This window comes from Sesamum indicum, linkage group LG11 (genome assembly GCF_026168435.1).
Source record: "Sesamum indicum cultivar Baizhima isolate 11 linkage group LG11, ASM2616843v1, whole genome shotgun sequence".
NCBI lineage: Eukaryota > Viridiplantae > Streptophyta > Magnoliopsida > Lamiales > Pedaliaceae > Sesamum > Sesamum indicum.
The window spans coordinates 2,421,724-2,493,812 of record NC_142667.1 but is presented as its reverse complement, the minus strand read 5'-3'; the positions used below and the strand labels follow the sequence as shown (position 1 = coordinate 2,493,812).

Here is a 72,089-nt window from a genome sequence, read left to right as displayed (position 1 = left end):
GAGTTGATCATGCTAACTGTAAACGCGCCTTGAATGCCCAATCTAGCAAGGAGGTGCTCCATGTGAAAATTTTCCAACAAGGGAAAATCGATAGGGCGCTGCGAGCTCCTCCGTCTCAGCATCTCCAAATGAGAGAGTTGGTCGGCCTTGGTTAACGGACTTAATACCGAATGCTTGGGGGTTATGATCGGCCAGAAAAAATTTTCTGAGATCAGAAGATGTTGATGGAGACTCTGATTTCCTGCCGAATTGGCAACAGCTTCAGCAAATGATTTAACAAGAGGAGTTGATGTCTGCTGCTCTTTCTGCATAATAGGGGGCAATTTCTAAATTGGCTCGTCGAAGTTGGAACCGGACTCGTCCGAATTGGCAACCAATGTCTCCATAGGCGTCGAGGTTTTGTTGGTGGAAGCTGATCGGAGGGGGTGGTCATCCATGGGAAGGCAAGTCCACCGGTGTTCTCCGTCAGCGCCCGCCGGATGGCGGAGAAAGGTTGCGCAACAGGCAGCGTTTGAGAATTTCGTGCTCAAAGCAAAACCTTGATGGAAATTTTTGGGAGATGGCTCGTTTGACTCGCACGGAGGAGAGGAGTCGATTGGTGGTGGACCGCGATCGGGAGGAGCTCCGGTGACGGCTAATCGGCGACGGGAAGGATCCACAGCCAAGGAGAAAGCCCAACCTCTCTCGTTGATGAAACCTAAAATTGATTAGTGGGAAATCTTCGCCTCGTGATGGGGAGTCGAATGGTATGCGCTTCGGCCGGTGACTCGTCGGGATGGCGCCGAAAATTGAGAAAGACGGTGGTGAGTCGAAAAAGGGGCGAAAATCGCGTCCTTCGGCTGGAGATAGGCGGTGCGTCAGGGCTCGCTTCCGGGCACGCGCGGCACGGCTGGATAGATCGTCGGTCGGTGATTCGGGATCTGTTGCGCGTGGCCGGAAACGCGCCGGAGAAATTCCAGCGGCCGGCCGGCGGCGGCACGACGGCGAAGCCGCGGCGGATACGGTGGCAGGTGTTTCGGCGGCAAGGTGGAAGAGCTCCCAGCTCAGTCTCTCAGCTCAGTCTCCCTCCTCCCTCAGCTTAGACCAATCTTTAGCTCCGAGAAAATCGGTCACCCCTTGCTTACCAAACTCTTTAAAAAAAAAAAAAAACAACTTGTAACAAGCTAACTACCCATATGTACATATCAGCGCTAGGTGGCGTCCAAACCACTAAACAACTAATAAAAACGTAAAGCACAGAAAAATGAAGAAAACGTAATATCAAAAGTGCGCGTCTTCTTCTCTGTGACTTGCTCTATACAAGAAAGAAACAACAACAACAAGCTGCATCATCCCACACCAATCTTCACCTTTGATTATCCATTCTTTCCAGTATTTCCAACACTAAGTTCGATCTTCTACCTGCAATAACTTTTGTGTTGGCTTGGTTGCTCAGGTGTATGTACCTTGGGGTCGGGTTGGGCAGGGTGGACATGTGCTTTTATATGTTTTTTTTTTTGGAAAGTTACATTCAAATCCATCATTTCCCACATTTTCGAGCCAGGCCAGGCCTGGCGGGCATGTGCATTTATATGTTTTTTTTTTAAAAAAAATTACATTCAAATCCATCATTTCTTACGTTTTGGGGCTTGGCCGGACCGAGCGGGAATGTGCGTTTATATGTTCTTTTTTTGGAAAATTACATCCAAATCCATCATTTCTCACGTTTTGCGGTCGGGCCAGGCTGGGCAGGCATGTGCGTTTATATGTTTTTTTTTATGGAAAATTACATTTTTCTCAAGTTTATTTTGATTGTGGAACCATCCTGACTTTGATTGTGGAAAGGGGCAACGCTGCGATTCGGGCTTTAGGATGGAACCCCAAACTTTTAGCTTATTTTTATGGAGTAAGATTTTTATTTAGTTTTTTACTCATCTGTCCTAATTTAATTAGGCAATGTTTAGCTTATAATGAGGTTTGATTTGGTTTAATTTCTTGCAGGGAATAGTGGCTTCTGGAGTCACTTACTACCTTTCAGGAGTGATAATGAAGCAAAAATGCCCAATGTTCTTGACAGCATTTAATCCCTGCATGATGGTCAGAGTCGCAATCTTGAGTTCTTTCATTTTCCACGAGCAAATGACGGTCGGAAAGTGAGTAATCTTGTCGGAAAACTCACATAGACTTTATCTATTACATGGGAATTATTTAACAACAATCCTGGTGCAGGGTGATTGGAGCTCTGGTCATTGTCACTGGTCTGTACTTCGTGATTTGGGGCAAGAGCAAAGATCAGACAACTGAGGGCTCCCAAACAATGGTGTCCGGCACCGACCATAATGTTGTTTAATTAAGGAGATGGGATAATTAATCTTTGATTAATATTAATTGATCGATATGGCTCTCTCTATTTATGTCTTGTCTTAGCTATAATTCATGCATAAAACGAAAAACCTATTATCTTGCACAATCTTTCATTAGAAAATGAAGGCATTTTAGATCAAAACTTTCTAATTCATGTGGGATCAATATTTTGTGATTACAATACCAATCGACAATTCTAATTACTATCAGACCTCATAATAAAAGATTTGTGCGTTTTCTTGATTTTTTATTTTACATTTGTTTTGAGCAGTCATGACGAAATCATGCTGTTGGAGAATATAAAGACCATTGTGAAATTTGCCTAGCAGATGTGAAGGACCATTCTTCATCAAATAAAAATAATTTTTATTGATCATAAACTCAAAACCAGCATTGTCCAACAATGAAATGGAAATGATATTCTTGATCATGTTAGGTACATATTCCGACAATGCATACATACATCATTTGCCCTTATTGACTTGGAACCCACCTTCTTTTTAACTTTGAAAATAAATGTAATGTTTGTTTACAAGAAGAGCTTCATGGCGGAAATGCTGAATCAGCGCGGGGGGAGTTGAGAGTTGATTCCTTGACTTTAGGCACTGTTCAGAAGCCTTTTATAGTGCTGGCTGGAAGAGAGGAGGTGCTGCCGGCGACGGAGATTCGATCTGTGATGGAGAAACAAGGAAGAGATGCCAAAGTGCAGCAGATTCGATCAGAATTGCTACAGATTTCAACGTTGGAGACTGAGGGGAGGGAGACGACGGAACAGATTTTTTCGGCCGGAAATTCACTGGAAAGGGGGGAAAATTTGTTGCGAACTAATAATGATGAATGCACGATAGAGACAACTGCAATTGTTGGTTGTTCCGCTACTCTTTTGCCCGCATTTGCCGCTAAAAAACAGCATAGTGCAGCCTATAACCCGCCTGTGTTGTCATCGGAGATCGGTAGGACTTCGGGACTTTTTTCCAGTCAAAACATTAGTGGTCGGACCATGGGAGGAAATCCACATGCTATGGGAATTTTCACTGGTACGGTTCCTCTTCGCTCTACAAATCCTTCTGATATATTTACGGATAAATATGCGGATGCGTTTAATAATTCAAGTCATCGGACGTTGAAATTCATTGTTCCTTGCATGCAAAACGGGGAAGTGGTTATTCGTCCTTCGTTATCCATGGTACGTGATGGCTCTAAACCATGGAAACACACGGCGGTTGGTTACTTTCTAGGTAAAAAACCATATTTTCATCATCTTAATGAGTTTGTTCGATCTATATGGCCTGCGGTGAAAGATGTTATTGCTACATTTAATGGGTTTTACTTCTTTCAATTTCACACTTTGGCGGTAATGGAAGATGTTATTGAGGGAGGTCCTTGGTTATTCCAAGGCCAACCAATTGTGTTGCAACGATGGGAACCGGGGATGGCTCTGGTAAACATAAACACACGCATATTCCAGTGTGAACCTGACTACGTCATTTACCTGTAGAATTCTGGACTAGCGAGGGACTTAGTGCGGTCGCTAGTGGTGTGGGTAAACCCTTATATCCGGATGCTATCACAAGAGCATGCACGAGATTGAATTTCGCTCGATGCTTGATATATCCTCCAAATTACAAAACATGCGGTTTTATTGATACCAACGGAGGACGGAGCTGAGGTGTTGTCAAAGGTGGATGTAGAGTATGAATGGCTCCCGATGAAATGTCGTACATGCGTGAGTTTAGGTTAAGATGCTAAAACATGCCCAACCATCAAGAAACCGACTCAGAATGTTCAAATATTTGTGCAACGTCTCCCGAAGAACAAAGACATGCAGAAAGAGATCGATGAGTCGGAGCCACCTCCTGCCCGAGGAGTTGAATCACATGGAGGAGGAGATATAAGGAATGATGCATCCCGTTTTGGTGGTTCAAATGGTGGAGGAGATATAAGGGGCGAGATATCCAATAAGACGCATCCAAATCCGAAGGGTAAGGAGATTGTTTTATATAATACCTTTCCACTATTAACTGATGAGGAGATGTGTGCAGCTACTCCACCTGAGGGCCCTAATAGATGCAGCCCTTCTATGGGGTGCTCATGATACATGCTGCGATATGGATGTACGGGGGCTTAACTGCAGGGACCATCAAATGGCGGTTAAGGAGCTTATTCGGGTAAACAGACTATTATTTCTTGGCATTATTGAAACTCGTGTAGCAACCCTTAATATTGCGACTATTCAGAATAATATATGCCCAGGATGGAGCTGGTTTACTGATTATAATACTGTTGGAAATCGTATCTGGCTTATGTGGAATGATACTGATGTGGGAATTGATATTCTCAATGTTAGTAACCAATTAATTCATTGTCGAGTTACTAACAATATGATGCATACTCAACACTTGATTACTATTGTGTATGGGATGAATGATGTGAGTAGTAGGAGAACGCTGTGGCGAGATTTATGATGGGAGACTTCAATGCGGTACTTGATATGAGCGAGGTATGTGGTGCTTCGGGAGATATCAGACAGGCAATGGAGGAGTTCCAAGCGTGTGTCATGGAGATGGGTCTCATTACACTTCCTATGCAGGGACAAACGTTTACTTGGCATAATTGTAGTAGAGATGGTAGAAGCTTGTGGAAACGACTTGACAGAGTTTTGGCCAATGATGTGGTATTAGACATGTGGCCGAATGCTTATTATAGGTGCCTTGCCCCAGCTACTTCAGATCATTCTCCGCTATTGTTGCAAGGTGGTTCCCGACTTAACTATGTAAGTCCTTTCCATTTTGATAATTACTTGGCATCATCTCCTCAATTTTTGAATGGTGTTAAGTCGATGTGGATGTATGATATTGAGGGCACTTGTATGTATGCAGTTACTAGAAAGTTACGTGTTCTTAAGCCTATTTTTAGGTTGATGCGGCAACAAAAAGGGGATCTTTCTCTCAATATACAGCAAGCCAAGGAATTCCTCGCTACAGCCCAGGAACTCCTTGCACAAGACAGACATGATGAGACATTGTCGTTACTGGAGCACAATTGTAGAATCGTGCTCATGAAAGTAGTGAAATTAGAACAAAGCATGCTTTGGCAACGGGCTAAAATGCAATGGTTGAAGGAGGATGACCAATGCTCGAGGATCTTCTTTCGTAAAGTGGCCACCAGACGAGCAACAAAACGGATTTTCCAAATTAAATGGCCTAATGATAATATGATTAACGACCAGGAGGGGATTGTTGCGGAATTTGTGCGCTATTTTGAGACCTTATTAGGTGGTGAACGCCGAGGAAGGGTGCTGACTCTAGAACATCTGAGATCGAGGGCTACACATGTGTTAACGAAGGAGGAAGGGGATATGCTTGTTAGCCAAGTCACTAGAGATGAAGTTAAAGAGGCCTTCTTTGACATTGAGGAGGACAAGGCACTGGGGCCTGATGGTTTTTCGGCTGGGTTTTATAAAGCCGCATGGTCTATCGTTGGTAGGGAGGTTACACAAGCAATACTGGAGTTCTTTCATAATGGCCGACTGCTGAAGCAAATTAACTCCAAGGTTATTTCTCTTATTCCCAAGGTACATAATCCCTTATCTGTTAGTGATTTCAGGCCTATATCGTGTTGTAATGTGCTTTACAAAGTTATCACTAAGATATTAGTCAAGCGAATTCGGTTGGTGCTTGACAAATTAATTAGCCCTGCACAAAATGCTTTTGTCCCAGGCCGTAGTATTGGGGACAATATTTTACTGGCACAGGAATTATTTTTGGACTACAACCAACAATGAAAGCCCCCTCAGTGTGCGTTGAAGGTTGATTTGCGTAAAGCTTATGATATGGTGGAGTGGGATTTTCTGTTTGCGGTTCTGCGGCTATATAAATTCCCAGAACTCTTCATTGGATGGATACGTGAATGCGTTACAACCACAACTTTTACTATTACATTGAACGGTGGCATTCATGGATTCTTTGCGTGGGCTCGAGGGCTTAGACAAGGGGATCCCATGTCTTTTTATCTGTTTGTGTTGGTTATGGAAATCCTTGGCCTCATGATCCAACAGAAGATTGAGGGTCAAGGCGGATTTCTTTATCATTGGCGATGTGAGGAAACGGGGCTCTTCCAATTATCGTTTGCTAATGATTTGCTACTCTTCTGTCGTGTTGATGAGTCCTCTATACGGGTATTTAAAGAAGGTTTGGACGATTTTTCCTCTTTATCTGGTCTTCATACTAATGCTGCTAAAAGCCAGGTTATATTCTCTAAAGGTGCTCAGCCGCTTAAAACTACAATTCTTAGCATCCTCGGCTTTCAGGAGGGAGAATTGCCAGTCACATATCTCAGATTACCACTTATTGCCTCTCGGCTTTCCATCTCTGATTGCAATCCTTTGCTTATTAAGATTGATAAGAGATTGCAGGGTTGGGCCTCCATTCAGCTGTCTTTTGCAGCTAGAATTCAACTTATTAAATCAGTCCTCATATCACTTAGAAATTTATTGGGCTATGGCATTTATTTTGCCAAAAGGAGTTATTAAGGAGATAGAGAAATGGTTCCGCCAGTTCCTGTGGAAAGGCATCAACCTCTGGATATCCGAAGGTTTCATGGAATCAAGTGTGTCGTCCGATGGAAGAAGGAGGATAGGGAATCATGGATGTAGCAGCCCTCAATCGAACTCTTATGAGTAGACATATCTGGAAAATAGTAAGCAGATCTAGCGGTTCTATATGGGTAACATGGATTTGCACCATGCGACTTCAAGGCAAATCTATATGGATAGTTGAGGCTAATTCTGGGGCATGGGGTTGGCGCAAAATGCTTGGACTTCGACATATACTACAACCTCATATCTATTATAAGGCAATGGGGAATTAATATATATATGGTAGGATCCTTGGCATCCTATGGGGATCTTAATAACTATATTTCCACACGGCCCCTATCACACCCACACACTGGCAGACATGCTACTTAGAGAGGTTATTCACAATGGAGTATGGCATTGGCCACTGCCTCTCACACCCGCTCACACACGGGCAGACAATATTACGCTGGGCATCATCCATAATTTGCCTCACTACAAGGCGCACAAGAATCGATCACTCTGAGGGGAGGCCCTTACACCAATAGGAGGGTGTATGATATATTTCGGTCTTCAGGCCCAAAGATAGGTTGGTATTCACTCCTTATGGGCCCATTCAAAATTCCCAGGAATTCGTTTATCTTATGGCTAGCTTTACATGAACGACTCTCCACCATGGATCGTCCGTGGTTACAGCATCTTAATAGGGAATGTGTTCTTTGCTCAAGGGGTACATCGGAGACTCACCAACACTTGCTATTTTCGTGCCCTTATTCAAAGCAGTGTATTCGAATCTTACGCAGGGAGGTCAGATTTTCATGGACAAACAGAGGATGGATGATTGATGTGATGATTGCTGAGCGAAAGTGGCGGGGAAAGCACGTGGTTAACGCCGCCTATCGCAACCTATTAGCATCTCTAGTATATCACATTTGGCAGGAGCGCAATAGGAGGAAATTTCAACAGTTAGATCGAGACCCGTCGGCAGTGGTGCTAAGATTATTCTAGATGAAATTCGATTACGTATACTTAGTGCAGAATTGCCGAATAAAATTAGTACGATAGCATTGTATAGATTATGGCAAATTTCATGGCACACAACATCAGCCATATGACTGTATATTACGGTTTTTCTTAATGCAATTTACATTTACCAAAAAAAAAAAGCTCTCAAAGATAAGTTGTGTGTTTTTCTTCTACAAATGCCTCTATTTATAGAAATGGTTGATCTTTATCATGCACTTGAATTATTTACTTGTTGTGGCTGTCATTCAAGCTTCCATAATGCAGCAAGGAGGCTGCAAAAGCTTAAATGAATTTTCGAATTTTTGAATTCGTTTTTTGCATCATCATTACATCACAATGATTTTTATGATTTATCTCTAGACGCAATTTTATATTTATAATAAAATCATATGGCATTTATTGGTATCATTTTGATATAAAACTAAAAAAGGTCGCTAAAATTGTTAAATATATAATTAATTTATTAAATTATATAAATAATAATTTCATAAAATTAATTTATTTTTTAGAAAAAATTCATATTCAAATTATAAAATTCCAAAGTTCATATGTTATCAAAAGTATACATTGCAAACTCAATTTTTGTAAAACTTAGATTTTGGCTCTATACAAGAAAAAAAGAATGTGTTTAAATCCTTAAGACAACAAATCAATTTTAAACTCATCAGAACAACTTTATCCTCTTTCTCCAATTAAACTAAAGGAAGAAGACACGTGGAAAAAGAGAAAATTGATTCTCTTGATACGTTTGGAAAGTTGAAAACCGAATAACAACTAGATATTTAAGTTGAACAAAACCAATAGAACCAACACGTATTTGGAGACTATTTCCTCTTCCAACTCTCTACGGACTGGAATTAATATGGCTTCAGTAATTTATTTATTTAATATAATAATAACCATCGTTGAATATAATCTCAATAATTATATAAAATAAATTATAGTATAGGGGATAAAAAAATATTGTTGTGTGAGATGAAAAAATAAATAAATTATAATTATAAATTTATTAAAAATTTAAAAATTTATGAGAAAAAAGAATCATATAGAAATAAGGTGAAAGATAGACTTGAAATAGTGGATCGAGAGAAAAAAAAAAACTTATAATTGTGAAATTATTAGAAAATATTAAAGTTACTATTATAACTATTTTTTAAATTAAAAAAATAAATTTAAATATTAAAAATTTACACAATAAAAATGATTTTATAATAATATAGAGGAGGGGAGAAAAACAAAACGGCTGAATTGGGTATTGAATTTATCTTATAATCTTATTACTTATAGTTTCCCATTGGCAATTCAACCCAACCTCTGTCCCTCTCCCACTCTATGTTGACTGAACTACTTCTCGATAGCCCCACAAAGTATCTGCTATCCTTTCGGCTTCACGGCCACGTTCATCAAATATGATAATATTATGGTTAAGTATGAAAATGGCAAAATGCCCATTAGTTTTATCCTTTTATTTTTTTTTTTAAAAAAAAAAAATAGTTGATGCATAAAACGAAAATCCTTTTATTGTTGTGGTGGTCTAAACGTACACTTAAAGTTAATAATTTATAAATTAATTTTATTTTTTATATACATGCAACAGAAATAATAGAAAGAATAATGTATATTTGTACTACATATTAACAATGATAACCTTTTTACGTATAAACACTTGTACGAGTCGTAAATATGAATTAGTGGATGATTCTCCCCTCATCTTCTTTTCACCTTGGATGATTTCCCTTTATTCAGGCGCAGATATTTGCTGATATCTTCTTCCCCGTCGTCTTCACCCCCCCTTCTCCTCTTCTTTCCTCCAGTTTCCTTAATTTTCTGCATAATAACACCAGCAATGAAACCAAATTATCAAAACATATTCACCACAGAGAAAGAAATGAAAGAACAACAGTTGGAATCATCAACCTTAAAAGTAACACATCTGTAATGTCACTGCAGTCAAATACACGGAGACTGGCATTTAAACAAATCATATAGTGATAGATTGATCTCCACTTGAATAATGAGGACACAATCTTAATTCTTTGTAGAAATTTAACCATATGTATCTCTGCTATGTCATCTACCAAACAGATATATAGCTATGATCCTTTCTCAAGCTCAAAGTTTTGACACGCCCAGAGCGAAACTCAGAGATATCTAGAAGACCCCATTTATCATTCAACTACACTCGGGTTTGGGTTTGCTGTTGATGATGAATTAACTAATTATAAATTCAATGAACATCATGAGGTAATTATACTTTTTGAAAATGATGATTCAAGATGAAAAAATGACCCATGGTATTTAATAAAGAGATACCTTAATATTGCATCTTTTACCGCAAGGTTATATAAACCAAGGGCACATTATGAATGTATCCTTAAGGCCACCCAAAGTGTTGAAATTAATCAAACATTTTATTCGAAAGCAGTAATCAAAAAAGTCATCACTGCTGTAGAATGACGAATTAATCCATTAGGAGAAAAAGAATATTTTCACCCAAAATCAAAAAATACTATAATTTTAATTATTGGGACTATGTTGAAGCATTTAATAAAGCCTTTCTTTATGAAAATTATAAAAGAAAACATACATGATTTTTCAAAATTTACCCACTGGTCTTCCAGCAAGAAATACCGAATTGGGTGTTTCAATGGTGGATAAGTTTTGGTCCATCGATCTCTATCCTTCTTGAAATTTTTCAGGAATACTATACGGAATAACTAAATTATTCGGCAAAAATAATCCAAGCAGAAAATTTAAGAAAATGGATTGAAGGAATGGCTTCCCGTTATTTCTTTACAAAATTCTCTATTCCATAGATCTGGAAATAGCTACCAGAAGTAGGAGTTACCCTATAAAAAATTTTAAAAAGGAGATATTGCTCAAAATTTTGGAGCAAGTTGATGCAAATTGATCCCAAAATAAAAAAATACTATGGCCAAGAAATCACCAATGAGATGGAGGAAGAATTGCAAGAATATAAAGTTCTTGCCGAGAAAGAAGAGAATTAGGCACTCAATCCTTTTGAACATATTTCCTAGAGGATCCTGAATAAGAAATGAGTAATCACGAAAGATCAAATGATTGAGGAATACTTCAAGTAAATGCAAAATGATCTTAAAAAGAATCTTTCGGGAATTGCATCTTCTATGCAGACTTCATCCAAAAATGAAGAAAATAAATTTTTTTATCTCGTTGGAGAATCTCAAAATCCCTTGGAGGAATTTTCTCAAGAAGAATTTCTAGATAATTTATTCAAAGGAATTAGAGAAACCTTGAAGGGAAAATAAAAAATGAAAATTTCAGAATCTTCTGAAGACAAAGAAGACTGCAAGCAATCAGGATCAGAATCAGAAGAGAGCAGTTGCTCCAAGAAGATGAAAAAATGAGGTGACTAATGACAGCAGACGATCAAAAACTTTAACCAAATCACACGTGTCAATAATGAAGAGACACTTGGCAGATGAAGGGCATGTGGACATGAAAAAATTGTTTCAAGTCCAGACCTTTGGTTATAAATACAACCCCTCCCCCTTTTTGTTCACAGACCCTCGATACTCTTCATGTGTTGAAGCTAAGGCATTTGTAATTTGTTTTTTCCTTCAGTTATATAAAAATATTATTTGGCATAAGAAGGAGTACACACTACTTGTAAGTTTTCTTATTTACATGTCATTCTTGCTTCTGTTATTTACATGTAACAACCAAAATTAAATAGGGTGTTACACACTTTAATTTGAAAATTAAAATTGAAATTATTTTGAAGTTTTAAAACTTCAAATTCAAATTGTAACAATCCCCCACCAGTTTGAATACTTCAAATGATATATAAGCAAATGGACTACACTTAGTATTGAGCTTGAGCCTACACTTAGTATTGACGATTTCCATTTGAGGGGGCATAATGGACTACGCCTTGAATTAGGTCCCTTGGCCAAATTACAATACATCATACACACAGTACTGACATCGGTCCTTGTTCAAAGTGGGTTAGTGTTGTTGACGGCCATGCTCTCAATCTTGATTCTCATGAGAGTTTTAGAGTTAGCCCAAACCCGTAGCTACGGCCTCATAGCAACTCTCATTTAGGTGAAACACCCAAGGGTACGTGTGAATTATACCCCACGGAATTTCCGCCTTGGTCTTATTAAGGGTTAAATCCCAACCTAACATCACAATATAAAACACTATCACCATAGGGATGGGAAGGAGACGTTGTCCTCATAAAGTAGTGCTAATTGAGTCACGTATTACAAGTTGTTCCTACTCGTTGAACCTTCTTCATAGGGTCTCCAATCACAAAGGTTGGGTTACTCCTGGAGGTGACTCCGTTGTGGGCATATGCCCATCCCCCTCGATGATTTATATACACCCTTTTTGGGCAAACCTTTGGTCAAATTATCTGCCAAATTTTTTCTCTGATTTACAAAATTAAGAGATATGACATTTCTTTTTAATAATGACTTCACACTCTTACACCTAGCTTGTAGATGTCTAGTCATTTTCTTATTAGAATGTGTCTGCTTCATAGTTGCTTTACAATCATAATGTATAGAAATAGCTGGCGAAGCTTTATTTACCAATGGGATATTAAGTAATAGGTCTTTTAACCATTCAGTAGTTGTACAAGCAGTATCTAAAGCTATTAATTCAGCTTCCATAGTACTTCTGGATATAACTGTTTGTTTTTTCGAACCCCAAGCTATTGTTGCTCCACCCATCATGAAAATAAAAATCCACTGGTAGACTTAACCTCAAAGCTATTAGTAATCCAATTAGCATCACTATATCCTTCTAGTACATTGGGAAAACCTTTATAATATAAAGAATAGTTTATTGTTCCTCTAAGATATTTAATAATTCTTTCCGAAGTATTCCAATGATCTTTACTTGGATTATGAGTGTACCTACTAAGTCTACCAACTGTGCAGGAAATATCTAGTCTTGTTCTATTAGAAAAATATAGCAATGATCCTATAATTTGAGAATATTTTAATTGAGAAATAGGTTCACCCAAATTTTTGTTTAAATGTGTATTTGAATCAAATGGGGTAGAAACAAACTTATGATCATAATACTTGAATTTTTTTATAAATTTTTCAATTGCTATAGATTGGTCTAATAAAATTCCTTCTTGAGTTCTACTAACTTTCATACCCAAAATCTTTCATTTGTCTACTAGCTTCTCCCATATCTTTCATTTCAAAACTATTTGATAGATAGATTTTAACATTTCCTATAATTTTTAAATTAGACCCAAAAATTAATATGTCATCTACGTATAGGCATAGGATCACATACTCATAATTTTCTTCTTTACAATATACACACCTATCATGCTCCTTTGACTTGAATCCATAGTCTATAGTTACCTTATTAAATTTCTTATGTCATTGTTTAGGAGCATGTTTCAACCCATATAAAGATTTCACTAACCTACACACCTTATGTTCTTGTTCTTTAACCTTAAAACCTTCAGGTTGTTCCATATAAATTTCTTCATCTAAATCCCCATTTAAAAACGCAGTATTAACGTTCATTTGAAGACTCATCAGCTTATATATAGATGCTAAAGCCAACAAAGTTCTAATAGTTGAAATTCTAGCAACTGGAGAATAAGTATCAAAACAATCTATCCCTTCTTGTTGAGTAAATCCTTTCGCTACTAATCTTGCCTTATATTTATCTACTGATCCATTAGCTTTTAACTTTTTCTTAAAGATCCATCTACATCCTATTGGTTTACTACCAAGGGGTCAGATAAAACCCAAGTATTATTTTGAATAATTGAACTATGTTCATCATTAATCGGTGCTTTTCAAAAGGGTGCATCAATAGAAGATATTGCTTCATCATAAGTTTGTGGACGCCCTTCAACTAAAACTGTGATAAAATCATCACCAAAATTCTTTTCAACCCTAGCTCTTTTACTTCTCCTTAGTTCTATAGATTTTCCTTGCTTATTTTCTAACACCGCACTATTAGATGATTCAGCTCTAGAAGATTCAATTTTTGAAATGTAAGACTCACTTTGAATTTTAGTCTTAAAAGGAAAAACATCTTCAAAGTATGCAACATCTCTAGCTTCAATAATTGTATTTTTAGATATTCCACTAACCTTAGAAGTAAACACTAAAAACCTATTTGCAGTACTATTTTCAGCGTATCCAATAAAGATAGTATCTACAGTTTTAGGACCTATTTTCTTTCTTTTGAATTCAGGTATAATTACTTTCGCTAAACATCCCCACACTTTGAGAAAATTTAATCTAGGGGTCCTATTTTTCCATAACTCGTAAGGTGTCTTAGTATTATCTTTAACTATTATATGATTTAATGTACAACAAGAAGCTAAAATAGCTTCCCCCCACAAATTTTCTGGTGCTCCTGAGTTTGTTAGCATCGCATTAACCATATCCATCAAAGTCCTATTTTTTTCTCTCAGCTACACCATTTGATTGTGGTTAATAAAGAGGTGTGAACTCATGTATTATACCATTATTTTCACAAAATTTTGACAACTCTCCTGAAGAATATTCTCCCCCTCTATCAGACATCAATATCTTAATCTTTTTCTCTAATTGATTTTCAACTTCATTTTTATAAATCTTAAACTTATCAAAAACTTCATCCTTAGCTTTAATAAGATAAATATAACAATACTTGGAAAAATCATCTATAAAAGTTACAAAACATTTATTACCACCTCTAGTTGGAGACCCATTTGAATCACAAACATCACTATATATAAGATCCAAAATATTTGAATTTCTTTCAACTGATTTATAAGGCCTTTTAGTTTGTTTTGCTTGCGCATATATTTCACATTTATAATCAATATTTACTTGAAATTTTGGAATCAAACTAAGTTCCATAAGTTTTTCAACCTTTCTATTACTTACATGTCCCAATCTTTCATGCCATAAAATACTAGATTCAATAATGAGAATTAAAATGGAACCTTCTTTGATTTCATTTACAATGTTCAATTTAAGAATCCATCACTAACAAATCCTTTCCCAAGAAAAATATTATTCCTAGTGATTACAACTTTATTAGACTCCATAACTAGTTTGTAACCATTTTGAACTAAACAAGACCCACTAATTGAATTCTTTCTAATGTCGGAAACATGTCGCACTCCTTCAAGAGTTAATATCTTTCTAGAGGTCATCTTTAGATCAATACTCCCAATCCCATGAATTTGTACAGCAGTATTGTTTCCTAGTGTCACGCTTCCTCCACTTGAGTTCTGATAGGATTTAAACATTGATTTATCGAAATAAACATGTATATAGCTCCAGAGTCTAGCCACCAATCATTACTTTGATATGTAAAATTTACTAATGAAGGTATAGATTGTAACCTAACAGACGGTCCCTCTTCAACCAACATATTCACTTGTTCGTGTTGATACTTAGGCTTAAAGTTGATCTTAGAAGCATTCTTTTCAGTTTTTCGAAAGTAACAATCCTTAGTCATATGATTAGTCCTTCCACATACAAAGCACGTCCTTTCTTCCTTTTCTTTGCCTTTATCATTCCTATGATTTTGAATTTTAGTTTGAGTATTATTATGGCGATAATTGTTCCTCCAACCTTTTTTGTTGTTCTTAAACTTAATATTATTTTGCTTGAAGTTCTTTTTATTATAATTTCTTTTATCCTCCACTATATTAACTTTGACCTTCATCTCTTCTTGTTTAACATTGATGCTATATTGCTCCTCTATTTTCAATGATTTAAAAGCTTGTGTTAAAGTTAATACACCTTTTTGATGTCTTAAACTTTTAGCAAAATTAGACCAAGACGATGGAAGCTTATCTATCAAACATGAAACTTTATAATCTTTACTAAATTTTGTACCACTTTCTTCCAATGGTCTTAACAAATCTTGAAATTCATGTATTTGCTCATTAATAAATTTTCCATCAACCATAGTATATTTCATAAAAGCAGAGGCATTGAATCTTTGTATTCCAGAATCATCAATCCTATATTCAGTTTCTAGTGCTTTTCAAAGTTCTTTAGCATTAGCATAAGTATAAAACACATCATAGAGCTTTTCTGATAAAGCACTTAGAATACGATTATGACAATGATAATCTACCCTTCACGAGTATGCCAAGAATTTATATTAATTTATTTTGGGGGAACTATAAATTTTATAAATAGAAAAAAGAGGTATAATACAACAGTGCTCGTATGATATGTTATCTCTCGATAGGCCAAGGGATACGCCATAATCTATAAAGTGCACTAGAGCTAAGGAAGATTTTTGCTAAGAATCCATAGTCTGACGTCCTCTATGATTAAGCTAGCTAACGTAGCTGGCGACCTCGAAGTGTGCTCGAACTGTCTCATGTTGCGTTCCCTCCAAATGTGGTAAACGCATGCCCCGAGTAGCGCACGGTATGCCATATTAATAATGTGTTTGCCCCTCCACTTTCTAAAAGCCCATTCAATATCCATCCGCCACTGTCTGTTAGGCCAGAAAAATTGAATAGTTCATCTGATAATAGTCAAACAACGTCTACTATACTGACAATGAAAGAAAAAATGCGTGTGTGTCTCTAAGTTGACCTCACTACATAGGACGCATCCTCCTAAATGTGATAACCATTGCTTGTCCGTCCTAGCAAGCTTTTCCTGAATAGCGAACCAGAAAATGAACATGTGTCGGGGAATTTTTAGAGGTCCAGAAAGTATGCCAAGAATTTAGTTCAACATTATCATCAATGACAGAAATAAATCCAAGAACAGTTAACCAATATCTCATTTGGTTTTGCCATCTTTTAGAATTAACTCCATTAAACTTTTCAGACTTAACATTGTTAGCATACTTAAGAGAAGCCATTATTTTCAAACAAAGTTAGAAAATAATAAGGCAAAGAAAGGAGAGTGTCACTGAGGAGTCAAATAATAATAATATCAGTATTCAACAATAAGAGCAATATATATTATATTAAATATTGCAATATATATAAACTCTAATTTAGCAATGCAATTATTAATAAAAGAAAATCTCTATACCCTTTAGTTCTTTTAGAAACTACTTTTAACGAAAATGTATGGAAGGATTCAAGAAAATAACTTGTCATTATAAGATAATTCTAATGCATATAATGCGTTCTATTTGGTTTCCAAAATTTGAATATAATAATTAATTAATGAAAAAAAAATTTACAAGCATGAATCAAAATTTAAACAATAAACTTGATTTGTGAGGCAATATATCGACAATTAACTTCAATAGATATACATATTAACTAAACCACATGCAATATCAATATGAACAAGTTTGTCACAATGATGAGGAGAATAATGAATAAATATTTCAAAGCAAAATTAAGTTGTAATAGAGAGAACAAAATGTATTGTTAAATCTTAATTATTTAAGACCAAAACATATCGATCTTAGATTGTTTTGAAAATTTAGTTTATTGTTAAAATAGCTTTGTCAAATCAAGATAAATAATGCATGTGATATATGTAAAAAAATATAAAACGGATTGCCTGTAGGAGTCACGTCACTTGATGAAGTCTTAAGATCGTGATGGCCTCCCTTCGTGCAGGTACTATCAACTCACCACCACCCTAAGATAAAACCCAAGAAGGCCTCAACCGGTATCTTCTATTGTGAGCATGTTCACAAAAAGACTAGAGAACTAGACCTTATCAAGTTCCCCAAAAATATGTACTAAGAAGAATAGGAGTGTGAGAATTGAGAAGCAAGAGTGAGTTGTGTGTGTACCTAGACTCTTAGGACCTCCTATTTATAGTGTTAGGATAGTACATGTAACACCCAAAATTAAAATAGAAATAATGGACATTAGTAGGGTGTTACAAAATTAAATAGGGTGTTACACAATTTAATTTAAAAATTAAAATTGAAATATTATTTTGATGATTTAAAACTCCAAATACAAATTGTAACAATGAGATTGTAACTGTGTATTGCTTGTTGTTCAGTTATCTATGAGTGAGTTTTGCCTGGATCCACTTGAGATCATTGGGTAATGCTGTGAATTTGTGGCAGTCGAGGCAAATGTAAGTAGTGCATATAGAGCACGACGAGACGATGGAGAAAGGTAAGTCGAAGATCTGCGGTCTGAGTGACCTGCGACTGGGAACGATTGGTAAGAAGATGAAATGCGAGACTTGTATGTCTAACATGGCTGAGTGTCCCAGTTACTTTGGTCATCTCCAGCTCGCTAAGTCCATGTTTCACATTGGATTCATGAAGGTTGTGCTCAGTATTCTCCTCTCTGTTTGCTTCAATTGCTCTAATATTTTTGTTAATGAGGTATATCTGATGCCCAAGTTGTTAATTTTGGAGATATCATAGATTGATTGTCTCAAACCTTGTTCATTTTAAGAATGATTGTACACCATTCATGCTTCACTTGTAAGTGCTTGATTGATAGCATTTTATTATGGAACCTCCTATGTGCAGTATAATGACATATATGTACATATTACATAAAGGGAAAAAACGGAAAAAGTATTATTTTAGTCCGCTAAGTATGGTTAATTTTAATTTTAGTCTGATAACTATGTCTATTTTTGTTTTGCTCCATTAACTTACGAAATTACTTATTTTTAGTCATTTGACAGATTTTCGGACAATTTTACCCATATGAGTGCATATGGACTAAAACTATCTTTCAAAAATTGCATAGGACACCATGTGTCCTATAGCTATAGCTAGTTATTTTATGGAAACAAACTGAAAATGCGCATAAACAATGGAGGTGACGAATTTAGCTTGATGTTAGCAATCCAATGTTTAAATTAGTGATAGGTTGAAATAGTGGAGCTAAATGATAATAATTGCTATGAAAAAAGAAACTTGTGGTCGATCCCATAAATACGAGCTTTTCTTACTTCTCCTCCAATGTGCGAACACCATGTGTTGCCCATCTAATGACCCTGGTGGTGGTGCTTACTTCTTTCTGGGCCAAAGCCAATTTTAAGCCTGGCTTTGCTTGGTGTTGGGCCTATTCCTTTTAAAAGGTTAGGCCTATATCTTCTTTCGGCCCATATAAAATATAATTATGATTTTTTAAAATATTCAATCCATATTTTATTACATAAATTTCCAAAATAGGAAAAGCCACACAACATTTCCAGGGGTTAAAATAGAAAAAAGAATGAAATTTCACATAATTTTTTATAAAAAAAAGGAAAAGAAAAATAATTTAGAAAAGGAGTTGAATTGAAGATTTTCATAATGGGCCAACAAAGGCGGCCCAATTCAAAAGAATGGGCCAAGAAGTTGTTGAGGCTCAGCCCACCTCATGGGTCCTGATATTTCACAACTTCAATAATATAATACATACAATAATAATGTATATATAATATAATAAAAGGGAAATGGGAACAGTGCGCACACGAGCTCCATAGAACAAACGACAATAAATTCGCTAATTTCAGATAAACCTTACGCACACTTCTTCTTCTCTCTCTCACTCCTTACTTTCTCTCTCTCTCTCTATATTCTCTGCATTGCGGCTAGGGTTTCCCCAAACCCTACTTTCTATCGTCCTCCTTTGCCTTTTCTAGATCTGTTGATATTGTTTTAACCTAGCAATGAATAAAGCGCTAGATTGAGGGTTTTGCTCGTGAGTCATCTGAGAGCGAGGGGTTTGCTATTGGTGCTGTGGGGGGAGAAATGGCGACAGCGAACCCGTTTGATTTGCTGGTCGACGATGATGCCGAGGACCCGTCGCTTCTTATTCAGAAAATCGAGCCTAAGAAAACCGTAGCTCCAACGGCTAAGCAGCCGGCGGCGGCGGGAGCTAAGCAGCCGGCGTCGCAGAATAAGACGGCTGCTCAGCCTAGGCTCCCCTCCAAGCCTCTCCCCCCGGCTCAGGCTGGTTAGTTCTATATCTTGTCTCCCGAAAACTTGAAGGAGAGAATAATGTATTTATTTCAGTGATGGATATTGAATTGGTGTATTCTTTTGGTTTTGTTCCAATATTATGCGGATATGAGTGTGGTTGATGTTACTGGAATCATTTTATTGAAGCAAGAAATTATTTTCTTGGTTTAAGTGGGAAATAAGTTCTCTGTCAGCTGAACATGCAATTTTCAATAAATCTTTCTCCTAATGTTTAATCACAGTTACCTGCGTTTCCAATGCTGCTTGAAATAGTGATCCTCGGGGACCTGGCCATTCTCCTTGTATGCATTTAGTTGCTTAGGTTTATCCAGGAATACATGGTACTGTTTGATACATGTATGCATTACTGTTGTCTTGATTTGCTTTTATCCAGCATACTTTCTCTACATGTATGACAGTGAGAGGCAATCTTTCCCTGAAATGGAAGTTGTGTGTACAAACATTTAAGACTCTATGATAAGCTGCAGAATCATTTGTCTCTTATTAATTACTGGTGTTAAGCTTGCCCTAAAAAATCCATTACAATGAATGTGTCTCCTTTTTTACTTTATTTGCAAAGGAATGAATATAGTATATTCAGCATGCTTTCTTGACTGGTTTGCATTCGGGATTGGTTATTGTAAGAGTTAGTTTAGTTAAAATATCTATCTCAATAATCTAATGGAGCTACTTGTTGTTTTGTTGACTTTATTTCTGGGTTTCGTCTGAAAAGAAAAATGGAATATGATTGGGAAATCAATAAGTTCTAACTTTCGGGAGGTTTGGCATAATTCGGATTGGATATAGCTGTGTTCTTAGAATAAATGCCACTCGTAGCTTTTGGCACAATCAAAATTTTCCTTTATAACATGGAATTATTGTATAATGATGTAACTTGTAATTTATTTTATGTACTGGTTAAGACTTCAACACGTGCCTTTGCTGCCTTTTAAGACGGCTTGATGGATCTATTTTGGACTAGTCACATGTCTGCTTTGCACTTGAATTATTGAAATCCATCTGTCTGACATAATTGTTGAGTTTGCATAATTATCATTTATGATCAAATTACGCATGTCTAATATTTTTTCTAGTTTTGCTTGTGGCTGTTATTGAGGATTTATTAGAATTTACCTTTCCAAATGCTCACGATTGAATTTATATCTTCCAACTGGTTTATAAATGAATGTACCATAAATGGCTATTATCAATTTGATTTGATTATAACCATGGGCTCCATGTGTTCTACTTTGCATATCTCAACTGACTTTTTGCTTGTTTATTTGTGTAGTCAGAGAGGCAAAATCTGAACCTACACGAGGTGGCCGAGGTGGAGGACGTGGTTACGGCCGAAGCCGTGGCGGAGCTGCTGCTGGTGGGTCCTATAGGGACTCAACCCATAATGAAAATTCATATGGAAACAGGGAAATATCTGCTGGTCAAGGTGCACCTGATGAAGTTGATGGTGGAAAACCTTACGAAAAGCGTGGTGGCTATGGGGGACCTCGTGGGCCTTTCCGCGGTGGTCGCCGTGGTGGTTTCAGCAAAGGAGAATTCGGAGACGATGATCGTGAACGTCCTCGTAGGGTTTTCGATCGCCGTAGTGGAACTGGGCAAGGGTATGTGTTCTATATTTTCTAACGTAAAATGTTCCCATTTCACTGTTTCTGTTTCAACCTTTATTTTGTTCCCAATGTAAATTAAATTTGTATGCAGAAATGAGATCAAACGGGAGGGAGCTGGCCGAGGGAACTGGGGAACTCAGACTGATGAGCTGGCTCAGTTAGTATTTCCTTGTTGCCTTCGGCCATTAGAATTTATCAATATGTTCAGTCTTATTGCATTCACCCTTTCTCCATCCTGCTGTTTGCTTAACTACATCTTCTTTCTATAGAGAGGCCGAGGGTGTTGGTGGTGAAGCTGAGAAAGGTTTGAATGCTGAGAAGCCTTCTGGAGAGGAGGATGCTGCAGCAGATGGAGACAATGAAGCTGCTAAAAATGAAGTTGGAGAGAAGGAACCTGAGAATAAGGTAAAGGAATAGATATGATTATGTGTATTGCATGTTGACTGCAAGTATTCTGATTGAATTCTTATCTTGACCTGAAATTACAGTATTTTTTCGCTCTTATTTCCAAATGTAATGAATCCTCGTTATATGCCCTTATATTGTGATTAAGGATCCTGGCATACAGGTCTTTCTGCTAACATATATGATTTACCATCTGAACTTAGACTCCTCCATTTCCTCTACATAGCCTGCAAGTCAAGCAATTTTTTATGTGAAGTTGAACGCAGATTCCCTTGTCTGGATTTATTGAGTTATAGGTTAATGTATGAAGTACCTGTCACCTCCGCAGCCATTGTTCTTATTTAAAGGTTATCTTTGTTTTAGAGTTGCATTCTGTGATAATTGTTCCTTCAAACTGTAGGAGATGACACTGGAAGAGTATGAGAAGGTTCTGGAGGAGAAAAGGAAGGCTCTGCAGGCTCTTAAAACTGAGGAAAGGAAGGTTGATGTGAAAGAGTTTGAGTCCTTGAAACCACTTTCAAACAAGAAAACTAATGATGATGTGTTCATCAAATTGGTGAGTCTACTTGCACTTCCTACAGAGTGAATTATGCTTGTTACCCTTGTCCAGTTTCATTGTGGCTTGTGCTTCAAGATATTAGTTAATTAGCAAACACGTTGTGTTTTTAGCAAAATATTTTGTTGTTGCAGGGCTCTGAGAAGGATAAAAAGAGAGAGTTAGCTGAGAAAGAAGAGAGAGCCAAAAAGGTACCCCTCATGTTTATCTACTCAATTGCACTCTTGTTTGAGATGTTTTTATTTGGATCGATACACTATATGTAGTCCAAAAAGGGATATTTTTTTTAGTCTGTCCAACACTGATTATGCAAGTGTTGTTTTAACTTCCTCCCACCTTTTCCATGTTGCCATCCAATTTTTTGTGGCAGCCAAGCACTTTTTTATGTTTAGGACTTGGGTTTCTGATTCTTGATAGGAGGTTAAGCATAATTAGGAAGTTTTGGTCCGTCATTTAAGATAAAAGGTGTTTGGGCGAGATGCTTATGCTAAAAATATTAGGAGATGTTTCAAGTTATAGAACATACCTTCTTAAATCCAGCTTTGCTAATGTAGTAATAATATATCACATTGATATTATATAGTTATTCGTTTTTCTTTGAAAGTGGTGATTGGAAAGTGAGATAATTCAGGACAGTCCAGCAGAACATGACATCTCTTTTTTCTTTGACCTCTTCAGGCTGTGAGCATCAATGAGTTCTTGAAGCCTGCTGAGGGCGAGAGGTACTACAATCCTGGTGGTCGGGGTCGTGGTCGCGGCCGTGGTTCTAGAGGAGGCTACAGTGGAGGCAATGAAATGAGCAACGTCAAAGCACCTTCCATTGAAGATCCAGGCCAGTTCCCTACCTTAGGTGGCAAATGACATGTTTTCCCGCTCAGCTCCTGCAAATGATCTCAGGTTTCTCCCATATTAGGCAGGAGTTAAAACTGGAATAATATTCTCTATGGCAAAAGAATTGATAAAAATTTATGTACGTCAATGACCTTTCATGTAGTATTTTCCCTATTTGTCATGGCCATGTTTTTCAGTTTTTCTACAGTTAGGGGCATGTGGACCATTAATTTATGACTCCTGATATTTTGATGTTCAGTTTTGTTCCTGAATATGAAGACGAGTTTAGTTTAGTTCACAATTTTTTCCAGGAAAGACTCGTATCTCAGATGCTTTAATCTTTATTATGATTAAATTTTGTTATCATATTTATGACAATCACTTGCATTGTTTGATGATGGTGTGGTGGAGATCATTACCTCAAGATTGGCCATACAATGGTGTCAATCTGGGCTTTTACAGATTGTATATTGATTGGAATTAAAAGGGCGAGGGGCTAGTCATTCTCGCTACGTCTCATATATCAAGTAGTTAACTTGCAGTTGAGATCAGTAGAGTACTTGTAATCAGTTTTATGTATGAACTTACATGGCGATATTTGAGTCATCATTGCCCGTTGGATACTGTCATGTCAGACAGGTCTTGTGGATGTTATGCTCGATGGTTAACATGTTAGGTAATAATATATATTGGCTATATATTCATTCATGCATTTTTACTACTTTGTTTGCATGGATGAGTAAACTGATGTAGATTTTCGCCTTGTTTATGCATTTTAACCATGTCTGAGTGATTTATAGGGGAAGTCCTCAAGTCCCATGGGTTTGATCTGTAGAATTTTACCAGAAGGAGAGAAATCTTCTTTCTTTTCTGATTGGAGTTGCTATGTGAAATCTTCGGCTTTTTCCTCTTCCTCTATCCCTATCCCATAGGTACAGTGTTTGAATCAATAGAGAACCGTTTCTTCTGTATTAATCAATCTTATTCCATTCCAATTCCTTCACGATACCAAACAAGAAAAATATCGAATTGGATCCCAAATTGGGAGTTGTTGAAGGATAACTCCAACGACCATTCATCATTTCATGACTATATACATAGTTTTCGTCTCCACACGGAATATAATAATTGTCCTTAGAGGTGCTCACAGTGCGATTTTGATTTTTTAAATCTATTTTAAATTGTTTATTGATGTTTTTATAAAATAATTTTTTAAATTGTCACTTTTAAAACTAAAATTCAAAGATGTGGTTTTGGGTGTTTGTGGGTAATTTGGTGGTTTTAATATTTATAATAAAAATAAGATGTTGAGACTAATAAAAATTAAAAAATAAAGCGAGTGTCTATACGTAGCAAGTGAGAAAATCTATATGCATTATACACTTCTTACACTCTCTATAAATTTGGCAGCTTAAAACATAAGATCACATATACCAATTCCAACAAGAAAATATTAATCTAACAAAGATCAATAGTTGATTTTAGAAAGAATAGAGATAAAAGATAAAAAGACAAAATAAAAAAAGAGGGGAGAAAAAATAAATGAAAATTTGAGACAATCATTGAATGTGCTTAAAACTTGAATAATAGACTTAAAAAGTTAAACCTATTTCCTTTTCTGTACAGAGTGAAAAATAAATTTCACAAAAATAGATTCTGTAATGTGGATCTTTGATAACATGTGAATTTTGAAATTATGTAATTCGAAAACGAAATTCTTTTAAAAAATTAATTATTTTATCAAATTATTATATATATAATTTGAAAAATTAATTATATATTTAGCAGTGTGGTTCGATTTTTGATAGTTTTTTAAGTTTTAAATTAAAACCAAACCAACAGAGTCAGTGTGATTTTACCCTAAATTTAGAATATGAAAAACGATTTGGTTCGGTTCGATTAAGACGGTTTTGGAGGGGTTTAAATTTTTTTTACTATACCTAATTACCCTTTACATATATATACGCACCGCTTTTGTACAAAAATAATTCACTTTAAAACTCCTTTTTTGTTGGATATTATTCGATCTCTTTATTTTTGGGGTAAATTACTATGAGTTCTTTTAAAGTTCGATATATTTATAAATATTTTTTCGTTATTTAAAAAATTATTATTTTATTCGTTTGATTTAACGATAATCTAATAGTCAGCCTATTTTTGTTAGGTTTTTATTCATTTTTTATGATGAGGTGGTCAAAATATCTTTGTAGATTATGAATTATAATTTTATTTATTTTTTAATAAATATATATATATTCATAGAAAAATAACAGACCTCCCGTCACATAATTTTTTAAATAATAAGGGGTATTTATTATTCTATTAAATTTTTTTAAAAAAAATGTGTAATTTACTCTTATTTTTATTTTCCTTTTGCAACTTTATGAAGCTATTAGATTCATCACTGCACAATTACAATATAGTCCTCACCCTTTTTGAGGGGCCTAATCAGTGGAGTCATCTGGGCCGACAATGACAAGGATGGGCCCACCACCACAAGTTCAAGTTGTAATGAAACACGTAACGCCGTCAACCAATCATAACGACCACAGTTCTGGGCCTCTGGCAGCCACCCTGGTGGTGTGTTCGTTAGTCGTGTGATTGGGTGCTTTTAAGCTCCAATCCAATTACGTTACTTGTTTGCTTCAAGAAAGATGAGCACGCCACGTTCCGAACAAATCCGTAGCTGAATTGAACGAAAAAATATAAATTTTTATTCAATTTTTTTGTTAATATCAATATATTTTGTGAGTTTTAATAACAAATAGATCCGAAACAAATGTTAAAAATATTAAATATAATAATCTAAATCACAGAAAATTTACGTGTAATTACACTAAACCTTAAAAAAAAAAACAGCGTAACGATTAAACAACATGTGGTATTGAAATTCCCGTTTGGTTGTGTTTTCATTTTTATTTTCAGTTTCCAACAATTGAAAAATGTGCAGAAATGCTTAAAACTGAGAATATGTTTGGATTAGTTGTTTCCAAATATAGGTATATAGGTGTGAGATATTAAATATGCGTATATGTATTTTTTATGTGACAGAAAGACAACTATGACAAGCCCATATGACCTATATAAATTTGAAATTGAGAATTAAATAGGAATGCATTCCCACTAAAAATGACTTGACCGAACAAGTTCTCACCTACCAAAACAGTGAAAAGTGAAAAAAATCTCATTGAAAACACAACCAAACGAGCTCTTAGCTACCCAACCAAAATAAAACAAGGGGATTCACTTGTATTCCAGCGTCACTAGTACAAAACCCGTGCCACGGTAGGGGGAATATTTTTAATTTTAATCGTGACTATAATAATAAATATTTAAGAGTGCATACTTATAAGGTTGGATAAAAATTTTTTATATATATAAAACTACCTCTGTATAGTGGTTCTGATGAAAATTAGATAAAATATCACTTTTTTTAATTAATTATTTAGAAAAATATCTAAAAAATTATAAATTCTTTATATTTTTCTTAATTTAAATCAGGGTTTGCTTATGTTACAATATTGTTGGTGGAATATGACCGTGGTTTATTTTATATATTTTGTCTTTTATGAGTGTTGATACCTTAAGGTGTGCTACTTACATAGTATCTCTCTAACTGTAGATATAAAATATCCCGAATTCCAAAATTATATTTTTTTAATATCGAACGGTTTATCTTCAATATGTTCAACATATTATATAACTAGTATTAAAAGTTTTTTTTTGTCAAAAAAACACCACATGCAGTGCAGTACATGTGATATTTACGGGTTCTCTGATGTGATACTTTTCACATATGTACAACATGTGATGTTTTTTCGACAAAAAATACCGTCATATATGTTAAAGTGCGAATTTCGTGAAGTTGAGATGATAAGTTGACAATAAAAAGATCAGATTTCAAAGTATGAAAATGAATATAGTTCGGATGTTAAAATATAATTTATCCTAAAAAAGTTAATAATATAACTTTTGTACACATAATATGTGAATATAAAATTAGAAGATATAACAGAAATTGCAATAGAAAATTCAATCTGTATCAAAAGTGGAATGAAATGGGACAATCATGTCCAAACAACAATGCCTTGCCAATTGCTATCAATCTAGGTTTTCATATGCACAAGTGTCTGTCTAACTCTGAAAAAAGTTGTCCTAAGAGGTTTGAGTTCTTAGGTAAGCCCCTTCACCCCCCCCCCCCCCCCATCTTACCTGTAAAGGGAAAGAGATGGATAGGACATCCAAAGTAGCTGTTCCACTTGCCACTTTTGAGTTTGAGTCATTATTGCCGTCTTAATCTTATTTTAATTGACGAAGTTGAAATTCTATAATTATGAGATTTTTATATATTTAAATTCTATTAATATTTGTGTGTTGGTCTATTTTTAATAATATTACACAAATATCTTTTACCTTTTTTAATAGAATAAATAGCAATTTACCTCTATGTGATATTAAAAATGAGCATATTACCCCCTTATGAAAAAAATATTATTTACCCCCTATACTTTTTAAAATAAAGCAATTTACCTCCTTATATAGGGAGGTAAATGGCTTCATTTTAAAAAACATAAGGAGGTAAATTGTTGTATTTTAAAAAATACAAGGAGGTAAATCGCTATTTATTTTTTCATAAGGGGGTAATTTGCTCATTTGCAATATCACAAGAGGATTGCTTGCATTTTTTTTTTAATAATGAGTACATCTCTGAGATTGTAATTGTAATTACACGTACAGTACCAAATACATCCCCAAAATTAAATTACATTGACACCCCCTTCAGAGGGTATACTTATAATTTAAAGAGTATAAAGTATTTGTATAATTAAATTTAATTTCAAAAATATAATTGTAATTTCTCCTAGTTAACAAATTTATGTACACTCATGTAGAAAGTATGCTTGAATTAACAAGGACTAGGGAGGGCCTCTTTTCTATCCATCAATATATTATAAAAAGAAATGAAGAATTCTATATCTGGTTGGCGAAATCGAGACTACACCTACTGTAAAATTATATGTCCGAACGTCACCAATGTCTCGGTGTTGTTTTATTTTAACGTAATAGTTATGGTTCTACTTTAATAATTATTAGGGATAATTACACTATTCTCCACTGTGTCTGGTGAAACCACACGTAGACCCCACTTGTAGTTTGAAAAAATTACATCAAGGATCCATGATGTTTAATAAAAAAATTGAGTGAAAATTCATTTTTACACCCGATTAACTCATTATACACTTGCTGTAAGCCAAACAAATCTAATTTTTTGACCCCACAAGGGTGAAGATGTACTTCCTTACATGCATTAGCGTGTGAAGATGTATGAGGGTAGTTTAGTCATAAATAATATTTTTAAAGTCTGGAGTGTATAATTTTTCAAATCACCGAAGATTAACGTACAATCACACAAAATTTCTGGAGAGGGCCCTCATAATTATTGATTTAGTTACAAATATTTAATTTTGTTTATTGATATAATAATTGTTAATTAAAAACTTATGATTCAAATTTTATAATGTGTTGGATTGAGTCAAAAAATAGATCTGAATGGAGAAATGGAACAAAATTTCACATCCCACAGCTATTGTAAGTAGTCCAAGAATGGTTGTGGAGTGTGCTGATGGGCTCCTCATTCCGAGTAAGAATATTATTTACAAGGTTCAATAAATATATATATATATATAGGGATTGATGAATGCGTGAATTCTCCACGTGTCAACATCTTACTCGTTAAACAACACTTATTACATTCTCCGACGATTGAAGGGATACGGTGATCAAGTTGATAATATCTCATTGAATTTTGATAAATTAAAAAAAAAAAAAAGAAGAAATAATTACGCTCGATGATGAAATTACATATAGATTTTTTTTATAATTAAAAAATTTATATTTAGTATTTTTGGAGTTTGCTTTCATCTATTTAATAGGTTTCTTTATCAGTCAAAATTCAGTGAATTTGTCGATATTATTAAAAGAAAAACTGAATAAAAATTTATATTTATCTTTGATTGACTTATTTCAAGAAAAATAATTTTTTTTTTCTGACTAAACAAAACTTATAATGATAAAGATATATCTCCTTACATGTATTAAATTGTGATGATATATAAGGATAATTTAGTCGTAAAAAATTTATTTGACCTGCAATAAATTAATAATAAGTCAATTGATGTTACATATGGATTTTTATTCTTTTATTATTATTATTAATATCAACAAATTTGATGAATTTTGACTAAAGGATGGACTTATTTGATAGACAGAAGCAAACATCAAGAGTACTAAATATAATTTTTCAAACCACAAGGGGTATGTGTATAATTACATTAAACCTCAGGGAGTGAAATGTACTTATACCCAAAAAGATTATAACGTGTGATTGCAGTTACGTTTCTCCAGTTGGAAAACTTCTTGCCCTTATCAGATTTGATTGAACCAAACAAATCACAGAGCAAGTGTATCACACTTGCTATGTGATTAGCCGTTTTCTCTAAACTGTACACCAATCACATGTCAAGTGTATTCCACTTTCCATATGATTGGTTTAGATCTAATCGAGTTGGATCTGGCCTATAAAAAAAGAAAAGAATACAAATTTCCATACGACTTTCAAAACTTATAATCTGTCGAACATCTTGTAATAAAAAACTTATAAACTTAGTCAAACAATCTCTTAGTTTGATGTGGTGGGCCCGCCTAAGTTGTTCAAAATGATACAACTGCCCACAAACATCATCAAAATGGTCAAACATTCTAAGAATCATCATAATTTTTCCTAAAGTTGATACGACCCAACCTTGACGCAAATGTGACCTGGTGACATTCTTGATCGTCATAACCACTGAACAAGATTGTATCAATCGTCCCTAACGAATTGTGCAATCGAGCCATTTAATAATAATAAATAAATAGTTCTAAATACCAAATATGTCCTTTTATAGCACCCAGTACTCCCGAGCTTTTTCTTTAATCAATTTTATTTTACTCACTTAAAGTATTAGAGGTCTACAGTCAAGATTTACCAGATGTTGTTCGTACCGACCTTTGTGAGTGCATATAACATATTATATAGATGTCGGAATTCAAAATATTATATTACAGAATTTTAAGATTCCATAATCTGTATTTCTATAATTTTTTGGATTTACTATTTTTTAAATATTCACCAAAATAATTTTTAGGAACAATAATTATTATTGCAGATTTGCAGTTGACTCATCAAGTTCTCCCAATCAATAGATTGTGCCTCTATACATATAGATTCCAAAAATAGATTGTATAAATCAAGAATATTTTTTTTTAAATTTATTTAATACAATGGCTAATTGCTAGATATAATGTTACTATTTATTAATTACAAAACATAATTCAAAATAGTATTTTCCAGAATAAATTACAACGGGCTCTCCTGAATTTTTTCATAATTACAAATACGCTTTCGTTGTTTGAAAAATTACAAATACCCTTTTGAAATTACAAATATCATAACAAATACCCCATTTTGACAGCTCAGTGTATGAAGTATTTATTAGAGTCTTTATAATTTCATAAATATATTTATATATTTTAAATAATAAAAAAATATTTCTAATTAAAATAAATTTCAGAAAAACTCGTTACAATTTATCTTAAGTTCGGAATTATAATTTCATAAATATATTTATATTTTTTAAATAATAAAAAAATATTTATAATTAAAATAAATTTTAGAAAAGTTTGTTATAATTTATCTTAAATTCGGAACTCTATCAATTACTATTTTAATAATAACATATAGACAAAGACTGAATATTAATCTTTGGTGTATGTGATCTCGTAGCTGGAATCAGGTTGGAGTTTGTAAACATGAGTAGCACGTCTAATTCACCTATTTTCGTTTGGTTCTCTATATTACTATGGATAAGTACATTTTCGTCCACTTAAATTTGGTATAATTATATATAAATTTTTTTATAATTTATAAAATTATATTTAGTACTTTTAATATTTATCTCTGTTCGACGAATAAATTCATTCGATAGCGAAATTCACAAAATTTGCTCATATCAGCAAAACAATTGAATTAAAACTCGTTATTGATTTTATTACAGGTCAAACGAATCTTTTTGTGACCAAACGATCCTTATGAGAGTAAAGATGTACCTCATTACATGCATTAGTGTGTCAAGATGTATCAGGGTAGTTTGGTTAGAACATATTTATTTAACTTGCAATAAGTCAATAATATGTTAATCGGGGATAAAATGCAGATATATATTCAATTTTGTCCTATGATATTAGCAAATTTCATGAATTTTGACTAACGAATAGATCTATTTATTGGATGAAAACAAATGTCAGGGGATATTAGATGTAAATTTTCAAACCACATGGGATCTACTTATAATTACATTGAAGGGAAAGGCGTGTAATAATCTCATATTATTAATAATATATTATATTCTTTTTTTTCATAAAAAAATTAATATGCAAAAGTACTAATTAAAATTAACAAATCCAACCTGGATTTTGGGATCCAAGATGCCTTTGTGATAAATTTAATTTAATTTAAATTCATTCACAATTCCCTAACAACAAGGCTTTCTTGTTACCATACATTTCTTATTTTATTATTATTTTTTTTAGTTTTTGATTATATGTGTTTTAATCCCATATTAAAAATTAAATTAATTCTGTTTGGAGTTGGAGTTGGAGTTAAAGAATTAAATTTTTCCCAATAAATGTGATTTTTAAGATTACGAATCCTTATTTATTGCCAAGAATATGTCGTAAAATCTAACTCGTTTATCACTAAACCAACAATTTATTGGTAGACATTTCTTGACGAAAACGATGTTTTTCAATCCTATATTTTCCACGATGTGGGCCGCGCTCGTTCGTTTGAACGAAATCCTTTTGTGTGAGGTATTATCTGTTTTAAAAATAAAAATGGGATGAATTTTTAAAAATATAAAAATAATGCAGCATAGCAATTGCAATTAAATAAATAAATAAATAATTTATTTTAGTCAGATTATGAATACGCGCAAAAAATATTTAAAAAAATAAAAAAGCATAGTACAGCATAAAATTCGACCCAACATTTCCTCTGTCGATATGAGGACTGCATTTATGGATAATTTGTAAGTATTTTTATAAATAATTTATGATTTTAAGAACGTATCATAATTATAAGAGGGATCTGAATTGAAATTATTTTTTATTTTTAATTACTAAAAAAGAAAAAAGAATTGGGTGTGATTGTGTGTGGGTAGGGTCAAAACTTAGTGAAGTGTGAAACATGATTAGATGGCCCACTCTTTTGAACATCCCATGTGTGAAATTTGCCTCCCCTTTAGGGAAAAATGGAATCCAAGTGATTGATGCTTCATTTTCCACATTCATTGGTGTCCAATATCCTTTGCTTTTTATGAATTTATTATGACTAAATTCACAAATTAGGTCTTCCTAATTTGTAAATTTAAATGAAATTGGTTGAATCTAATCAATCAGTTTCCTAAATAATATAAATAATTATATTTATTTTCTTTGATTACAATTTATTTATATAAATTATTTGTGATTTTTGATAAAAATATATATACACTCATAAAATAACATTAACATCGTTTATACAAACTATCCCTGTTTCTTAAAAAAATTAAAATACACTCTTTTAATATATCAACATCATTACACAAATTATCCATACTTTTTTACTTACAGGGACGGAATTTGTAATTAAGCAAAGGACATGAGTGGTTTGTGTAAATCGGACGTAGATTAAGGGGTATATATATAATTATCCGTAAATACATATTCGATATTGAATCCCACTAGAGGAAATTATTATTGGCTACAATATTAGTGGCTACGGCTAAAAATCATTGTAAATGACTACTATTAATTACAGTTAAATAAAATCGATGCAAAAAATAGCTTTTCCACCATGAAAAAATTATTTACCACGGCTAAAAGCCATGGTCAAAACATTTGTCATGGCTTTTAGTAAATGTTTTAGCCACCTTCGCAAAAACCATGGCCGATAACTATTGCATGGTCGGTGGTCAATAACTAATTGTTACGGCTATTTGTTATTAACTATGACAATTAACCGTAGTTAAATGTTATAATTAAAAAAAAATTGGTGTTTGGTTAGGGAGAATAATTGGAAGGAAAGTAAAACTGGATGTATATGTAATCCCTTTGGGATTCAATTTCATTTCAGTCCAAATTGAGCAGAAAAGTGAAAATATAAGACTAAAAAGACAAAAAGTGCATATTTTATTTAAATTTAAATTCTTTATTTAAGGTTATTGTAGTAATTTCTATTTTATTTAAATTGAATAGTTTCAATACTCATTTTTATGATGAATATTTTATTAATAAAAAAAAATTCTTTTTCTTGTCTGATGAATATTTTTACTAATAAAATTTTTAAATTTTTTTATATAATAAAATTATTTTGGTATAATATTAACTTGCTTATTTTTTAACACAAAATGAAGAAAAATGGTTAATTGGTAAAAATTCCAAAAAATAGTTTTTTTTTTTCTTCTCAATCTATTTCTTTTCGTACTGAACAAGAAAAAGTACTTGAAATTTACTTCCTTTCCAATTATATCAAACAAATTGAGGGAAAAAAATTTTCTTCTTTCCCTCCCAATTTCCTCTCACTTAAATTAAACGAACCCTTATATGGAAGAATATAGAATTGCACGATTGATTTTGAGAAATAATTTCAAATTATTCCACTAAAAAATATGAAATCTATAGTCATAACTAAAAATAGATCAAAATGAGAATTGAAGTATTTTGAATTATTTGAAACATTGACTTATCAAAACAAGTATAGTAGATTTATTAATATAAATCTAAAATTCTTAACTCCCAATACATTAATCCGAAAAATTGTAATATTTTTTTATGATCAAAATCTGAATCTATAATTCACATGAGTACAGTAAAAGATCTTTTAAAATTTATTAAAATATTATATGTTGAGTAAATTTTAGAAAATTAGAATGTTAGGAGTTTATAAATCTTTTTAGTGATGTTAAAAAAAATAATAACGGGATGAACTCGATTTGATTGTTTATTTTTTTTTAAAATATATCAATATTTTTAAATAACTAACGTACTATTATTGTAATATTCAGTACGCAATACATTAATATATTTAAACCAATAGACAAATTTAAAATAAACAAAGAACGGCGTACACTAATATAAAAAATAAACTAGAGTAGTGTTTGCGCGAGCTTTAGATAAATACTTTTCAATTTCTGGTTCTAAAAAAGTACCTTGAAATGTTTGAAATGCTAGTTTATGTTTATGAAATTGCTAAGAAAATCACTTTTTAGACAAAAAGCTAGAAACCCCAGCCACTTTGATTTTTTTGTAAATAAATTCAACTTTCCTTTTGATTACTTTAACCTTATTATAATAATCTTAATTTAATTTTACAATTTTTAACTTATTTTTAAAATTTCATATTTAAAGTTAATATTGAAATTTTTGAATAATTTAACAATAATCAATTTACTCTGTTGCATATTAAATATTTTAGAATTTTTATATTTTTTTGCTATATTATCTACACACTACAAAAAAATATCATTTTATTGGAACGGCTTTTAAATTATTTTGTAATGGCCTTTTTATTCGTAACAAAATTTGTAACGGAAAGACCTACCGTAGCTAAACGAGGTATTAAAAAGTATTTGTAACGGATTGGCAAAAAATCGTTAGAATTTGTAATGGTCTTTGTGACGGCCGCCTGTAGCCGTTCAAACTTTATGACATGAAAAAAAATTAATTTGGAATAGCTTTTGTAACGGCTCGATTCGATCTAATATAATTGTTATTGTAATGGCCTTTGTAACACATTTAGGTATGAATTTTTGTCAGATAATTGGAATAGTTTTTGTAATACTCTTTACGACTATTTTGTATTATATTCGTATCTATTTTTGTCACTGCATTTGTAACTGTTTTTTATACTACTTTTGTAACGTTCTTTGGAATTACCTACTTTTTAATTAGTAACTATTTTTTGGCACATTCTTTGTAACGACTGACGATTTGATCTTTTATTGGTGTATTACAAAATCAGTTAGAAATGTAGTTACAAAAATTATTATGTTTTATTATATTTGAATTTATTTTATTTAATATACTTTAATATTTATTTTATTTAATATGTTTTAATATTTAAAAATTTATATAAAACACACATAATATAACAAAAAAAATAATAATTTACTTAAAAAAATTAATATTATAAAATTTTATTTTTACAAAATACAAAAAAATCCTAATCAAAATTATTATCCCAGCGGCCGCGTGTTCATAGTTGTCGTTGCCGTCAGGTGCCGGGGGATTAGCTAGAGGCTCAAGTGCTAGATAATTGGGCCAGTTGGGATCAACGCTTCTGATATAGCGCTCGAGTGCCAACACGCGCTCATTTATGTCGGGGGCACTACGACTGTGGTGGGGCGAGGGAGCAGTCAATTGGGTCGCCTATGATGGTCCAGCAATCGAGTGGTGGGCCTTAGAGTCGAGAACGAATACTCGGCACATCTTCCGGCCACCCGCTGCTGACATCCAAACCTGTTGCTCATCTGGGGCCATGGAGCCTTGAGAGGACAATGAAGGCCCTTCATTGCTATTTTGCTGTCTTTAGCGTTTTTCCATCATCCTCAAAAACATTCCTGCAAACATGTTAATATAATTAGATTAAAATATAAATATTAAATTAAAAGAATAAATGACGTATAAATTTTTAATTACTTACTGTGACCTCCTCCGCTCGCTGGCCAGTCGACCGGCCATCCTCCTTCTTTTTGTGGACCTTCTCAAACACCTCCATCTGAGTGACTTGGGCGTCCGAGTTGTGTCTTCTATTAAAAAATAATTAAAAATAAAAAATTAAATAAAATTACAAATATGCGTTGAAATACTTACCATCTTCTGCTTGTGCGCCCCAACGGATGACAACCCCTCGCGGTAGATGGTCTCGATTGACCTTATATTCTTAGCCGACTGCGCTTGAAATTCTGGGCTTGACTAGAACTCTAGGAGCTGGCGCTATATCTACTCAACCAGCCACAATGGTCGGGCCAACTAGTTTCGAACGTCAGCGAACTGCTTCCTTAGGAACTTTCTTGCCTGCGACTTGACGAGATTGGGCACAACATTGTGAGAAGAAGAAAAAATAACTCGAAACGATTGTATCAAAAACCATCCCTTGCACCGAATCCAAATGTTGTTCCACCCCAATATGACTAATTACCGTCCACATGGGCAACTGAGGTTTGCTTCTCAAGCACTCGAGGGACAATCACAGGGTCAAAGTACTCTATACCCTATCCTCGAAACGGCTGCATAAAAAATCATTCGTTGCGCTCAATCCATATCTTGTTCCACACCAATGTGAATAATTACCCTCCACATGGGCAGCTGGGGTTTGCTCCACAAGCACTGGAGGGACAGTCACGGTGTCAAAGTACTCTTGCATCCTATCCTCGCCATGAGAAGGCCCATTATAATATTCTGGCATAAACGAGCATACACAAGTGATAACTGACTTCGTCGGGTGTACTGAACTTTGTGTTTTTGCATTTTCAGCAAGGGCACCTAATTTTGTCTCCATTCATATGTCCACGTTACCTTTTGCCCATTCTATGAAAGTTTTAAGCCCATCCTCAAATTTCGGTGTCATACCTGCCTTCTCTGGGAGGTTCTTATTATACATTCATCTCCTAAACATGATGATATATATCACTGTATTCACACATACATATATATAGATTTATATATCTAATTTTCTAATTTGACGACCTACATATTTATAAATATTATATTACTACGTACACTATTTAGGAGAATATAATTGACATGATATAAGATTAATTAAAAATCAAAAAACTAAAATAAGTAAACTACATTTAATTTGATTAAACACAATAAAGTATTAAAATAGTCTCTGTTACCTGATCTACCAACTTAAGTGATAATCCAACAATAGTTGACGGTCCAAAATTTGAGTAATATAATCTATAAGCTAATCAAAGATATATGCACGAAAATCAGAATGTTGAAAGTGTTTGTGGTTAATATAAGAATTTTTACAACAAATGAAATGAAATGAAATGCATATATATATAAGTTGTTTTGTAACGGTAAAGAAACCGTTACTAATGTGACGGTTCTTGTAACACCGATTCGTACACTTTGCAATGGTTTTGCCACTGTCATTGTAACAGCTGATTATTTGAACAAATATTCGTTACAAAAATAGATAATTGTTATAAAAACCTTAGTAAAATATTAACGGGCTACAAATTGTAACGGCTTTTGGCACCCACAAAATTTATAACTGTTTTGTAACAGTTTTTGGCCATTATAAAAAATTTCATTTTCATTATTCTCTCAATAACGTTAGCAAGTCCACTCCGTTATAAAGCCATTACAAAGGCCGTGTGAATGGCCATTCCAAAAAAGCCATTACAAATCTTACATTTTTTGGTAGTGAAATATATTACTTTGATATCATTAAAAAATATAAACTAAATACTATGATTAATTAAATAATTTTTTTGACAATCATGCAAGGTTAATTATTATGTACGAATCAAGAATTATATTATTTAGTGAGAGTATAATTAAATTAACCATTCACTTTTTCTATTAATATTTTAAAATAATTAAATATGAAATATACTAATCAAAATAAACTCTATTTATTTTTTGTAAAAATTAATTATTATTTACAAACAACAAGTAAAAATATAACTAAAAATAATACCTTTTAACAAATCGAGACAAAATGATCTTTAATTAATTAAGTTTATTTTAAAATAATTTTTCTTCGACACTTTTATGTATTTTTCACTTTTTAATAAATAATACCCACTTTTGATTCTGCCGTAACTTTTTTTGTTAAATAGAAATCACTTGAATAAAAAGTAAAATTTATCGCGAAATACTCCCTTAGATAATGGAGGACTGAAAGTCACAGTGGTGATTTGATTAACGTACAAAGTACAAATATTAACGTCGTTATGATCTCATTAATTAGGTAAAAGAAAAAGTTACTGAAAATCCAGATATCATCCGTCAAGAAAACTGCCACTCTCTCTCTCTAGAAATACAGGAGCAGGCCACCCAAACTCAACAGAACTGCTCAAGCAGAATCAAAACCTCCATTTTTTAGATAGAGAAAAGCCTCATAACCAATTGTACATATACTGAGAGAAAAACAACTGATGGTGTTGTAGATACGGAAATGAGAACGTATGCTTACATGTATAATCGATTGATTCTTGAATATATAGTTGGACTCATGCACATGAGCAGCTAGAAGAGGGAAAATAGTTTCCGAAGTGTTTTCCTTGATATGTGGCGGATCTTTTTTGAGCCCTGACGAAGAAATCCTCCGTTTCTTGATAAGGAACGGCGTCGGATTTACTACTTCGAGTGAGTTTCTTGCAATGTGAAGTTGAATTCGAGTGAGTTTTTAGGAAAGCGGATTGGGTGCGGTTAGGTGTGTTTTTCCGGTTCGGATTGGGGTTTTTCGGGGAAATATTAATCAGTTGAATACGGAGAAGTAACAGTAAGGGGATGGATGATAGAGGCGGCGGCGGTGGATCTTTTGTGGCGGTGAGGCGAATATCGCAAGGGCTCGATCGTGGAAGTGCTTGCCATTCTACTTCTGGTATATTCCTTTGCGTTATGCTCGTTTTTGCCTTTTTAATCCGTAGTTTTTATTTTTATTTTTTCTCTCTCTATCTTTTCATTATTCTCCCAACTTTATCACACTCGTTCTCGTCTACCTTTCTCCTCTGTCTGGTGTGGTTATAACTGGATGTCTGAAACTATAAACGAGTATTGCGAATGTCCTGGATCTGTGATTTGGAAATATTACGTCTATTAATGCCTACTTGCATTGAGATATTTGGTTAGTTTTCTATTTTGTTTGGTATTCATTTGCTATTCCAGAATCCATGTCCTCTCTCTCTCTCTCTCTCTCTCTCTCTCTCTCTTTATATATACACACATATATATGTATATATATATGCTAACTTTTTATTTTTCTCACTGGTTGCTTACAATTTGAGGGATATACCTTGATATTTGCAGTTATGTTTCTAAGTTTTGGTTCTATAGATATTTTACATATTTCATACATTGGCTTGTGTATGTAAGTTTTTGGCTTTTGGAGGTTTTTCTAATATATATTTTATGTTATTCTATCATGAATAATTTTGCATCTCATTAGGAAATCACATCTTAAGTTTCTGTAACCTCTTCTGGACCTATATTTACTATTAGACTAATGGATAAAAGTTAAAAAGGCCTATAACTTTCACTTTCATGTTCTCATAGATGGGTCTTTTATGTTGAAGAAACCTGAGTGTAATGCATGGGTTCTAATCACTTTCATGTTCTAAACTTTTTTTTTTTTTTTTTTAACTTTTGCCGTGCTAAGCTTGACTTTATGAATGATAGGATATGGTAGCTGACCCTTTTTCATCTTATCTCTGTAGTTGCTTTATTTTGCAATTTTAGTAGCAATGAACAGGTGGACAATTTCCAATGGCCTCTATATTGTTCTGTTCCTTAGTGATTTAAGAGGGAAAAGGAATATTACTGATTGAGGTTATGGATCGCCTGTACCTGATACTTTTAATTATTTAATTCTAATACAAAAACAGTTTAGGCAATATGCACCTGTTTACCATTTCGAGCTGTACTTTCAAAGTGTATTAGTTATTTAGCAGGATCTTGTGTTACATGTTTACCGACAAATCATCAACTGGTTTACTAGTACTGTTAAGTTTATAGCAGAGTCTTTGTTTGCATGTTTATTTTTGATGGCCCAAATATAATTACATAAACTAGCCAATGATTGCTCTTTATGATGTATGAAATGGACTTACTCGACCCAGTCGAGCAATAGTTCTCATTTTTTTATTCATTATATAAGACATTCTGAGCTAGTTTTCATCTGTTTATACATTTGTCAAATCATATACCAAGAGGAAACTCTAGCAAAAGTATAGCATTTCTTTATATAACTTTGCCAAACATTTTCTTTCATTACAGCAGAGGCTGTGGCAGGATCAGCTGCGTGGCTTGGGAGAGGCCTTTCATGCGTTTGTGCTCAGAGAAGAGACAGTGATGCTCGTGCATCATTTGATTTGACACCTGGACAGGTAATATTCTGCTGGGTTGAATTATATGAATTTTCTATATCCAATGCTCGTTTAGTGCAGTTTACTGCAGTTCTGATCACTTGACATTGTCTGCAAGACAACCAGCAGACTGTTGTATGGCATTGTTTAGCATCTTCTGAAGAACTGCTTCATTTTATCCCATTTTTGTTAATTACTCTGTGATCCAGTTTTCTTTCCATTTATGCGTAATGGTTTGTGATGATTCTTAGAGTTAACTACTAATCTAGGTTTGGGTTAAGTCTGCATACCATTCTGACTAGGAGTCTTGGATATGTATTTTAATACAAAATCTAGGTGGCACAGGATGGATGGACAAAGAAGTTATAGCTTGCCCATTGGATATCTTCGGGAATCCGGGATGGACACTTCAGTAATATTGGCTTTAAAATGTGTAAATTATAGAAAAGTGAAAGTTTTTGCACTCCTTGAATTTCCCACTTTACCCACTTTTTTAGTTTCTCCTAGACTACTTTCAGGTTTGCCCCCCATAAAATTTATGCATTGCCTCCTTAGGTGCGATTTATGAGTCTATTTCAACTCTCTAATTAATCCTTTAATCAACATACAACAGTAGAATTGCCAGATTTCTAGGTCCTAGCATTTCTGAGCTTCTTTTACCTTCCTTGCCACCTTGAAATTGCCTTCCTTTAGTTTCAATTCATCTTCATTTTTCAATAGATTTTTCTTAAACTGAAATCTGCAGCACAGAAATGAGAAAAGTTGCAAGGAGGCATGGTTCTAAGATTTCTAATTTCATGGGTTTTCATGTGGTTGCATTGACTATTTCTTCCTCTTTGCAATAAGATCAAATTACAAATTTTTATGACCATAAACTGGACCGAAGTTGACTGTATATCATATTTAACTCCAGACATTTTCACTTAAATTTCTACATTTTATTTTAATTATTTAAGAATGAATTATTGAATATGACGAATTTTCTGCAGTAATTTGGTTGTTGGGACATGAGAGCCAATTTGTGTAGCATTCTCCCAGTCAAGAAAAAATTATTATCAACACACCATGATTAAACTGCAAATTGAGTTTTATTTAATGATAATTTCTTTTTGTTTACATAGGTTCACTATGCTTATGGCACTTGAAAATTCTGATACTTAAGAAAATTGTTTGAGGGGAAAAAACAACATATGTGCAGACAATTAAATTAATAGAAGATAAACCTTGTTTGAGTTAAACTCAGCTTCCAAAAGTCAAGATTGCACTTTATAGATTACTTGTTTCTTGCATGCATACCTGATTTATATACCACTTTATGTGTCAGGAAGAATGCCTAGAGAGGCTACAGAACCGATTAGATGTTGCCTATGACAGTTCTATCCCTGAACATCAGGTATACTTCACAAGCTGCTAAGCATATCTTTACTTAAGCAGTTTCACTGTATGCCTTCTTTTGTTTTATAGGAAGCTCTGTGGGCATTGTGGCATGCTGCCTTTCCTGGGGAGGAACTCCATGGTTTAATATCAGAGCAGTGGAAGGAGATGGGTTGGCAGGGAAAAGACCCATCAACAGATTTTCGGTATCCTTCCGTTAACCTTGAACTTTGTTTCAGTATCTTGGAATAAAATAAAAAAATGACTGAATTTTTTGTCTTATCATGTTTGTACTCCTTTAACTTATGGCCTATTCTTTCAGAGGTGGGGGTTTCATATCTCTGGAAAATTTGTTGTACTTCGCTAGGAATTTTCCGGTACGAGCACGCTCTCTCCTCTGTCTCTCTACTTCTCTGTGCGAGTGCATGGATGTAAGTATGCATGCATGTGGATGTAGATGTATGGTTTTGTGTTCTGCAGATTTTTTGTGTTTAAGGTTCATTCTCCATCACCCCATGGTAAAATATATGGATTTGCATCAGTGTTTCTGGTTACATGCTTTTGGTTCCTATTTTGGGGACCATACTGGTATGGCAGCTTATTATTAACTGACTCGCATTTTTGCCCTTTCTGAACTTTATTGGTTCATCATGTGAAAAAAAGGCTGCATTAGTTTTCATCTAGATATTCATATTAGAAGTTGAGAAAAGGTCCAGTTTGACTAGTTACATTTGACACATCCGGGTTCATAAATTTGTTATTCAAATGTCTCCACTTTAACTTGCTTGAGTTGATTATGATTTGATTTTCTATCACTTGGGCTGTTTTTAACCCAAATTTGTCTCAGCACACAAGCTGAACTTTATACCTATGGAGGAAAGTTTTTTATGGCAGAAGAAATATTATTTGAAGTCTGTCTTCTATAGTAATTAGTGAGAAAATGCTCTCCTGTAGATACTTGTAAATTGAGGTCAAAGTTGAGGGGAAATTTATATGCATATAAAATTGTGATTCTTTTCTTTCCTTTAGACTCTAATGTCTTGGCGTGTATGGTTGGATTGTGGGATTCGTAATCTCCATAGGTAGGGACTCTATAGACTGAAAAAGGCAAAAGGTTGCATCAATTGCTGTTGGGGAGGCAAAAATATCACTCATTACCGCATGAGACCTCATATGGATTCCCATCCTTTGTTGCAACTTGCTTGATATTTACTTGTTGGTCGCTTATCTAAATATCTTTTATTTTTGCTTAAGAGTAGTGTGAAAGATCTATCATCTCTTTTTTGGCAGAAATCTTTTCAGGAGCTTCTCTGGAAGCAGGAAGGTGACCGGTCATTGTGGGAATACCCATTTGCTGTAGCTGGTGTCAACATCACATTCATGCTTATTCAGATGCTTGATCTTGAAGCAGGTCACTTGCTGAATGTTTTGTTATGAAAGTATCAAAATATTTATTTCAAATGATTTTATTATTCTTTTCTTTCCTCTTTGAATTGCTTGTCTTGAAATGGATCTGAATCCTCCAACTGCTTGCAGCTGATAATTAGTTTTTATCTGATGTTCTGATTTCTATTAGCATCAAAATTGTAACTAATTCAACAATTTTGACCTTTCTGGAAATGAAAATAATTTTATATATAAATTATACAGTTATTGGGTTCAAATCAGTTAGTTGGTCATTCTGATCTTTCCATTTCTTGCTTGCTCCAAAAATTGGGATTTAGTGAGCTGCTAAAATTCTTGTTCTTAGTTTCTCACTGATGCTTCTTGGTGATTTGAGAGGATCTCGTTATTTAGTGCAATGGCTCGGTGATGTCTTTTTCCTATGGCTAGCCAAAATTCTTTTCCTGAGATTTTGGCTTATGCTTCTGTCAATGATGTTCATTTTGATCTTTCCATTTCTTGTTTGCTTCCGAAAATTGGGATTGTTTTAGCAAAGCTAAAATTCTTGTTCTTAGTTTTTGACCTATGCTTCTTGGTAATTTGAATGAGTCTTGTAATTTGGTGTAATGGCTCGCTGATGTCTCTTCTATCTGTGGCTAGCGAAACTTCTTTTCCTGATATCTTGGCCTATGTTTTTGTCAATGATGTGAATGAAGAAATGTTAGACTGCAGGCAATGGGTTCCTTGGTTGGACCCCAATCAGCTCGCGGGGGGGAATAGTTTATTATGTTGCCAAGTGTAACCCTCATGGGTATCTATGTGAATACGTGAAATAAGTATCTGAGTTTGTTTATCAGCTAATCTAGTGCTTTATCTTTTGCAGTGAAGCCTCGAACGCTTGTGGGAGCAACCTTCTTGAAATTTCTTGCAGGTAAATATTTTGCTTCTTCACTCTCGTCTTTGTTGAAAGCCTACTCCTGCTGGGTTGCAAAAAATAAGTTGCTATTGGTTTGATAGCGATAAAAAAATTTTTGGGGTAGAGTTACTCATTGTTTAATTTTACCTAATTTGCTCTTACTCTTTCCCTGTGCTCTGCAGAAAATGAATCAGCATTTGACCTTCTATATTGTATAACATTCAAGCTACTGGATCATGAATGGCTTGCGATGCGTGCTTCTTATATGGATTTCAATGTAAGTTGTTACCAATTGTAGTTGGTTAAAATAATGCAAAGAATACTTTTCCAAACTTCTCTCCCTTAAAAATCCTAGTGTACTATACATATACATGCATGTAATCCAAGTATTTTAATTATACATCAATTAAGTAACATATATATTTAGAACTTCCAATCATGACAAATGTTTCATATAACGCTAATCAATTAAAAGTATTCCTCAAAAACAACCCTTCACAAAAGAGGGAAAAAAGAATCCCAACACCAAAACATTCTCCAATATTTTCGCAAACTCCTTTCCGTAGAAAAGGTGAATAACCACCATAAACATCCCAAAATTCTTACACTGTTGTGCTGTTGTTTTTTCAGGCTGTGATGAAAGCTACCCGCCGTCAGCTGGAGACGGAGCTTCTCCAAGAAGACATCACATGTCTAGAAGAGTTGCCTTCCTACAGCCTTCTTAGTCGGTAGCATAATAGGTGGCTTGATGGTTTTGAAGAAATGTGTATCATTTTTGGTATTCCTGCTGGGTAGGTGGTGCTTCTCTTATGTACCCATCATCCTCACTTGCGGTGTTTTCATCTGATTGAGTAGTGTTGGCAATCTCTGGGGTTCTTGATTGCAAGGTTTTGGCTTTATGATGGAAGACTGACCAAAAAATCTGTAATGCTAAAGCAACCACAGCTCATCGTGCACATAATTGTCTGATTGATTTTCTGATTTTTGGCTGGGAGGATATTTACGTATTTGCCTGCTGATGAAATTATGAATGCAAATGTAGTCTAAGCATAACTCTAAGCATCCCCTTTCCATTGTTATAGTCTTCACAAATACTCAGGTTAAAATGCTTAAGATGCTTCTGAGCTGAGCGTATTCGGACACCAAACAACTTAGCATGTTACACATTTCTGTATGCAATTTGCTGCAGATGCTGTAACTTGATGAACAGAATATTAATATTATTACTCACTTTTCCATCATTGCTGCACCATTGATGGATTCATTCGATTAATAGGCACATCTAAGCATCTTCACAGTCAGCATTATAATCTCAACGATGAAGTCAAGCTCGGGGGTTTTATCCACCAATGAACTCCCGCACACAAGGTTCACAAATCCCGTTAAAGTGTCGAAAATTCATAACTTGCTACAAATATCAATACAACAGTATTCAAATGGTGATACAACACGGATCCAAATAGCGATACAATAGGATCATACAACTAATGGTAATAATCACCGTTATCGTTATTTATCTATAATTGATTCTATATCTATACTTTATTATGAAGGGAGAAGGTCTTTTGGTACTCACCTTTATGGGTTTGTCATTTTATATTTTTTTTGTATTTAATTTAATCTTTTTATTTGTTTATCTAACTTTCTGCCAATGATCCCACCAACCTGAATCAAAACACACACAATAAAAAAATATCTTAAATTCAATTTTTTAATCCTCAAATGATTTTTTTTTTAAAACCACAACATGCACTGCCGTTCTTTAGTCAATTCCCAGATTAATACTTTCTTCCCCACTTTGGCAAATTGAAAAAAAAAATTAAAAAAACTCGAAATTTCGATTCTTTGTCCAATCCACATACTGCTTTGCACAAACAAATAAAACATCCAACTATTTTAGCTCTACCTCTGTTCGACTCAATTGGAATTCATTTAAGATCAATCTCAATTTTTAATGCTGAAGGAATTCAAACAAGCTCAACTAATAGCAGCTTCGATTCAACTTAAATTGTTTACAACTCTAGTACTAGATGGCTTGCTAGTACCCAGCAACTTGCATAAGTCCAAATGAGCTTTAGCTGTTTGAAGAACTGCCAATTTAATATGCATACCACACTCCAATATACAGTTAAAGTTTTTTTTTCTCACACACACCCAACATTCATGCACACACCTAAGGTTCAAACACAAGACTCCTATACGAAATCGGAAATCTTGAGTCCAAATCCATTGGGTTGTCCCCATGGGAACCAATATATAGTTAAAGTTGAGTGAATATGAGTCCAGTAAAAGTTTCAAGCTCGATATAGAATTATATATGCATTTCTTCTGCTGACTTTTGCTGTAACTAGGGGCACGCAACACTGAGATGATAAGGCGTGATGTCAACCAAAAACACAAAATCAGCAGTGACATTAGTTTCAGGACAATGTAACCTCGGCTGTGTGGTTTGTGTCATCCTCCAAATTGACTTGATTCCCAGAAATATGTGTAACATCTCGTATTCGCCACTTTCTACTATAGGTATTTGAACTCTTATAAAGGGGACAACAAACAACCGAATCTCTTCTGCTGCTAGTCTTCATTTGTATCCACATTGCAAAAGCGAGTTAGCAACCCCAAATATTACAAGTAAAACTTTATTTACAAGCCTATGATCGAAATCATAATATGATATATCCATTTTCCAATTATATATTCGAGAGAAAACAAATCTTGGATATTTTACGTCAGACCGAGAATATATGCTTGCGCACGTGGATATCTTAGTTTCCAAGCCTGTTATGAGAGTCTGTGAATACTGATGCAGCAGTAACTGAAGAAACATTTTACTATATCTCTACAAACAAGAATTAGGCATACCATTTATCTCCTCATGGTTGACAAAAGTAAACCCTGTAGTCAAGTCCATGATTGTGGAGATAGACTGTTGGCCAGCTCCAGAACTCGAATTATTTCGAGTAGTTGAGATGAATATGTTTACATTTCATCAGCTTGATACTTTCTCACCCAGTCTTCTGGTGTCCTATGTGATATTCAAGCCACAGCCACAAGAGTTGACAAAGTATGATAAAAACACACAAAAGGTATCAGGTATACAACATAAAAGCAATCAGAAAAATGTATCATCTGCAGACGATTACAGATTATTGGCTTCTGCTAATCCCTAAAAGAGAATCCCGGTAAATGAAGCAGCAAAGACAAAGCCTGGTAATTGTGTTCTTAAGAAAGATAAATGAAGAAGCAAAGATAATTCATGCTGCAAGGGTTAGGATGGGAAAACGTAAATGACATCTCAATTTATCTGCGTGTGGTTGTTCTGACAACTACCGGACTTCTCAATCCCTGGCATGCTTTTATGCATACAACATAAAACAGCAGCATGAGCAAGTCATCTGCCACACCAACTATTATAACTGAAACCACGAAAGATGGTTGCAGCCAACTTTCAAAGAATTCCTCTAGAACTTTGGTATCCTGAGGATTAAACAGGGATTGCATATTTAAACCATGATTTGATAGTAGATTTTATCAATACTGCAACCTATCAGGATACAACCAAAAAGTAGATCAAACAGAAAAACACCAACAAAGGTTGCATGCTAATGATTTATTAATCAGATAGAGCAACAAAATTTACAAGGCTTGGCCATTTTCCATTTCAGATCAACTGTATTCTCGAATCATCAGATCAATTCAATTGAATCATATGTGACCGCAGAAAACAACAGAAGCTGAAAGCATAATTCTGAACCCCGATACCACACCAAAAAGAAAAGGTGTCGAAAGAAATACCAAACCTTGAATCAAATTCTGTGCCATGACTAGAGGCAGAAGATAGCACTTTGATATTGGGATGCATAACTAACTTGGTGGCTAGTTCAGCAGGGTGGGAACTGCCATACCCAGCCCCATGAATTTGGATTCAGAAGAGTAATCTGCAGTACTGGAGATTTAGTTTGCATGTCCCGAACTACAGTCCTGAACGATAATTCATCTTCTGCACTGTCCAGCAACTGACTAGCAAACGTTATCTCGAGAGTGTATTCCTATTTGGAGGTGAAATTGATGCATCACTAGCCAATAAAAAATCAATAAGCCAATATTTTTAACAAGAAAAAAAAAAAGATGAGTTAAAGAAGAAATACAAAAAGTGTAGCACCCCCTTCGCTACAAGGGCTATATCTATCCTAAACGTCATACTTATAGCAATCCCTGTGTTTATAAATATAAATGCACATAATAATTTAATCCATATGAATACGTAACCCATACGTCATAACAACATAATCAACCCACAACATCATATATACAAATCAAACACCTCGAGTAGTCCACCACAGTTAATCTCCATTCCTACGTTCTCTTTATACAAACAAAATAAGATTCGTACTCTAGCTGACAAAAAGGAGAAACAGCATACTGGCCCGACCGGACTAAGTATAGTGCGTAGACCTATTCTTCAACAGTCAGATACCTCAAAGTCTACTCCTGAAAGAAAATGTCAACAGAGGGATGAGCCTGCCACTCAGTAAGTAAATAACCAGTCCTATCTATATATGAATGTCAACCATAGCCCAAACAAGATAGACAAGCAACACTAATGGAATACAATCAATTTAATTCCAACATAATCAACTTTATTACACCACATGACTATCTCATAATGAAACAACTAACCAAACTCCATTTTTCCTAGTTTGCTTACCAGAAGGTGATATTGTGTTTTTCCCGCCAACTCAATCTCACCGTTATATAAATTTAAGTGAACCCCCTTGACAGCCGGCTCATCAATCTCGCACATAGCTGTTTCATTTCGCACATAGCATTTTCTTTTCGCACATAGCATCGCATCAAAGCTCTTTTCATTGCGCACATAGCATTTTCTTTTCGCACATAGCATTTTCTTTTCGCACATAGCACTTTCTTTTCGCACATAGCATTTTCAACACGTCAAGGGGTATTCACGCCACAATTATATTCAATTTCCACCACTCCCTCATTTCCACATATCACCATTCTTGTAAGCAACTAGTAATGTAAAACCATATATCAACAAATTCTCATTTGTAGACACCCACAACACAACATACAACAAACATGATATTTCAACGTGTCTTCGCATTCCACGTACACAGTATCGTCAATCAAATCAAATCATTCACCATGCATATATTTTCAGATAAAACAATATCAGCATGAACCACAAAGTCATATAATAGTAATACCACACATAAAGACGACATATATAGATAATACTAATTATTTACTTACCTCGACCTTACAACGTTTCTTTCTACTCTGTCACTAATTGTCAGCCATTTCACCTCACCCCCGTATCCTATAATGAGTTATACCACATACAGTTAATATATCGAGAATATCGTAATTTATTTTAAATATAATATTAAATATTATTTGTACAATTTCTAATAATTCTTTAATATTCTATTTCTATCAAAATACAAATCTTCATTTTTCCTCTTTATTAACATACCATTTATTAAATATAATTTTCAGAATATTTCTATGAATTTCCTATCAATTTCTTGTTATTATACACTTTAATTGAACAATAATACACATAATTGCGTATTTGGTTAATAATTCCGATAGAATTATACAAATTAGCTATAGTAATATTAAAATCTAATAAATTTAATAATCTAATTAACCAACGATATCATTTTTATATCCACTTTGGTATTTAAGTCAGTACTAATTTAAATAGTTAAAATCATAAAGTACTCCGATTAAATAGTACATCACTTAGTATAAACAACATTTAATAAAAGAACTAATTAAATAATATTATTATATAAATTAATAAGTATTAAAATCATAATCTTCGTACCTCTGTTTCTTCTTTTTCCTTTCAGCCGAAAATGGTGTGTGTGTGTGTTGGCAATGTGTGTGTGTGTTATGTATGTGTATCTTCATTAAAAAAAACAACAAAATAAAAGAAAGAAGAGAGGCGGTGGACTGGTGGGCCCACCCTCAATTTTCTTTTCTTTCTCTCATATATATATATATATATCACTTACTAATATATATATATAACTTACATATTTATATTTACATTATATTACTTATTTATATATATATACTATATATATATATAATATTATTATTATTTTATTTAATTAATTAGACTTTTCTCAAAATACCATTTACGTCCTTCCTAATTTTCTTAATTAATAGAAATTATCCCAAAATATTATAACGAACTCCAATTTAATTCATTCAAGTGTTATTATGCTCCAATTATGACCCATAATTTAGTGGCTAATTAACTAAATTTCACGAAAATTTATCAATTAATCCTACAATTATGTATTATAATATTTGGGGCGTCACATTAATGTCAACTCCTATTTTGGGTGCATGATCCATCACAAGCGAGCTTTAGACCTTCTCTCTTTCCCAATGAAAAGCTCAAGCGAAACGAGTCTTATATATAGAACTAGACAAACTCCTATTGCAGTTTCATCCTTGTTTTCGCATTTAGCAAATTTCCCTTATTTGTTTCTTTTCTCAAGGGAAATGTATAATGATTTAACTATTCTAGATCACCTTTATCTTATCATATGTTCTGTTTTCACCTTGCTTTTTTCACATCATGGTAATTTCACCTAATTCAAGAAAGATATTCCTGAAGCGCTCTACTGCACAGGAGAACCATTCTGTTGTGTTGTTATTACTCTTTTGACAGGTTACTTACTGATGATTCTTGAGTTCCCCGTCAATTTATGAAGCAACACGAACCAAATCAAAATGTACATCCATCTGTTAAGTTTGTACGACTGGAGAAATAATTCGAGCCTAAACGAAGAAAGTGTCATGAAAACCCATCAAATGAAAAGGAGCAGAAGCTAGAGCCACAAGTATGTTAGTAACCAAATTGAGTTAACATTTGAAATATTTAAGAAGCATAATAGCAATACATGCCTCGATGTAACTCAATGCAAGCGAAGGCAAACTTTGAAATATACGTTGGACTTTTACTTAAAAGATGACAAATACAATTATACAATAAAGGAAAAAACCTAACAAGGAGAAGAAAAGTAGAGCTCACCCAGGTACATATAAGCCTAGAAGGCAAGCAAGTTGAGATATAGCATTTCAATAGACGAACTCTACCATCTATTGGTACATTATCATCAAAGCATGGATATGCTGCAACAAGACACGAGCATCCCGGACATAAAATTCAATACACCGAATATCTCTTGAAAGGCCAGAACATCTGACCATGAAACCATTCCCGTGATAACCATCCAGAAATACTTTCTGATTTTCAAGATGTTCATCGTTTGCTCTACTCATTCGCACATTTGGAGAGGCTCCCAGCATATCTGGAGTACAAAATTCAGTCTGGCAGCCTCCATTTTGAACTTTTCCATTCATCAATGCTTTGCTTTCCTCAATTTGCAATGAAGGAAAGGTCCACAATAAACTATCACCATTAACTAGATTTGTTGAAGTCTTACATTCCATATTGGCTGCAATGTCAAGGGTAAATTACATTTTTGGTCCCATAAGTGAATCTATTTTCAATTTTGGTCCCACACTCTGGCCAATTTGCATATTGAGTCCCATATGTGGTTTTTTTTTCCAATTTGAGGACCATTGAGGGATTTCCGTCCAATTGATAACAACAGTTGCTCTCTCCATTAGTCAATACAATCAAAATAAGAATAAATTATATTTTTGGTCCCACACGTAAATGTGCGAATTGGCTTGAGTATGGGACCAAAATTGAAAACAGTGGCCTGAGTGTGGGATCAAAATTGGAAACAGGTCCACTTATGGGATAAAAAATGTAATTTACTCTTCTTTTGATTGTATTGACTAACAGAGAGAGCAATTGCCGTTATCAATTGGATGGAAATCCCTCAATGGTCCTCAAATTGAAAAAAAAAAACCACATATGGGACTCAATGTGCAAATTGACCTGAGTGTGGGACCAAAATTGAAAACATGTCCACTTATGGGACCAAAAATGTAATTTACCCCAATGTTAACTTCGGGACAGAATTCTATGGATGTCTTCATTATGATTCCCACAAGAGGTGGCTAGTATAGTGACAGAAGTTGTTAATGCCCTTTTCCTTTCTTTGTTGTTGGAAAATATGGTTGAAGTTGAGTAGACTATGTACATGCGCTCGGCACTAGTGCACGTTCAATTTGGTTGTGGTGATGAGAGCATGAACTGTCAACAGATAATGAGTGCAAAACCTCCTTAAGGAATTCCTACATGAGATTGGCTAAATGAAATCCTGCAATTAAGAGTAGAAATCCCAGACAACAATCAAATTGATTACACTAGGAACATTAAATTACAGATCATGGTCTTTATTGTTATGTGGGCCTCCTTTTGTTGAAAAAAGAAATACTATTTGGAAGAATATAATAGAGGTTGAACGAACAGAATATCAAGAACGCTAGCAAGCAGTGAACACAGTCAAGGAGATAGTGGTAGGATCTAAAACTATGTTTCTCATTGTATTGTAAATTATCTACCGGGAAATCAAAGGAAAGATGCCACTGAATGATCTAAACATATTGAGTTCGACAGGCAAGATGTAAAAAAGCCGAATGAATATTTAAGGGAGGACTTGAGAATTACCAAATTTCATTATGGAATTCCACAAGCAAAATAGCTCTGCAACTTAAGCTTAGTTGCCGAAACAGATGAAATAGCTTCCAGAATGACAAACACACTCTGATTCACCCATAGCATTGTCATTTCAATCACCAAAAGTTACAGCAGGAACAGGCCCCGTCACAAAAGTGATGGAATCTCATGTTATCCCTAACTATGATCTCCCTCCCAGTAATTTGGGATGCTCCACACATGAATAAGTGGCAATCCTCACATATCCTTAGATTTTTCACAATTCTAATAGTTGAGCTATCATCTGTTGTAAGCAAGGCATATGCTAGAGCCAGCTTCTCACTGTGATTCATCAGAATTCGTCTTTTCTCTTCGTCATGCACATCATAAACCACAGAGCTCAGGTTTGGTTGATAACCATTTGTTTTTAATCTGTTAATAAGATTCTCGAGTGCCCCCTTAATTTCCCTAGATCTTGGATGGGTCATATCACCAGCATAGAATTCATGAATCACCCCCTTTTCCCCTTCAACCCAACTAAATGCAGGGCTCTTTCTCAATCCCTTCTTCCTTATTAATTTTCTTACCTTTAGTACATCTTCCCACCTCTCGGCTTTTGCATAAACATCTGCAAGCAATATATAATTTCCAATATTTGCAGGTTCCAGCTTGAATAGATGTTTTGCTGCAACTTCAGCAACATCAGGGTTTCCATATATACGACAAGCAGCAAGAAGAGCTCCCCAAATACCGGCATTGGGGTCCATAGGCATACGTTTAATAAGACTAAGTGCTTCCTCCAACCATCCGATTCTGCTAAAAAGATCTACCATGCAATTATAGTGATCTACGCATGGCTTAACACCATAGGATTTCTCCATCATTTCAAATAAACGTTTGCCCTGCTCTGCCAACCCAGCATGACTGCATGCAGTTAGAACCCCAATAAACGTCACTGAGTTGGGCTTCACATCCGTTTTCACCATCTCCTCAAATAATTCTATAGCTGAACTTGCACGCCCGTGAATTGCGAGACCTATAATCATTGAACTGTAGGAATAAACATTTTTTTTGTGCATACTCTTGAAAACCTTATAGGCATCATCCACACATCCACACTTGGAGTACATATCAATGAATGCTGAACCTACATGCACATCATTTGCAGGGCCAAATCCCAAGCTCTCAGCCACATCTCTAACCCAATTAGCATATTTAAGTGCCCCCAACTGAGCACAAGCATTAACAATACCAACTAATGTCACCTCATCAGTCTGCACTCCCACACTCTGCATTCTCTCAAAATACTCCAATGCTTCCCTCGGCTTTGCATTTTGTACGAAACCAGTCACCATGGCTGTCCATGCCACCATATCCTTCACAGGCAACTCATCAAACAACTCACTTGCAGAATCCATATCTCCACCCTTCGCATAAGCATCAATGAGCGAAGTCCAAGAGATCAAATCTTGTCCAGGCATTTCATTGAAAACTCTCCTCCCACAATCCAGCCAACCACATTTTAAGTACATGTCAATTAAAACATTTCCCACAAACAAATCCTCACTAAACCCACCTAACTTAATACTTTCTCCATGTAGTTGCCGACCAAAATTTACATTCATTTCAGTCGCAGCCACCTTCAACAAGGCAGTGAAAGTGAAGGTCACAGGAGTGATACCATCTTTCCTCATGGAATTATAAACAAGCACGGATTCTCCAAACAACCCATCAACCCAATAACCCCTAATCAAAGCTGTGTAAAGAAAAACATTGGGGTACATCACCTGGGAAAAGATGCGAGCTCCATAAGATTCCATACAAATATTTATCTTCGACAGCATCCGCAGGAGCTTTGCCATGATGTAGGATGATTCGTGAAGGCATTTGCGGATTGTATAAGCGTGGGTTTGCTTGATTTGTGCTAGGTTTTTGCATTCTTCTAGCGTGGAAATGAGTTGGGATTCCAAGTGTTTGATTTCTTGCAACTTAGAAAACGGGATGAAGGGGATTTGTCCACCGAACCTGATGGGTTCCGAGATGGGGATTGAAGCTCTAATTATAGGTGCAATCAGCTTCTTGGAGAGTGAAACCATTACACATTTACTTTTACTCGAATCAGTTGGAAGGTTTTTCAGTTTGAAAAGGCAAACAGAAAGAAAACCATTAAGATAATAAATATTGACTAAATATATATACACGAGTGAGAGAGGGTGTATCTGTATCTGAAGGCGGGGGGGGGGGGGGGCGGAAATTGTAGACGGGCAAAGCAGAGGTGGAGGCGTCGGTTGGCGTAGGGGGGGGGGGGGGGGGGCGACGGGCGGAGCACAGAGAGAGGGGGCGGCGGAGCGTGGGGGAGGCAAAAGGCGTGGAGAAGAAGTCCGGGGGAGGGGGCAGGTTGGGAAAATAATATAAAAAATAAGAAAAAATATTTAGTAATTAAATATATGTATAATATATATTACTAATATAAATATGTTTTATCTTTTTTTTTTCAAGAAGAATATAAATATGTTTATCAAAAACCAATATGATACACTACTGACTACTCCATCCATTATTGCATATATATTAATTATAAAAAAAATCTTCTTTTATATATAAAGTGGAAGTTATTTTGTCAATTTTACAGAATTTGTTCTTTATGTTTATAAGATCCCTTCACCATTTTATTTCATTACAATTAATTGATTAATTTGTAGAGGACATAAATGATAATTTACACTAATTTGGTAATTCTAATGCCAATTTTTCTAATTATAAAAATACACTTTCATTATGGTATAAGAATATATAAATCAACTCTCTATTTCCTTTTTTTTTTTCTAATTAGACAATAAATAATGAATTATACAAATTCTATTATAGAATACACTTTTTTTTAATATAGAAACTTATACTTTATAATATATATATATACACAATACTCTATATAATTTAAAGATAATAATTTTATAATGAAAATACTTAAAAAGTTCAGGGATAATTACACTCCATTCCCTTGAGATTGGTATAATTATACGTAGACTCCATGTGGTTTGAATAATTAAATCTAGCACCCCTAAAGTTTACTTTTATCTAATAAATAAGTCCCTCCATTAGTCAAATCTTTGAGGGCTTGCTCGCACTCCGTCTTCCACTAGAAGTCCTTCACCTTCCTTAACGTCTTGATGAAAGGTAGGTTTCTATCTAACGACCTGGATATGAAGCAAGCTAGGGATGCGGTCTTCCCTATTAGCTTCTGCACATCTTTGATTGTATTTGGCGAGCTCATTTGTATTATGGCTTCTGTCTTTTTTGGATTGACCTTGATTCCCTTTTTGCTTATCATTTACCCAAGGAATTTTCCTCCCCTAACTCCAAAAGTGCATTTGGTTGGGTTTAGCTTTATGCCATATCTCCTCATGATCTTAAAGGTTGCCTATAGGTGAGTTTAGAGTTCTTCCTCTGGAGGTTCCTTCCATCTCGAATTCAAGTAATTCTTTTCTCAATTTTCCATAGACGGCACCAACTGATCAGGGTCTTAGGTCATTAGTCACCTCACGCACCCTCGGGATAACATTGGGACCTAAGAAAAGAGCATATCGTGAGGCTTATTCAGAGGTCTCCAACTAAGACCCTCCGACGCCTAAGTTAGTGACGGGGTGGAGATAGAAGAAAGTGATCTAGCGTATTAAATACGAGTTTGAGTGGAATAAATGTCTTGCCATAAATAAAATATAAATTGTGTACTTATAGTGTCTGAAAGGGTCCCTTACTTGTGCCACGTGTTGTGATCTTACCTTATGTATTGTCAGGTAAATCAACAGCTTTCAATAGTGGGTCATTAGAGTGGGGTTGCCGGAGCGGGTCGGGTCGGGCGACCCGACTTGAATCGAGAAGATGTGAATCTTTAACATAATACTATAATAAGCACCAATTTTAGGGGCATTTATGTTATTTCTATCAATAATTATCATAATGCCCTATCAATGTATATACGACAAGTAGCAAGAGATCTCCTCGGCAACAACATTGCGATACAAAGGCATGCGTTTAATGAGACTAAGTGTCACATTATGCTTAAAAGATCTACCATGCAATTATAGTGATCCATGCATGGGTTAACCTTATAGGCGTCATCCACCCATCTAAACTTTAAGTACATATTGCTAACCCAACTAGCATATTTAAGTGCGCCCAACTGAGAACAAGCATTGATAATACCAACCAATGCCACCTCATCAGTCTTCACTCCCACACTCTGCATTATCTCAAAATACTCCAGTCCTTCCCTCAGTTTTGTATTCTGTACGATATTGGTCACCATGGTGTTAGAATAGGTAACTAAAAAGTCAATTAGTTTGGTTGTTTTTGGAACTATTCGTCAACCTTTATCAAAGTAATATTAGTATGATGAATAGAGTAAGTATTCATCATTAACTCATGTGTTTGTTGTGTTTTACTACTTCATTGAATGGTGTTTCCATATCATAACAGATACCTTAGGTTAAAAGGCTAAAACTTATGGAGTTGGGTTGAGTAGAAATTGGCAGCTACATGACCAACTTATGAGATTTGATCTGAAACGTTCGAAGTCAAGGATTTCGAGACAAGGCATCGATAGTCTTATAGGAACTTGCACTAAGTATTAAAGTGCCATATTTTATTGGTGGGAGATGTTGGTCGTCTATGCAATTGTAATGAATTAGTTGATAAGATAGTCGAATGACTGAACTGACTAGCAGGAATCTTCACATGAAAGCCTTGAAGGCTTGGTCGTTGTGACTAGAATTTTCGCGAACTTGAGGAATCATGACAGTTGCGTGCATATGAACATTGCATCTTAGATCTGGCAAGCGGTGACTGTGTCTCAAGATATGATCATTATAAGCTTTGTCCAGTGCAATCGGAGTATGTAGCAAGGACAGAGGATTCCAAGAGAGAATTTGTCCCTTTCAGTATTTGACAGTAGTTCTCCTATGAGTTCTGAGATGGTTTAGACTCTCAAAGTCTTTAACCAAAGCGATTGATCGATTAGGGATAGGTTTCCTAAATCGGATCAATAGAGTAAACACATCTCAAGCATAAAACATAATTGCTTAGACAAAGATGGGAATCAACGTCCAATTCCATGCCCTAAACTAAGGACGAGAGACATTTGAAAGTAGGATTGTACCCGTATGGAACTTGGAGCTTAAATGTCCACGCCAATATTTACCTAGTCTCTAATGCTATAGACCATTGCTAGACGGCCACCTGTGGTAACAGAATTTCTGGTTATGGGATAATTAAATATAAAAATTTAATTTAATTAATTTTGTTCGTAACAAGCCCAAGCCTAGCTGAAGGTGAACCTAAAGAGTCACACACAAATCATTGCAGAAGTGATGGAATTAAGCCTGGAAGAAACAAATTATTTTAATTAGATTAAATTAATTCATGGAGAATTGAATCATTATTTGAGATAATTCATTGGATGGATGACTCAAGAATTTAATTAATTGGATTAATTAAATTTTGAGTTCAACCTTTTAAAAAAGTAATCTACTTTGGGTTAAACACGTCGTTTGGAACCTTTGTAACCTATGACTGTTGTAGTTCCTACAATACGAATGAGTAAACCGATGAACAACTAGGTGCTAATATGGAATAGCTTCAAAGCACTAATTGAATTTTGTTGAAATTCATGCACATTGTTAAGTTCTTGTTGATTTTTTGAAATTAATGTATCTAGACGAGTCTTTCGTCGTGATGAGTTCAACTTCACTTAAAATGTACATTATTGATTCTCCCATTCTCTGTTTGTTTATGTGTAGCTGTCTAGATGCTACTTATTTCTTGTTTCTGTGATTTGTCTGATGATGGAATTGAGACTATAGTTGTTATTTTCTTATTTCTTCCCCCACATAGGTGCGATATATATTCTAATTGGGGGCTTGTCAATGTCTATATGTGAGAATTTCTAGATAAAATTTTCAACTTAACCATGTTTTCTACAGTTGGGCATATGGTCACGAACTTATGTATCCGTCAAAGTTCATGGCCAGCAGAGCCTGACTTGTTGGGCTGCCCAATGAGGCCCAACACCTTATTTTTTAGCGTGGAAGAAAAAATGTATGAGGGGGTATCATCACTCCCCTCTCCTACTCCAGGAGTGCGAGACTCGGTGTCGGACTACATTAGTAGGACCGAATAGTCCTTCAAAATAGAAGATTTTTCTGTCCCTACTCATTCAGCAAGCAAAATCTTGCTTGGCTATTGGGACTTGCATCTTGTTGTGCTAAGAAGATAAGAGAGAAGCAAACCTAGCTATGCATGGAAAACATGTGCTCTATGATTAGAGGCTCAGCGCCAGGTAGGAGAGAGGAGCATTAAGTCATGCGCAGATGGGACTGCGAGACTGCTCCATAGTCAGAACAATTTCCTCCTTTATTCTGTTTACACGCTCATTGCATTGGGGTTAGTTTTTCCTTCTTCTTTTTTCCTTCTTCTTTCTTTTCTTCAAGACCAGATACTCACCAAAATTTTGAAATTTTATTTTGCAGGTTCTCGAATTTTTTCCTAGGGCTTCTTCCTTGATTAGTATTTACTCCTTTACAACATATGCTTTAGGTAAGATTCCCTTGCCGCCTCATTTTATTTTTCAATCATGTCTACTGGTAGTGTAGATTAAAAGGTTGTGGGAGGCAATGATAGACTTGGTAAGTTCTTCGGTAGATGAGGGAGAATGCCATGCAACCTCTGACTCTATCGAATTTGTGATTCAAGTCCCTACTTCTGATGATCTCCCTAACTTCCCACCTAAGGGCTTTCTTTATTTTTGTCTGACTTTTATGGATAGGTTTAAAACATTCCAAGTTGAGGACTTGGAGATAGGACATCAAGTGCCTTGTAGAGACTTGCATAAGTACTGCAACCGTGTTTCATCAGTAGGAGATGTAGGTCGTTCGTGCAGTTTTAGTGGGTTAGTTGGCAAGGTAGTCAACTGACTGAACTGACTCATGAGAATCGTCATATGGAAGCCTCCTCAAGCTTGGTCGGTGTGATTAGGATTCCCGACCCCTATAGTACAAGATTAGTACTTGGACTTGAGAAACCATGACAGTCACATACATATAATGACTATAGCTTAGATCTGGCGAGCAATGTTTGTTTTGAAAGATACAAACATTATAAGTCTTATCTAGTGCAGTCAGAGTATGTAGGGAGGATAGTGTGTTCCAAGAGAGAATCTGTCCCCTATCAATATTGTGACAGTAGCATCTCCTATACGCTCTAATACACATTTCTCTAAGAACTTGTGGTAACAATGACTGAATAGGTGGGATAGGTTTCCTCGAGTTATTGAGTATAGATGCCTAGTCCAGGATGAGAACCGATGTACAATTTCATGTCTTAAACTAAGGTCAGGAGACGGTTGATTTCACATAGCTAATAAATCATCTTAAAATGAGGGATGAATTATGCTACTGTGAAATCTATGGGGCTTGGGTCCAAAACCCGGCCCCCATCGACTGAAGTAAACACCAAATTAGGTTCTATTATTTCACTTATACAATCTAATACTGACAAGTAAACATAGCCAAGAAGTATTCCTCAAAAACAACCGTTGAGAAAAGAGGGAAAAAACAATCCCATTCTCCATTATTATGTCAGACACCTTTTTACAGAAAGACTTGAACAACCACATCCCAAAATTCTTAAACCAAACATTGAAGCTGACACGGCTGCCTTCTCCATGGGCCTGACTTATCTTCTTTTGAACTCCGGGTTTGATTCTCAATTATAGGTCATAGTGAACAGGTACTCATTTTTATATTGAATCTACCCAACATGATTCTTGATCTTCTTCTGCCACATTTTCTTTCAAATGATCCGTTCGGCTGTTGTCTTGTCAGGCTGTGATGAAAGCTACCCGCCGTGGGAGCTTCTCCAAGAGGACATCAGCGGACGTAGCTTCTCCAAGAGGACATCACATGTCTAGAAGAGTTGCCTTCCTACAGCCTTCTTAGCCTTCTCTATTGGGTTGGTTCATAAATACTCATAGGTCGAAATGGTTAAGATATTAATGAGCTGAGCGTCTAAACATTTGGACACCAAGCATCTTAACAGGATACACATTTCTGTGCTAATTTGCATTAGATTTCGACCTACATTTGCTGCAGATGCTCTAACTTGGTTAATTGGATATTAATATTATTACTCAGGTTCCCGTTGATGCTGCACGGCTGATGGATTGCATTCAATTAATAGGCACATCTAAGCATCTTCATGGTCAGCAAAATAATCACAATGATGTACCCAACCTCTAGGGGTTTATCTGAGGCAACATCAATAACCTCCAAAACACAAGATTCACAAATCCTGTTAAAGATCAAAATTCATAATTTGCTACAAATAGCCATACAACAGGATTCGAATAGCGTTACGATGGGATCAAAATCAAAATAGCGATACAACAGGATCCAAATTGTGACAGAGTCATACAACATAATTAATAGGTTTGATCCAAGAAGTTCATTCATAGATCCAGGGATGGAGGCTGCTGCTCCATTCAGCAATTCCTTCTGGGAACCAAAGAGCAATCTCCGTCCTTGCACTCTCAACTGCATCACTACCATGAATGACATTCCTACATTTGCAACAGCACAGGTTTGATGCAGGCTCTTAGGCAACGTCATGGTAATAACTAATAAAATGCATCATGTACAACATCGGAGAAACAGAGTTTACAACAAAACAGCATGAAAAACACCTTAAACCAGCATAACTGAGAGCAAAACTTACCTGCCAATATCAATGGCATAATCACCACGGATGGTTCCGGGAGCAGAGTCAGCAGGGTTGGTCGCCCCGATTATCTTTCTCCCAGTAGTTACCACATTCTTACCTTCCCAAACCATTGCTACAACGGGGCCAGAGATAATGTACTCAACAAGCCCATTGAAGAACGGCTTTGCCGACAAATCAGCATAGTGCCTCTCAGCAAAAGCACGATCAACAGTAATGAGCTTCAGACCTGTATAACAAGTAACAACAACGGAAATATAACCAGAAAAGAAATCAAAAACTTCAAATACCAATACAAATGTATAAACAGCCAAGCATGGTCATTTGTATTCCTATATGAACAAATTACAGTAAAACTGAATGGAAAAGACTTTTCGAAGATATGAAAGAAAATAGAAACAAACAAATATATCAAGGAACTAATTACCGTTATCATTATCTATCTATAATTGATTCTATATCTATACTTTATTATGAAGGCAGATGGTCTCTTGGTGTCTCACCTTTCTTGGTCTGTTATTTTATATTTTCTTTAGTATTTAATTTAATTTTTTTATTTATTTATCTAACTTTCTACTCTCCCTCTATCTTTTGCTAGTTATTTCTTCCCCCAACCGCCTATTTTCATGTATATTTTTTCCTAATATTATATCATTATCCTCTTTTTATCAGTACTTCCTTATAAATCTAGTATTACAATTTTCTTTGTACATACTTTATTAAATAACAAATATTTTATTCTAAATAATATTAAAGAATTATGCATGCAGGTAGATGTGCCATTTGGATTTTGGACAGCGGCCTTTTTGTTTTTAAATTTTGCAAAATTTTAAATTAACTATTTTTAACTTCTCCATTTATCATATTCTTCCATAAATTCCTTTGGGTAGTTATCTTTTTTTTCCTTTCTCTTCCATCAAACTCCAACATTATGTATTATGTTTCTTTATCAATAATTTTTTATAAATCAAAATGTTTATTAACTTATTATCTTATTAATATATTTACTTTTAGGTACTTTTTTACTCTACAAAAATTAAATAATACAATTTATATAAATATTTTATTTTGCATATTCTTCAAAATGATACACATAGATAGGATATTGGGATGTGACACACTTACTAGTAACAAGAGAAAGCTTTCATAAATTGGGCGAAAAATAGTACCTTTCAAAGTGAAACCTTTCTTCTCAAATCTGCCAATGATCTCACCGACCTGAATCAGAACATACACACAAATAACATCTCAAATTCAACTTTTTAATCCTCAACTGATTTTTTTTTTATTTTTTTTTTTGGCAAATAAACCACAAGATGCACTGCTGTTCTTCCACATCTTCCCAACCAAAATCAATCCACAGATGAACACATTTAACTTTACCACTTTACTGAATTAAAAAAGAAAAAAAAAAACAAATTCTCCATTCCTTCGCCAACCCACATACTGCTTTACACAAACAAATACACCACAGATAGACATTCTTCCTTCTCTTCATTTTTTTTTAAAGCAAAGGATGTTCCCTTGAACAAATCCCGAATTCAGTAACCACCTACAATAATTCGAAACCCTAAACAAAACAATATTTACTAAAAAGAAAAAAAAGTACGAACCAGGCCTCTCTGGACTCCATCGGGCTTGATCATAATGAAAGTCTGCTCCATTGTTGCTGCGGCGGCTTAGCTTAATTGGTGTTTTGCGGTATAACACAGTGAAGAAGCAGAAGGAGTGATACACAGTACAAATATCGCTCTCTCTTCTCTTTCTCTCTCTCTATATATATATTATACCGCTTTAAAAGCACAGGCAGAAACCCTAACGTATCGATTTCACATTTTCCGTTTTTTCTCCGTTTCTTTCAAATAATTGTCTCCCACTGTTGGAGAATAACACGTGTTTTTAGATTCCTTTTATTGCACTTTGATCCTTTAAGTTTCAACTAAATTTATTCTAGCCCCTCTAGTTCCACGTAATTCGTAAAATTATCTCATAAAACTACTTTAAGTCATAGTAGTTTCTCGCAAATTTTACATATTTTTACGTGAAAAAATATTTTATTTACTATATATATATATATCTAATTCGAATCTTATTTTGTTCACTATTTTTTAATTGTATTTTCGAAATGCATAAACTTGAAATACCTATAAAATAGAATATTTTTAATTTTTGGTTCTCAAAAATTGAATATTTCCAACGAAAAATAATAGTCGGAACTTCTTACTTTACTTTAATCATTCTCGATATTCATTCAGTTTTTTTTTTTTTTTTTTGCTTTGGAGAATAGTAAATTGTTGCTTATTTCAATCATTTTTTATAGTTTAGAAAATAATAAATTGTTGCAACCACATATCTATTTTTTAAATTTAATATTCTGATTGTCTATAATTTAGAATCTTTTAAAAAATATACACTATGTTTAGTTTCATTTTGAACTTATTTTGATGTGTTTTGTGGAGATAGAGGGAGAAAAATAAAAATAAATAAATATGTATTACAGATAGTGTGTATGTTTGGATTTGTTTTTGAAGATAATATAAAATAAGTATGGTATATTTGATGTTGTTTAGAAGAAGATAAAAACTATTGTTCATTGTCAAATCATGCCTCTTTTATATATATTTATATATATGTATGAGTATGTATATAATTTTTTTAGTTGTAGGGCCTATAATTAATGTAGACTTATTTTGATAAAAAATAAATAAGGTACTGTTTTCAAAATATCTCAAAACACCACCAAAACTTTCAAAACAAATCAAGGCAAATATTTATCATATTTCAGCCCATATCTGAGGTAGGCCAAAAATAAAATCAAATACTATGATAATGTCCTGATATGACATAATATAAACTCTAGAATAGGTCAAGAAATGCCCCTAACCCAAATTGGACCAATTTGAAATAAAAATATTACATAACGAGTATATTTTACTCGGGGCGTTAAAATGGATTTAGACCCATGGGTTCAATCCGACTCAATAATTTTTGGGTCGGGTTAGATTAGTTATAAATTAAAATAAATTGATATGAATTTACGTTAAATAAAACTAGATACGGTGGCACGCAATACCTACGCGCATAATATCTATGTTTTTACTTTATTGAAACTTATAATTTGTTCCTCTATATTAAATTTTTTTATTATTTTACAATTTCATATACAAAATTATCTAGTAATTCTTTTTAATTTATCAACAATATTTTACTCTAATTAACTTAAAAATCGATACTTTTTGTAGGATATATATTGTATCGATAGTGATGATTATATATACATGCAAAACAACATACTAATATATCATTTCAATTTCAATTAATAATAAATTTAAATAAAAATGAGGTAAATTTACTTTTTTAGTACGTGTAGTTTCATGGAATTAATTTTCTACAGAAACTTGATTGAGTAGTTAATTCAACGAGAAGTTGAAGGGCATTTTTGATATTATAATAATTTAATGTACTAATATCAAAAGTACCGCTTTTCTCTCTTTCTCCATACGTATCGCGCGCACAAATAACACTTAATTTTCAATAAAAAACTTATAATATTATTTTTATTATTTCAAATTATTTAATAATGTATTTTACATTTTTATGTATTTTTTTTTTTTATATTACAGCTTATAAGTCTGAAGGCGATGAAAATGAGAATTACTTCTCAACAAATATAGAGAATTTGGTTGCACGGCTTGGTGTTCATTTAAGATAAGTATTCAGAATTTTTTGAATTATTTTGATAAAATATAGTATTTTGTAGATATTTAGTAGATTTTTTTATTTTATAATTTAGCAAATGAATTTTAATGTACATAGTCATTTTTCAGAAATAATGTGTGATACAAGTAATAATTATCTTTTTCAATATTTCAAATATTGTCCTTTTCCTTTTTCCATCGTGCAAAATTTTAAAACATTTAGATTCAAATTAATAAAATAATTTATACCATTTACAGCACGACCCATTTTAGATCCATTCATTAGAACCCATGTTGGACCCGTTCCATTTTTAACCCAATCCAACTCGCCCATTTACCACTCATGTATTTTACTACATAACTTAAGTAAAAAGTAGTCGATTATATAACAAAATATTAACATTTATAATGTAATTAGTCTATTATTGAATTGTTTTATTTAGAGTAAGAATAATTTTATTTCGAGTACAGAAAAATGATAAAGAAATGGATTAGGGATAACAACACCGCGTTCTTATAAAATTTAGTGTAATTATACGTAAACCGTCTGTAATTTAAAAAATTAATCTAGTACTCTGGATATTTATTTTTATCCAATAAACAAATCCATCCGTAAGTCAAAATTCACCAAATTAACTGATATTAGCAAAAAAATATTGAACAAAAATTCTTCGATTGATTTAATACTAATTTATTACAGGTCAAGGACTTGAACCAAACTGCCTTTATAAGAGTAAAGATAAACTAATAATTAGTCAATTCAGAGATTCCCATCCAATTTTTTTTGTTAATATCAGCAAATTTGATAAATTTTGACTAATAGATGAATCTATTTACTAGATAAAAATAAATTATCAAGAATATTAAATTAATTTTTCAAACTAGATAATTTTTATGTAATTATATCAAATCTAAAGAAAAGAACAGTATAACTATCCCAATAAATTGTTTAGTAGCCATTGTATTGTAAACAAAATTTGAACTAAGGCCCAAAAGGGTCAAAATCTACTCCAATAGCCCAGAAAAAAGTCCATAAACCTATTGGGCTGCCAGAACTAAATTGGACATGGGTAAGGCCCTTATACATTTGAGGCACAGAGGCCCACAATTGAACTGGGCCACGACTGGAGGCCCAAAAAGCGTCCATCACTTCTCCAAAATAAGAGCAATATGCCTAACCACTCCTAAGGCGTTGTTTGGTTCAGTGAGAGAAAATGAAAAGAGAAAAATTATAAATAAAAATCAGAATGAAATATTTTTACATACTAGTATCTCAAGTAAAAGGAATAAATTGTGTATATAGATAATATAGTAAATAAATATAAAATAGGTATTTTTTTTATTTTTTTTACTCTCAAAATTTTAAATATTTATCCAATTTTGGATCAAAATAAATTTGGGTTCTGGAGGAGTTTTATGACACCCAATTTTACTACCCATCATTTATTCTCCCATTGCGATCTCGCGAGGTGAGCTAACCCCAAAAACTTGTTCTCAGTTCGGATTGTAGGCTGCAACTCGCCTGCATGAAGCCGGAATCGTTAGTAATCGTCGGTCAGCCATACGACGGTGAATTCGTTCTCGGGCCTTGTACACATTGCCCGTCACACTATGGGAGCTGGCCATGCCCGAAGTCATTACCAAACAAGAATGTTTTTTTTTTTCTTTTTTTCTCTCACATCTATTTTTCATTCAATCCAAACAAGCTCTAAGTTTTCTATATAAAAAGAAAAGATCCTCGTTTTTTTTTTTTTGTTTCTTGGTAATGTTTCTTGAACTTTAAAGCTACTTATATTTCTTTTCATTATTCTCACTGTCCCTCTTAAAATCTTTACTGACTTGAGTATATGAGTACTGATTTTTATTTTCTAGGTTCCCTTACATTATGCAGCAATCTGGTCGTTCCAACTACAAATTAGGGATCAATGATGTTTCAGTCTAGTAGTTAAGCCTAAGATTGAGGTTTTATGAATAAATTTGAGATCATGGTTTCCAGTCCCACTGGATGTCCAGATATTTGTCTCACTTTGTGAGAGTTATTGCAATTTATTTATTTTTGTTATATTAATGTATTGGTTGAATTGAAGTATTGCTCAGTATATCAAGATTAGTTATTACAATTCATTTATTATTGTTGTATTGATGTATTGGTTGAATTTATGTTATCAGCAAAAGAACGTTCTCTGTGCTTCCAGACATGCCCAGCTCCACATATTCTTGTACAGTCAAAGGGGATCGATTCCGTAAAAGAGTACTGCAGTATATCGAGATGAATTATTATAATTTATTTATCATTATTACTAAAAGAAAGAGTACAAATTAGGGGTTTTACAAATTTTGATGGTGTAAATTATTCTTTTGTTTTTTTTTTTCACCATTTCAACAAAATAAATTTATGGTATTTTTGTTATATATATAAAAATATTTGTTTATAATTTGACATTTGGTAGTATTAGACACGTCCAATATCTAAAAGTGTTGAATATGGTTATTATTCACAGTCCTCAGAGACTAAACCTGGAGACTATTAGGACTCATCTGACGTAAAAGACGCATCCATGCCCCGAGTGTTTGGAATTTTTTATGAGTTTATGAATTTTTTAAAACATCTTATAAGTACATTTAAGTGTTTGGTCATTTTTTAGAAAATATAGAGTAAATTACGTTTTGTTATTTGAACTATGCCTGTTTTTACACTTTGTCATATAAATGTTTTTTTTTTTTTTTTTTTTGTCAATTTATCATTTTAACTTTATGAAATTTGCACTTTGCTATATACGATAGTTGTTTTGTTGATTTTTCTGCCGAAAAACATCACATGTTGTGTATATGTGAAAATATCATATTACATAACCTTTAGATATTACATGTGCACTGCATGTGATTTTTTTTTCGACAAAAAACTTGATTGAAAAATAGATATAAATGACAAAGTATAAAAAAGTCATAAAATTGAGGTTGTAAGTTGACACAAAAAAAAGTTTAGATGCCAAAATGTAAAAATGATCATAGTTCGGATGACAAAAATATAATTAACCCAAAAATATATTATAAGGTCTGGAAATAAGTTGTTATGAGCTTATAAGCCCTTTTCTTTTTTTTTTAGAAAAAAGCAAAGAGTTGACAACTTATTTATAAGATTTTAACAAATTCATTCAAATTAATATAAATTTGTCATTACTAATATATTAAAGCTCTATAATTTTATTTTATTCAAATACTTCATAGACTTATTTTTAAAATAAAATTTAATATCTTATAAATTTTAAGTACATCTTATATAAAAAAAATTAACTAAGTTAGAGACGTTTTTTTTTTATTTTTTTTATTTTAAATTTTTGCTTTTGTTTTGTTGCAAAAGTGAGAGACGTTTTTCCTACGGGGTTCAGGAATCGGGCCACTGTACCCAATATTCCTTGTCACTTAGGCCGTGTTTACTTGATGGGACAGGATATACCTACCTGGGATTGATTTGGGACAACAAAGTGGACTGTCCCAAATGGGACATACTACACATAATTAAACTCCTCTTTTTTAGGTTTAATGTAATTCTACGTAAAATTTTTGTATTTTTGAAAATTGTATATAATAGTTTTAAAGTTTGCTTCTATTTGACAAAAAGGTTCATCCGTTCGTTAAAAATTACTAAATTTATTAATATTAACAACAATACTAAATGAATGTCGATATTTATTCTCGGTTGATTTATTACTAACTTATTGCAAGCCAAAGAATTTTTTTCTGAACTACCTTTATAACAGTGAAGGTATAACTCCTCACATGCATTTACATGGAAGATGTCCAAGAATAATTTGGTCATGAAAAAGATTTATTTAGCCTGCAATATAATAAGTAAATTCTAAGTAATATAAACTTGTATCTGTTTTTTGAATTTTGACTAATGGAAGTACTTATTTGTTAGACGAAAACAAATCTAAAAAGTACTAGATGTAATTTTTTTAAATTATAAGGGGTTTATATGCAATTACACCAAACATCAGGAGAGGAGAGTGTAATTATCTGAATTTATTATCACAAACTTTTTGAATTACTAATGTAATTTAAATCGATTCACGAACTACTACTGCAAATTAACTAATTAAGATGGTCTTTGGTTAAGCTTATTTGCAACATCTTATCAGTTTATACATTTTATAAGACGTTTTTAAACTTATAAAATGTTAGATCTTATTTTTAAAAAAAATTATTGTGGTGTTTGGATAAAATAAAATTATAGAACTTAATGATAACAAATTTGTAATTAATTTGAAGAAAATTAAACTAACTGGTTCAAATTATTAAAATAAATTAGATACATCTTTACTTGTTCGGAATGATCGTATAAGTTCCTAACATTTGAATTTTTTTTTTTTGGATATTACAGGATTATTTTTTGAAAAGTTCACTACATCTTATAGGCTCTAAAACATCTTATAAGACGTTTTAAAAAGCTTATAAACTCACTCCAAACACACTGTGAATTCGGTTACATAATCACCTAGTGAAAATTAAAGAATTACGACTGGCTCCCATGAGACTAGTCATAATTACACATATCTATGCGTTATTTGAAAAATTATAATCACCCGTCTGGTATTAATGGACGTCTGACGAATACTCTCTTATTATGGATTGTTGTGAGAAGGTATTTGCTCGATGACCCTTAATTCTATAGGAGAGTACAATTTTTTAAATAATTATTTTTTTTTATAATTATGACAAATTTCAAAAGAAAATTGTAATTTACCCTAAAATTATTGCAAAACCACCCCAACAACAACATTGGACTTTAGTCTTAAGTACTTCACAAGATAAAAGTTGGTGAAGGATTATTAAGTCTCAACTCTACAACATTCCCTTCAACTTGTGAAGCATTATTTCTTTGTAAGGACAAACGAATAGAGACAAAAAAAAATAAAAATAAAAATAAAAATCAGAAAAAGGGACCCACCAAAATGTGTATTCATCATGAAATTTGGAAGGTTGATAGAAAGGCCATTGATTGTTGAATGGAATTCAGCAACATAAATATTGCATTTTGGCCCCTCAAATTTTATAATAGAAAAAATGCAAGTAACCCCTTCTGATATCACAAATGAGCATATTACCCCCTTATAAAAACACAAATAGCGATTTACCTCCTTATATTTTTTAAAATAAATAATTTATCCCCCTATGATTTTAAAAATGAAGCAATTTACCTCCCCGTATAAGGAGGTAAATTGCTTCATTTTAAAAAGTATAGGGGATAAATTGCTATATTTTTTTCATAAGGGGATAATGTGCTCATTTTCAATATCACATGGGGTGTATAAGGAGGTAAATTGCTTCATTTTAAAAAGTATAGGGGGGTAAATTGCTATATTTTTTTTATAAGGGGATAATGTGCTCATTTTCAATATCACGTGGATGAATTGCTGTTCACCCAATTTATATATATTGCTTCAACTTTTAATTATCTTCCTTCATTGACAACCTATTTATTGCCACTTTGAATATTTAGTCCATAATCATGAGACTGTCAGATCCTACGGTTGTGACTTCTTTTCCCAAGCAATTCAATATATTCTGTTTGAATTATTGGATTATGATAAATCAAAGAAAATTAAATAATTAAAATAAATTAGTTTTATGCTTTGATTTTGCTTTTATTGCAATAATTTCCTCGTGAAAATTAAGGTATGTGTTTTGTGGATCTTATTTAAAACATGTTATAAGTTGTTTTTCAAACTTATTAGATCAAGAGGGGGGAGGGGCAAGATTTGTAAATTTTTTCAAAACTATAAATAAAATTCAATTCTTTTTATATATTGGACCCCAGATTTTGTAATTTTTATACATTGGCTTTTATAATTTTATTTAAAATTATACAAATATTTTAATTTTAGGGATAATTACACTTTCCTGTCATGAGTTTTGATGTAATTACATATAGAATTCATATGGTTTGAGAAATTATATCTAGCATTCCTGAGGTTTTCTTCCTCTAATAAATATGCCCCACCCCCATTAATCAAAGTTCAATGAGTCAGCTGATATTAACAATAAAACTAAATAAAAAAATTGATATTTACCCTTGATTGACTTGAAACTGACTTATTATAGGTCAAATAATTTTTTCGTACTATACTACCCTTATAACGGTGAAAATATGGGTTAAATACATGCACCCTGAACTATGCATCTTGTCTCATTTACACCCTTAAAGTATGAAAGGTAACAAGAACACCCCTGACACAATAATTTGGCATTGATAAGACAAAAATTTCCTTCTCACTTACCCCTATACTTTTTTTTCTACTACCTAAAATGTATTTTATTAAAATATCTCCCCAAAATTTATTTTAGTGATTTAAAATTTTATTCATATTTTATTTTAAAAATAATATTTATAATTTATAATTTTTTATAAATTATGGAACACAAAAATATTTATAAACTCAATATATGCAAATATATTTTAAAAAATAAATAAATTATGTTAAAAAGTACATGTAAATATGTGTCAATACATAATGCATATAAAATTATAGAAAAAGTAAGTTATATAACTTATAAATTTTTATCCAATTATTTATCCACAAAATAAAAATATTATATCATTACTTAAAAAATATAGAATATTATATATTTATTATATTATAGATTTGCATATTTTACACTATATATACGTTCGATGTAATATTTAAAATTTGCATTGATAATTTATTTTTAGAAAAAGTTCAATATGTATAACAGTACAGGCAAAAATTATGTAAACTTTTTAACCAATTGTGTAAAAAATATAAGAATTGTAAATTTATGGAGTTTATACAAATTCTCTACTGGGCATAAAAATTATAAATTTTGGCTAGTGTTTATTTTAAATAAAAAAAATTACAATAATTCAGATTATATTCAGGAG

The 72,089-nt window shown here is 33.7% G+C and overlaps 4 protein-coding genes and 2 long non-coding RNA genes across 25 annotated transcripts; 3 read left to right on the top strand and 3 right to left on the bottom strand.

Moving 5' to 3' along the window:
* The first annotated feature begins 19,367 nt into the window (after positions 1-19,367).
* On the top strand, positions 19,368-23,557 carry LOC105173246 (RGG repeats nuclear RNA binding protein A). Of its 2 annotated transcripts, XM_011094934.3 has the most exons (7): positions 19,370-19,820; positions 21,117-21,444; positions 21,542-21,607; positions 21,720-21,855; positions 22,256-22,411; positions 22,546-22,602; positions 23,090-23,557. In XM_011094934.3, the coding sequence occupies exons 1-7, from the start codon at positions 19,616-19,618 to the stop codon at positions 23,270-23,272; spliced, it is 1,131 nt and encodes a 376-aa protein (XP_011093236.1). In that variant the 5' UTR covers positions 19,370-19,615; the 3' UTR covers positions 23,273-23,557. The 2 variants fall into 2 exon arrangements, with proteins under 2 accessions (XP_011093237.1, XP_011093236.1); XM_011094935.3 differs by lacking the exon at positions 21,542-21,607 and having other exon boundaries at positions 19,368-19,820.
* A 12,011-nt stretch (positions 23,558-35,568) lies between these two features.
* On the bottom strand, positions 35,569-37,710 carry LOC148784989 (uncharacterized). The gene is made up of 3 exons (XR_016062922.1): positions 36,194-37,710; positions 36,024-36,129; positions 35,569-35,940 (listed from the first exon to the last, which is right to left on the bottom strand). It is a non-coding gene; the product is annotated as an uncharacterized LOC148784989 (long non-coding RNA).
* A 618-nt stretch (positions 37,711-38,328) lies between these two features.
* On the top strand, positions 38,329-45,079 carry LOC105173243 (uncharacterized). Of its 5 annotated transcripts, none has more exons than XM_088875769.1 (9): positions 38,329-38,945; positions 40,340-40,446; positions 41,750-41,818; positions 41,890-42,005; positions 42,122-42,230; positions 43,090-43,210; positions 44,066-44,113; positions 44,281-44,375; positions 44,729-45,079. In XM_088875769.1, the coding sequence occupies exons 1-9, from the start codon at positions 38,852-38,854 to the stop codon at positions 44,828-44,830; spliced, it is 861 nt and encodes a 286-aa protein (XP_088731895.1). In that variant the 5' UTR covers positions 38,329-38,851; the 3' UTR covers positions 44,831-45,079. The 5 variants fall into 5 exon arrangements, with proteins under 5 accessions (XP_088731895.1, XP_088731894.1, XP_088731898.1 ...); XM_088875768.1 differs by having other exon boundaries at positions 38,332-38,945; positions 40,337-40,446; XM_088875772.1 differs by having other exon boundaries at positions 38,336-38,945; positions 40,337-40,446; positions 42,122-42,176.
* Positions 45,080-46,312: 1,233 nt separating this feature from the next.
* LOC105173244 (Pentatricopeptide repeat (PPR) superfamily protein) lies at positions 46,313-54,949 on the bottom strand. 15 transcript variants are annotated; one of them, XM_088875762.1, is made up of 5 exons: positions 52,728-54,949; positions 51,174-52,377; positions 48,492-48,589; positions 46,961-48,147; positions 46,313-46,876 (listed from the first exon to the last, which is right to left on the bottom strand). In XM_088875762.1, the coding sequence occupies exon 1, from the start codon at positions 54,809-54,811 to the stop codon at positions 52,853-52,855; it is 1,959 nt and encodes a 652-aa protein (XP_088731888.1). In that variant the 5' UTR covers positions 54,812-54,949; the 3' UTR covers positions 46,313-46,876; positions 46,961-48,147; positions 48,492-48,589; positions 51,174-52,377; positions 52,728-52,852. The 15 variants fall into 15 exon arrangements, 10 of the variants coding, with proteins under 10 accessions (XP_088731888.1, XP_088731890.1, XP_088731891.1 ...); XM_088875764.1 differs by having other exon boundaries at positions 46,313-46,677; XM_088875765.1 differs by having other exon boundaries at positions 46,313-47,575; positions 47,899-48,147.
* Positions 54,950-58,867: 3,918 nt separating this feature from the next.
* Positions 58,868-60,734, top strand: LOC148784988 (uncharacterized). The gene is made up of 3 exons (XR_016062887.1): positions 58,868-59,156; positions 59,243-59,309; positions 60,596-60,734. It is a non-coding gene; the product is annotated as an uncharacterized LOC148784988 (long non-coding RNA).
* A 298-nt stretch (positions 60,735-61,032) lies between these two features.
* LOC105173245 (nucleoside diphosphate kinase B) lies at positions 61,033-63,300 on the bottom strand. The gene is made up of 4 exons (XM_011094933.3): positions 63,101-63,300; positions 62,657-62,705; positions 61,485-61,716; positions 61,033-61,329 (listed from the first exon to the last, which is right to left on the bottom strand). Exons 1-4 carry the CDS (start codon positions 63,149-63,151, stop codon positions 61,215-61,217), a joined length of 447 nt encoding a protein of 148 aa, XP_011093235.1. The 5' UTR covers positions 63,152-63,300; the 3' UTR covers positions 61,033-61,214.
* Between the last annotated feature and the right edge of the window lie 8,789 nt (positions 63,301-72,089).

Bases quoted from the DNA above. Each gene is read 5' to 3' on its own strand.
- LOC105173246 (XM_011094934.3), top strand. From the start codon at position 19,616: ATGGCGACAGCGAACCCGTTTGATTTGCTGGTCGACGATGATGCCGAG. The intron at 21,608-21,719 runs GTTAGTATTTCC...TTCTTTCTATAG, and splicing joins CAGACTGATGAGCTGGCTCA to AGAGGCCGAGGGTGTTGGTG. The intron at 22,412-22,545 runs GTGAGTCTACTT...TTGTTGTTGCAG, and splicing joins ATGATGTGTTCATCAAATTG to GGCTCTGAGAAGGATAAAAA.
- LOC105173243 (XM_088875768.1), top strand. From the start codon at position 38,852: ATGGATGATAGAGGCGGCGGCGGTGGATCTTTTGTGGCGGTGAGGCGA. The intron at 43,211-44,065 runs GTCACTTGCTGA...TATCTTTTGCAG, and splicing joins GATGCTTGATCTTGAAGCAG to TGAAGCCTCGAACGCTTGTG. The intron at 44,376-44,728 runs GTAAGTTGTTAC...TTGTTTTTTCAG, and splicing joins CTTCTTATATGGATTTCAAT to GCTGTGATGAAAGCTACCCG.
- LOC105173244 (XM_088875758.1), bottom strand. From the start codon at position 54,811: ATGGTTTCACTCTCCAAGAAGCTGATTGCACCTATAATTAGAGCTTCA.
- LOC105173245 (XM_011094933.3), bottom strand. From the start codon at position 63,151: ATGGAGCAGACTTTCATTATGATCAAGCCCGATGGAGTCCAGAGAGGC. The intron at 62,706-63,100 runs GTTCGTACTTTT...GTTCTGATTCAG, and splicing joins ATGGAGTCCAGAGAGGCCTG to GTCGGTGAGATCATTGGCAG. The intron at 61,330-61,484 runs GTAAGTTTTGCT...TTGCAAATGTAG, and splicing joins TATGCCATTGATATTGGCAG to GAATGTCATTCATGGTAGTG.